The sequence below is a fragment of the Prinia subflava genome, chromosome 2 (genome assembly GCF_021018805.1).
Source record: "Prinia subflava isolate CZ2003 ecotype Zambia chromosome 2, Cam_Psub_1.2, whole genome shotgun sequence".
NCBI classification, from domain to species: domain Eukaryota; kingdom Metazoa; phylum Chordata; class Aves; order Passeriformes; family Cisticolidae; genus Prinia; species Prinia subflava.
This window is the reverse complement of record NC_086248.1, coordinates 56,647,321-56,719,409: the sequence shown is the minus strand read 5'-3', so window position 1 is coordinate 56,719,409 and position 72,089 is coordinate 56,647,321. Positions and strand designations below refer to the sequence as shown.

Sequence of the window (72,089 nt, the reverse complement as noted above, 5' to 3'; positions counted from 1 at the left end):
AAATCCAAAGGATGGTTGACACATACGCCTTGTATGGGTGGGTACTGGCAGACAAGAGCTGATGATTCATCATTCCAGATGGACTGTTTTTCAGCAGATGAGTGTTCTAGTTATCATATTTCAATTGGGAGACCTGCTCTGGTGTACAGCCAATAAAATATGATTATCTCAGCTCAAAACCTGGACAGATGAAAACATTCTCAAGCTGGATACTTGAAATCATCCAATCAACAAGTATCTCTCAGCCTTCACTGTAAAGTAGGCAGGTTTCTACCTGCTAAACGTTTCGCTCAGCTGGGCTGAATGAAATGAAGTCAATGGATATTCCATGATGAGATGGAAGAACTGAGCAGGCATATACAAGCGAAACCTTATAATATTTAGTGGTTCATTCAAAGCTGTGTGTTAATTCAGATGGAGAGCCCCTCTTGGCAAATGTTGCATCTGACTGTTTTAAAAATTTTAAACATAAACAAAAATAACACCTACCATCCATTCTTAAGAGAAAAATAGAGAGATCTGTATCCAAATGTGTATGTGATGGAAAAGGTTGTGACTGTGCATCTGTACTGAGTATTTAAAAATATTGAATTTTGCCAAGACAACTGTGCCAAAAAGTGTGGGTCTTTAGAAAGCAAGACCTGTAAGGGAGCACAGGAAATAAGCTGGATCATTTTGCTTCCCTGATCTTTTCAGGAAGTACAGGACAAATGTACTGTTTGTTCCTTAAGCATTTAGTAACCCACTAACAGAACCTGATGTACTTCTAACCATCTAATATCTCATGATGATGCAGGCTTGCATCACTTTTTGCTTTCATATGTGTCTAGAGAGTACCACTGTGTCCATGTGCCAGTTTGCATGGGAAGAGTTCAAGGCAACCAACAATCTGTGTGCTCCCATTCAGGAAGCACTTCAGAGAATACTGGAGCTGAGCCCTGTGATCACAACCCCAAAAACCCCTGGGAGTCCTGATTGCCAACAGGCCCCTCAGAAAGCCATCCAGTGCTAGTCTGGAGAAATGTGTTTGTGGTATATGTGACAAGAGCATGTTTAAGCATATTGGTGCCATTTTCCTACAACTTTTTGTTGTTGAAGGTGCTAGCATGATTTGGTGATCCCTTTGTATTAGATTTTGTATAAAACTGCTGTTAGGCCTGTAGCTCCAGCTACAGACACTGACTCATCGCTGTAGAAAGGCCTTCTTCTGCACAGTGAGGCAATGGACTGTGAACAAACTTACCGTCATCAATCAAAGTTGTTTCACAAACTTGTTCCTAGCTTTTGTTGACCCAATGTTTTCAGAGCTGAGAACGCAAAATTCAAACTCAGTAGCTCAGGACTGAAAGTTTGGCTTGGATAAGAGACACTGTTCTTTTGTACTCACGTATGAGAGTATGACTGCAACCACCAGGTCTCTGGCGTGATGACTTTGTGAGGTAAAAATGTAAAATCTTTGTGTAAACATAAGCTCCATCTCTGCAGATGTTGTAACCTAATTTAATAGGTGGTTGACTTCTTCCAGTAAGAATTCACAAGACGATAAGAACACAGCAGTAAACAATTTATCTTACTTATATTAAGGGGAGCTCAGATTTTTCACCCTAAAATTTGCATGGCTCTTTCTGGCCATAATCACAACAATACCTAATGTGACTGTAGATTTATTGTGCTCTGAAAGACCCCAGCCAGTGCCTCACATACATGAGAGTGTTAGTGACACAGTGGCATAATTAGTGTGCACTAAACTAATGCCCAGAACTGGTAGCTCTACCATGGAAACATTCCCATCTCCCCAGGTATGTTAATTCTGACTCTTTCTATATGTAATAACATATTATTACAATAGATAAGGGATAGAAGATATGGAACTCAAGGGGTTAACATGAAAATTAGATGCCAGGGTAGATATGCTAAAGCACTTTATCAGCAAGACTGTCCATTCTAGTCCGCCCATGAGGTAGACTGGCACCAAACTGGAGGTTATTGACCTGACCTTGTTTGCACCTGACGTTGCTGCTTTTGAAAGTAAATGGGTTCTGGTGCCACGAGCTCATAGGGCTGCCAGTTTCTCAGCAGATTAGCATTGGCTGACCTTCTTTTTCAGACTAGCTTGTGCAAACACTCCCCTAATGATTCCCATAAATCATGTAAGTGTAGTGGAATGGACTGGTGGAGGTAGCGAATATTGAAATCTGGCAGGGGTCCCTCTGGTTGAGCAGGATGTGACGAGTACTTGCATGTGCACTAGGCTGGCAAGTGTCTGCTCCTTCTCAGTCTAGGACAGAGGAAGGCTGATGTAGAAGTGCTGTGTGCCACAGGGCATCAAGGAGAACACATCTGACTCCCACTTGACTTTAAATTTTAGATGCCTAGATACTGCCAAGCAGTCTTTCCCACTAAGCAATGGCCTGTAGTGATGCTAGGAACTATGCAAAGACAATTTTCTCTGTAACCATATGTGGCACTTCCAGTTCCCTTCCTGCATGTGTCTGGGACTGCTGCAGCCAGTGGGAGGCAGGGAAGATGAAAACATGGCTCCTTTCTACAGCCACTGTCAACCCATTGAATTCTGAGCTGAGCAGTCCAGGAACTGCAATGATCTTGAAACATAAGATTTCTGCTTAGAAACAGAGCCAACTGAGCTTTGGTTTTTCTAAGACCTTGATCTGCTTTACACCTGATGTAATAAGGATAATGTTACATAAGCAAGGCATCGCCGATTGTAATTGGAAGGCAAACAACCATGTTGAAAATGCCCTCTGGTAATGCTGTGAAAATCTGGGGTGTTTACTGGGGATTGCTTTGGATTGGCTGGTTTGGTTAAAGTGCCAAGTGATCCTAATCGAACCCCAAACTTTCTGAAGTGCTGTAATTCTTCTTAGGCTATGCTTATTTTTCTGGACTGTTTGGGAAGTGCTACATGTGTCTGCTTTCATGTACTTTGTCTTCCTCTCTTTACTTTTGCTCCTACCCCACCCTCTTCTTTTCTTCCTGTCAAAACAATGACAGCCTATGTTTTCCAAAATGGGCAAAATTTTAGCAAAATTTAATGTGGTAAAAATTTTTGACCATCCAAATGTGTGTTTTCCTTCACTGCCTAGTTCAGGGGTAAAAATTACCTCCACCTTTTTTCTCCCTGCTGCCTTGTGCCCATAAACCATTAATACAAGACAGTATATTCCTAACAGTTAAAAAACATCCTTATTTTCTAGATGTATAAGCAGCGTCCTTTCCTCACCCTCCATCCTCCCCTGTACCAAAACAAAGCACAGGCCAGTGGGACCGGAGTGTGCGAATTCCACTGGCTCCCTCCTCAGCCATTCACCCCCTTCCCTCCTGCTGGGAGGTGAACACCGTCCACACAACACTTGAGACAAGAACAATATAACACAATCTGTTTTCAGATTTTCTAAATATTTCCCAACTTCCATTGCAGGCTGTTGTCTCCACACTGTAAATTTGTGCCAAGAACTCCCCAGCAGCATTCTCCTCTGCCTTCCCAAATCACTCGGAGAGCAAACAAACCTTTCCCTGAGTCATCTGATTTTTGCAAGAAAGCATTTTTATTTATTAAAAATGAAAGGAGAATGGCTAGAATGCACAATTCACAGCTCACAGCTCCTCAGTGAAAGCCATAAGTATGATCTTTGACAGCACAGAAATGCTTTCACTTCTGTGTACTTCCACCTGTGATCAGGATTTCTTCCTGCTCAGAGCAGTCAGAATCCAGCCTTGCTGGGGAGGAAACAACTGTCTGCCAGTTTTCTAGCCTCTCCAAGCCCATAAGGTCCTGTTGTTCCATCTATAACTGGTTTTTATGGCCTGAATGAAAAGCTTTTGAGGTGACAAACAGTGTGCATAGGATAATATTATTATCTATATTGCAGTATGATATACTGAATGGCTCAGCCTAGTTGAGAATGTGTTAAATTAGTACTGGAACAATTTAGCAGGCATTAGAATTAATTAGAAGGATTTTTTTTTATTTGGAAAAAAAAGTTATCTAGCACCTAATCATTAAGTTGGACCTCAGAAATTTTCAGTACACATCATTAGATATACTTAAAATTATTTCAGTAAGGATGAATATTTGTCTGTGAGGTGCTATACTCATGAGGTTGTATACTTGTGATAGAAGCAAAAGAGTGCCTTGCCCTATATGAGTGCATTTTTACCTGGACATGACTGCATTTTGAGCAGGCATAATCCTTGATGTCCTTCATTTATTTTCCCATTGTTCTAGCATTTGTATTTCTATTTTATCATTTGTATGATATCTATTTTATCATTGTATATCTATTTTATCATCTGGCTCAAATCACCATTGCTTTCTACTTTTTTAAAGCATTATTGGAGGAAACATACTACCATTTGGTGTTTGTATTTCAGCCCTCCCACTCTTCACTGAGCTGTTCCAATACAGAGAGCACGATCCAGTGACCAAAGCAAAGAGAGAAGTTTAAAAGAGAGTGGTTCTGTTTCTCAATAGGACATCAGTAGCTGTCATGTAAAACAAGCAAAAGACTTTTTCAGTTCTTTGAGCCGTGACAAAAAGAGCACATCTGCACTGTGATGTGACTCAGTCTGCAGGTGTGCAGTGTCAGGGAAATACAGTTTCTTTTCATTCCATTCAAAAGCTTGTGCACCTGAAAGATTGTCTGATCTACCTGTATCACCTGGTTTAAAACATAAAGAAGTCAGTATTCTTTCTGAGGTGTGGGCAGCTTGTATTTTCCACAGGTCTGAAACCATCTTACCACTACCTGGTGCCTGAAACCTGAAAATCTTTGTCAATATGTCCTAAATTTGGCACCCACATTATGAGGCATCCAAATTCAATGGCATCTGATAATTCTGACAGTTGGTCCAATTGCCTAACAGAAATAGACTACCACAAACCTTAATCTTTCATCTTTACAAAAATATGTCAGGTTGCCTGTAGATAGCTGATGTATTGATATGAAGCATCATCCCTATTGCTGTGGAATTATTGTTTTGCAGAACCGTCTATTAAAAAATTAAATAGCTGAGCTCTTCATGTTTGTTTGTTGGCTGGTTGTTTACTTGATCCAGGTTGAAGCAGAGTTGTATTTATGCCTGTTTTGGATAGAGCTTGGGGGAAAGGCTGATAGAGCCTGAATCTGCATATGTATTGGCAAGATGTGGTTTGATCTGGAGATACTCCTTCATCCTGAAGTTCTTTGTCACTGTTCATGGCATGTTTTTCACTCCAATAAGGCCTATTTCTGATGTTCATTTAAATGAAAATTTCACTGTGACTGTCTGCAAAGGTGTGTGAAGAGTGATAGGAAATGCTGTTATTTTATCTCAGGGAACTCTGAAGACCACCAAGCTGGCAAGTAAGACAAGACATGGCAGGAGAAGTAGAACAGGTTTTCAATAACTTCTGAGTGTGTGATCAGGGACTGGATCTGTTCACCACCTCTGCACAACTTGAAATCTATCCCAGTCTCTGGAGATTTGGAGCATCAGTTGTACTGAAGATATGTTGCAGACCTGAGTCTGCTTGTTAGGCAGTCTGGGTGGATCAGAGGCAGGTCCAGGATTCACCACAGGTCTCCCAGAAGGCATGGCAATCATTTCCAGATGTCATTTGCTTTCTTGGACTCAGGGCATGCTGCCATCTCTTAAGTTTTTGAACTCGGGCTGTGGGTTGTAGGTGCATGACTTGGGAAATTTTGGGTCTAACAAAGCCTGAAGTGTGAGGAAAAACGTCCACATGCCCCTCAGTCATGAGGAGCAAAAATTTCATGTCTGTACTTGAATCCGTTCCCATTTCCAGCTACTAGTGTGTGATGGCCTTTTAGCAGCATTCCCTTCTGATTTCTCCCTCAGTATGAGCTAAAACCTGGCTGTTGGCTCTCTGGGCCATGAAGGCAATTCCTTTTGAAGCACTGTACTGCTAAACCTGCTCAATAGCCCTCAAGAGGAGTGTGAAGACTGTTTTTACAGCTGAATAGGGTGCATGGGTTGAAATGCAGGACTTTCATCTTAGAGGTTCCCTACCACATGTTTTGGTTATGAAGAACAAGGTCAGATCTTTTAAAGTTTAGTGCTACATAGTTTGCATAGGGTTTTAGAAAAACAAAGGAATCTACATTATTATACAAAAAGAGCCCATAATTTTATATAATGAGCTAAAGTAAATATATTGCAGTTTAGCAGCTGATTTGGAAAGACCTTTTCACAGTTTCTGTAGTCTCAAAGCCCAAAGCCCAGGAGTATAAAGACTTTTTGAAAAAACTAAACAACTCTAACCATGATGGACAATTTCATGCAGATGTTGAACTGACTTTTTAGAATAGTTCCCGTGTTGCAGCAGTATTTTCTTCTCTGTTTTCTATCTCCTTCAAGCAAACTGCCTGTGTGGAGCTGGGACAGTTCTGTCAGGGAGTGATCAATATGCTGCCACATACCATCTGCAGTTCTGGAATTTGCTTCTGCCACCCACATCACGGTGGTTTCACAATGTGCTTTCTTGTACTGCAGCAAGGACAGCCTCCTCAGGACGTGTTTTTCTTAGTCACATGGATTTGTCAGCCTTTTTTCCTAATCAAATGAGCTTTTCATTGTGTAGTCAGCATTGGATAAGCACAAGGACTCGCAGATGACTCTTCAAAGAGACTTTCAGTGTGTTTATTTTGCTCCTCATGATTACTTTCCTTGAAGCATATCTTACTTCCCCACTTAGATTGAGCATTCGTTCCCTGGCACCTGCCCTGGGTGAAAATGACAGTGTGATCCTTTATCAGCAGTGAGCAGTATTTCATGTGAATATTTGCAAAACTGTACTGTCAAAGGACTGTGCAGGGGTGGATAGACTGGGAAAATCTGTGGGACAGCATGAGGAATTAGTATGTGGGCAGTGTGGCCCACTTATTTGTTGTAGAGATCTGACAGGATCTAGTCCTGCCAGACAGAGCCTGAGTTCACATGGACCAGTAGAGCTCTGCCACATTCAGTGGCACTACAGCAGTTCATGAGTCATGACTTGTTTTTCTTTTTTCATATCCTGCTCCCTGGTGACCACCCTGATTTGCCAATCCTTTTCCTGAGGGTGCATTTCCTAGCTGTTAAATGTCAAATTATCAAGATTAAAAAAACCTGCCAGCAAGGCTTTGGTTTGCATGGCTGTTGGTAGTTAATGAGCAGTGGTATGTGGCTGCACCATCCTCAGGGGCTTCATCTCATGATGTTAATGGTTAGTTTTATCACAGGACCCACTGAATGGAGAATATTCCCTCTTGAAAAATTGCTCTCTCCTCTAAAACAGAGGATCTGTCTGAAAAGAGAGGCATTTTGTAAGGCAGGTTGAATTCTTCCAAAGATCTTGGATTTTGCGGGGACAATAACAGCACATCTACTTTGTTAGTGTCATGAGGGGACAATATCCCTGTCCTGGGGCTTGCCAGACTTGTGGCATCACTGTGGACAGCTTCAGTCTCTGGGGAACCATCTTGCTGCTGGTATTGTGACCCACTGCTGGTGATCCTGACCTCTCCAGAGTGGGAGCATGAATGCAGCACACTCTGCTTGTTGGGCTGCCTGAGGAAGCTTGCTCAAAGCTGGAGACATTCACTGCTGTGCTGTGCTCTGTGATCCGGGCATGTGCTAAAGCTGGAAGAATATTCAGAAGAGGAAACCAGTAACAAGAAGACAATATTGGTCAGATACACTGTTTTTAACCAGTTTCAGTCAGTTTTCACACTTCTCCATTAAAATTCTGTTTGGAAAAAAAAAAGAAACCTTTTTTTAGTTCTCCTTCTGTTTTTATGATTAAAAATAAAAATACAAGCATGTATGTGACCCTCTTGAATCATATTTTCTTCTTAGCTCTATTGAATTGGGTTCTTCCAAACACAACAAAGTTTTTTAGAAATATCTTTTTCCACTAACGTTTCCCATCAGACTGTTGCAGGCGTTCAAAGAGTGAGTGTGTAAGTAAAGGAGACAAATGAAAATGCCAAACAATGCTAAATTGCTGGAGGCCATGGGTTAAAAAGAGAAGGGTTTTGACAGCTAATTGAAATCTACGTGGTGTCTTTCTGGTGTGCTACTTCCCCGTTTGTTCTCTCTTCATTGGTATTTAACAAGCCTTTATTGATTACTGTGGCAGATTTGTACCCCAAATGGAATCTGAAGGTGAGTTTTTTGGCCCATACTCACTGGCTATATGTATTTCATCTCTATCTATCTTACACATTTCACAAATCAGTGCCTGGGAAAATCATGTCCTGGTATAGTTGTGTGTAAAGGTGAAATAACATTAGTTATTTTTTAAATAATAAACTTCAACATCAGAGTAAATTCTTCACTGAGATATGCAGAAAGTCTCTGTTACTGCCTCATGACCAGCGTGCCCGAATCTAGAGATGAGCTGAGCTTCATAAGTGTTGTAAGTTCCCTCTGAGCCTGCAGTCAGGTCAGCAGTCTCCGCCCTTCTAAAGTGGGACTACTTCAAGTCTTATCTGTGGAAAGTCTCTTTCAGATTCAGCTGGCAGCTGCAGATCTCTTCGGGCTTGGACTTCTCAGATTCTCATCTCCAGGGAGCACCATAAGGTCCCATGCATCCTCTTTCATCCTTGTCCCAGTCCCACATGGAGCTGTTTCCCTCTGGGGTTTGGACCACTTGTGTATTGAAAAGCTCATTTCCCAACTGTGCACACATCTCTAAGACTTTTACTTATTAGCTAAGGTTGTTAGTCAAAATGGGAGGATTTATGAACCTGATAGAATCTGACAATGTGTCTATCTTCCGCATAGTAATTTCTTATCAACCACACAGTCATTTCTTATCAACCACAGTTCATTTCTTATCAACCAAACAATTCCTATAAATAACTGTCAATTTGCAATTTTTGGCATGTTTCCCTCCTCTTTTTTCCTTTCTTATGCTGTTGCCAGATTTTCTTGTGTCAATCTGAACTTTGGCATCAAAGACCATTTCCGTTCTCCACGATACTCTTAATTCTATAACCATGTGAAACATCACATCCATACCATAAAGATTGGCATTCCATTCTGGTTCTTAGTCTCCAAACTGAATTTTCAACCCAATTCCACAGGGCCTGTAAACCCACATCGGTGTCATTCCCTCTCTGACAGCCCTGCTGTTGCCTGTGGGGCTGGAGGGGTATGGATGCATTTTTTTCATCACGAATTTGTACTGCTACTTCTCTTGATTTTGCTAGCATTTTCTACGCCAGTGCTGGTAACTTCATCAAACAGAAGTGAAATCTCACTGGAATGTGGGATCAGGCTTTTTTTTCCATTGCACTCCAATCTTGTTAGTCATAAACTCCTGGCCTAGTTTGCCATAATTCTGCCTGAAACTGATGTCAGCTATAGTTACATGAATTACCTCAATTTTTGCTTTAGTAAAAAACAAAACACTGACATGCATCTGAAATTTTCAGAAGCGTGAAAATTTCTCAACAGCTAACACCTCATCCATCACTTTTGGCAGTCCTTGGTATGAATTGTCTCGAACTACTCATCAATTTCTCTCCAATCAAAATTCTATAATCTTCCTACTTGATTTCAAATTAACTGGAAGTATTTCATTATCATCAATCGGGTTGTTCCTGATTTTCCTCGAATTAGCTATTTGAAAACAGAAGTGTGAACACTATTGACTGGGATATTCTCTGATTTCCTTTGATTCAGTCATGATTCCTGCTTATGAAGCAAGGGCAAGTTGTAGAGGGGGAGATGACCTATTCATCCATATATTGTACCAAGGAAATGCTACTCTCTGGATTCAGTACTCATTATACCCATATTGCTCTAGAAAGGTCAATAGCCACCTGTATTCAGGTTAGAAAGCTGTCATCTAAGTTTTTAGAAAAATAGACTATTATTTCACTAATGGCTGCATGCTATTCAATAACACACTCTGAATTTTCAGATTCATTTCATTATAGACTGACACATAAGGAGTGACTTCTTGTTTTGGCTTGTCTTGGCACATAGGACTCTCCTGAACCCTGTACATCAGGATGTTCTTAAACACTCATGGCTTGAGTCCCGCCTGAAATGGATCTGTGTGTGTATTTTAGAGTGCTAAGAACAACAAGTAATGGTAAAACTAAGGAGTATGGGACCACATGAGGTGATGTTTCTCAGCTGATATTCAGCTCTTCACTTTGTCCCTCACCTCCCAGTGTCTTTTTCCCAGACTCTGAGCCTCCCTTACTCACATTCTTTCTACTTTTTTCTACTCCATCACTCTCATACAGTTCTGGGCTCTGTTGAGTAGGGTCACGGAGCTCACCTCTGCTGGGAGCACTTGCTGCCCCAGTCCGTGTGAGTGCCCTAAATTCTTAGGAAATACTGCACTGCCCAGCAGCCCAGGGCCTCAGGTAGGCTCCAGAGGGCAACCTGGACACTTAACACTGGGCATCAAATGACATCTGCAAGTGGGAAATGTAAAACATGTTGGTGTTCATTCCTCAGCTATAAATAATAAAGCAATCCTTCAAAAATGAGTGTATCCTCTCAGTCATTGTTCTTTATTTCCGCTGCAAATAACTTGCAACAATAAAAACGAAGGGATGCCAAATTTATGTGGCTCTTCAAAGTAAATACTTTACTTGAAATGAAGTTCAGTTGAAAAGCCTGATCCTTCTCCCAACAGTTTTGCAGGCCAGATGGGTTACTGCTGTCCTTCAGCACGGAGCTATCTTTAGAGTGTGATGCTCCTTTTTTTCTTATGAATCTGAAAGAAAGGGATGAGAAACTTTATGTCTTCCTCCTGTCTTGCAGAAACTTTCCCTGCTATCTCCCCTGGGTGGAGTCCCCTGAGGCCATACATATAATGATCTGTTCACTGTTGTTGGCTGATATCCTCCTCTCCAGAGCCATTCAGTCATGGCTGACTTCCTTACAGTTCTGTCCCCAGGTTCCTCAGACTTTTCTTCCTTTCTCACTAACAAGCGTTCATTATTTCTCCCTTAAGCTTCCCAGTATCCCACGGCAGATTTTTGCAACTTTTAATTTCCCAGGAGGGATATAAAAGGTCTACAAGTAAAACGCTTTGCTTCCTCTTATCTGGGAGATTACAGAGGGGAATCGGATAAAAGCAGGGGTTGAATACTCAATGCTTTGCCATTGTCAGCAGCAATGCACTTTTGGTAGAAAATGCCATTATCCTTATGCAGTAGGGTTTTAAAAACTTTTAAAAGGCATAAAAAATTGAGGAATCAAATTCTTTGGGCATTACTCTCTGCTGCCCTGAAGTTCCTTCTCATTGCACTGGAGGCAGAGGACGGAAATAGAGTGACTGGATCCCTCCACTCCCATAAAATATTCAACAAAGAGAGACTGTCCTTATTGCATACCTGTTTCCCCCTCATTGTGAGAGCGGGAGGGGATGTGGAGGACACGACTCCCCATCAGCAGCATAATGAGGTGAACAGGCTGGTTTGGTCTGCTGCTGTTCCAATGCTGTGTGGCAGGAAGCTGGGATTCACACTGACGTCTCAGCTCCTCTGGCCTTTTTAAAGTTGATAGCTGTGAACCTCATCCACACTAATTAATTTTGAGAAGTTGCAATGAGCAACAATTCCTTCTAAGAATATTGGACTGTGTTCACAATTAAGGGTTGCCTAGAGGATAAAGATGGGTTTTTCTTTTTCAACAGCACTGATTGAACTCTAACACACCACTTCTTTCCTCGTTTCTCTTGATGTTTCCTTATGCTATGACATGAATAAATTAGACAGTGGGAAGTAAATGAGAAGATTTCATACTGATAACCATGTCTGTGCTTTAGTTTTCCTTGTTTTGCTTCACCATATTCCCTGCTCTAATTGAGTATGTTACTCATCTCTATTCTCTCACAGTATAAAATGGAACTTCTTTTCCAGATAATATTTGTTCTCCCATAAATCTGATCTTCATTCTTCCCTTTGGAAAGGCCTTGAGAAATGTGCTTAGAAATCTAGATATGGTAGATGAAATAATGTTAAAACTAAAATAAAGTTAGAGCTTTTCTAGCTTTCTTTTTAACCTCAGAAGTTCACTGCCAGCCCTTTTACATACTTTCACAATTTCCTTTATTAAGTTATTGATTTCAAGTTGCATTTCATAATAACTGTTATGCCAGGGACTGAACTGGGTGACTGTGGGAACCAGCCCTGTGCTCCTGCTGGTAACAAGAGTGTGCTGTTTGCAGGCTGGGTTGCTTAAATTGCCGTGAGGATCCTGCACAAGAGCTGCAAGGAGGCCAGGCTGTGCTCAGTAATGGACTGGCTCTGTGCCTGGTGTGCCCTTGCTGCCACCAGACAGCCACAGCTGAGCTTTGCTGTTTGTTTCCAGTGGGTCAGGGGAAGAGAAGCCAGACCACTCTGGGTGACCCAGAGGAAGGAGGGAATTGCAATTTGAGAGATGAGTATATTAGTATAAGGTGTAGTCTGAAGCCTTGTGGCATTTCTCATTTTATTTCTGCTCTTGTTAGATGGAAAGGAAAGACCCAAACTGAACCTCTGCATGTAACATGCATGCCAAGGACTCTGGTTACTCTGGTCCTCTTTCTAGCCTGACAATGAGTCTCTCTGCTGCTGTTGCAAGGTCCTGTTACCCCTCTGTGCTGGTGTACAGAGCATGACATGGTGTCTTCAGCAGGGAAGTGGGAATAATGACTGCAATGGCATGGCAAGGTTTCACTCACTCATATTTGCAAATGACTTTACTTTTTCCTCAAGGTAAAAATGAAGCTCAGACACTCACCTTTATACTCCAATTAATAAACAAATGTTTTAGTTTAATTACCCTAAACTGCATGTTAGAGGCATATATGTCTTACTGATAGTTTAATCAGGTTACCCCCAAAACAACATTCTGTGACCATAGTTAATTGCATAAAAATTTAAATTTGCAAAATCAGCTTTTGGGATTAAAGGACAAAACTATCAGTCATGTCTCTGAGGACTGGCTTTTTTCTGTAACTGTGGCTTGAAGGATTTCAAAAGCTTCTTTTCTCACTTAGCTTGATTGGTGAACCTAGTGATCATTTTGATTTTTTGTCTTATTCTTAATTATTTCTAAAATTCCAGATACTTCCAGGAAAAAAAGTTTCCTTGAAACAATGTGCCTCAGTAACAATATTTTATCATAGGAAACTGTAGAAAGCTTGTGGGTTTGAAGCAGAACAGATTTTCTTTTCAGTCCTCTTACAGCCAAACATTACACATAAAAAATGAATCTATGCAATTTCAATTGTTACTGTGGGACAGGAATTTTAAGTAAAGGAAAAACGTTTCTATAATACCTGCTCAATTGTAACACAGTTCAGTGACCTGCTTATTATCAGGAGCTATCCTTATGCTTCCTTATCTCTTTCAAGGACAATCTTGTGTGAAAGTCAGCCCTGCACTGGAAGCTGGCAGCTTTTTCACTCCTGAGAGGGGGAGCCAGGCTCTAACAACCACTGCCTGCCAGCTGCCAGCCAGAGGCACAGCATCCCATACAGCATCACCTACAGAAATGCACATTTACATAAGCATATATATAAATATATGCATATACATATATCTCATAGGATTCCTTTTGTAAGGCTCCTTCTCTGAGGCTGTGCCTTTTGACAGAAATTCAGCATATCTCAGTTTGGCTGCAGGCGTTCCAATCCATGTCACCAGAGCGGAGTGATGCTGTGGGTGACATTTTTGTGGGTGACATTGCTGTGTGAGCATCATTTTGCTTTCTCCACCCCTCCAGCATGCCTCTGATGTGATACGCTTGTCAGGCAGGGAAGGCGTAATGCTCTGGAAGATCCCTGCAATCACAAGCCTGACATGTAGAGGCCTCCCACAGAGAAACTAAAATATCTCTGTTACCTCATTGCTGGGGATTTCACTTGCAATAATAACTTCAAAATGTGAATCAGAAGCTGCCCAGTGAGTGGATTTCTCCTGACAGTGTGTGCTCAGGAAGGGGCAGTGGTAGAGAAATGCTGCAGCGATACACTTTATTGTGCACCTTTGTCTTACAAGCTCATTAAAAGATATTCTGTGACATAGTTTTAAAGACTTTCTGTTGCCTCATTATCAGAGATTTGCTGCTTGTATCAGTATGAAAATCCCATAAATTGTCATAGCTGGCATTCACCATACAGTGATGGAGTAGAGCCATAAGAAAACCAGCATCTGGAGTTGCTCTCTTCTCCTCTTATGAGGCATGTGATCATTTTCTAAGGGTCTCTGTCATGGTGTTGGTGGATCATGGCTCCTCAAAGTTTAAGACTGATCACCCCTAATGCAAAGGCTGAACACTGAGGGCACAGAATTTTTCTGATGCCAGATGACTTTATGAGAAGCTGTAGAGAGATCGCAGCACTCAGGAGAAGACTCAGGCATTTCACAATTATTTTTGCAATACAGGTGTATTTTGCCAACTGAAGAAGCCCTGGATCTCCTCTGGCTCCCTTCTGTCATGCAGAGGAACTCTGAGGTGTAAGGGAGAGGGGTCACAACCTTGTCTCCTTTTAGCATTGATCTAGGACACAACTGGGGAGAGGACGTAGCCCCTTCTGGGAAGTGCTCATTCATCCCTCATGTTCTATATAGATTGGCCCTAAAACTTTTGTCTGAGCTATATTATTTACTTCCATGTTCATGATAAATTATACCTAGAGTTCATACTGCTATAGCATATGTTAGAATGTGTGCAAACATGCTGCCATACATTCATTGGTCTGGCTGACAGGACTGGATGTAAGCAAAATAGAGGAGCCTCCATCACAACTTAGACAAAACCAGCAGGAGCCAAGACTCATCTATGGACAGTTTAATGCTGTGGCAGAAGACTGTGCTGCAGATGTGGTTTTAGGAAGGTTATCTGCAGCTTTCTGAGCACTGCTAGCAGTTGGGAACCAAAATTCTGCCTCCAGAGTCTGGGAAGTTCTCAAAGTTTTCAATATCTGATTCACATTTTAGTTAACCATCTATTTTTGGATATGTCTTTTCTTGAAATGATGTGGATCAAGAATTTTTCTCTTATTATTGGGAGCACTCTCTCATCAAAACGAACTCTTTTGTAATTTTCTGCGAGCTCTGGGGGCTGCCAGTGTGGTGGCAAAAGCAATAGTCAGGATGGTTATGGTATTTTTCAGAGAATGTGCCCTTCTTAGGCAAGGTCTGCTGTATGGGTGGTACGACACTTTCTGCTGTTGTATTTGTATTGATAGAGTCATGTCATTCTCATACTCTCATGAACATATAGGGAGGCTCAGCAAGGTCTCCAGAGGACAGCTGCTGTGAAAATTACCAGTGTGTGGAATTAGAATCAATTGGACTTTGAACCCTGCTTCATACTGCCCTTTGGCTGGCAGATTGTGTAAGTACATGAAAGGTTTTTTGTCTATCTATAACTGTAGTCATTAACCAAGGGACGGCAATTACGGTAAGCAACATAATAATCTTAAATTCCAGAGATGATTGCATAGGACACTAGAGAAACCGTGGATTATCCAGTGTTTGTCTAGTAGAAAACAGACCACTGAGAAATCAGGTAGCACTGAAACACAAACCCAGTTGTTATGTTTCATGCAAACCTAGGCAACAGTGACCCTCTTACCCATGTTTCTCATGGCTGCTCTTGGTTTCATCTATTCCACTGACTGCACACAATGGAGTTGATGGTTTCCCTTAGGCATACATTTCTTCTTTCCATCATTAAAAATTTTGTTTTTAAAAGAAGAGAGCAGAAGCTGTTCTGATTTTTCCTTTGAATTAACATGCTTCCGTGAAAACTGCCTTATAATATATATATCAGATATCAAGTTAGAAGCGGATGCCTCTGCAAAGTGCTTTTATAAAATGCTTATATCAGTGCAGCTCTCTGCTAGGAAGGCAAGCTTCCAAGGAGAACTGTAACACAGGAGGATTAGAGCAAAAAACAGTGATGTAAATGTTTCTTAATTGAATTCAGTTTCTCAAGGCATTGCAATCATTTGTTATTTATGAAAGGACGAAATGCACTTCCATGCAATTTGCATATACATTTGGCCATCCTTTCTTCTAGGATAGGAGTATATATATAATCTCTCTCCTTTATGAAAGGGTGACAGCTGCTACAATGTCACCTAGACCCACTAAGCAGGCTCAAAGCTGTCATCAGGGAATGACAGTGCTGGCAGCAACTGCTGAGTGTGAGGGTAAGATGTGAAGATGGCTCACAGTGAAAAGGTTGTGATTTGTGAGGGGGAGGGTCACAGGACCCGAGCGAGGGAACATTTGGACCTGGTTTAATGGAATATCACAATTACTCAGCACAATGTAAATGAACCATTAAAGCCAGCACTGAAATAAAAGGTAAAAGTGCTCCATGGCAAAATGAAGCTTTCATGCCACTGCTATGGTTGGTCTCCAACAATGCTGCTTAGTTCATTAGAGTAGTTTGTCAGCCAGGGTTGTGCTGCCTGTCAGCCCTAGGAGGTGGCTCGGGTGGCTGCTGGGGAATGGGCAGGTGAGGCAGCACACTGCTCTCTAATCTGTTGTTCAAGAAGTGAGATTAGTGACTGCAGTGTAGGCATAGCATTGTTTTGATTGGCAAAGGCAGGAGATGTTCACAAATGCTCTGAAAAACCTGTGATCAGCTTGGGTATAGAAAATATTTACCATTCACTATACTTTAGTGAAAATCTTGCCTCCTTAGTTTAAACTACCCTGCACCAAATTGCCAAAGTGGTATTTTGTGTCTGTAATATATGGAATAGCAGAAGACATCAGAGGAATTTTAGGGCAAGTGAATGTTATGCCAGCTGAAGTAATCTTGCTTTATTTTTTTAGAGGGAGGGTTGCATCTTAAAAAGGTGAATAATATAATGAATCTCTTGGCTTGTTACCAATCAGAACAGTGAAATTTCATAATCTATCACTATTTTGGAAGGTGAATGACAGCACCAGATGTACGACACTGGTGACTCAGATCTTATGAAAGTAATTAATAATATTAGCCAAACAATTAAAAACCTGGTGTTAAGAGATTCTCAAAAGACAATAGCACAATTCTTAATAACAGAGACTCAAAGAATTACAGTATCTATTGACAGATGAGCTCTGCTCCACGGGCCTCTTGAAAATCTCTTGAAAACAAATGGTGGGCCTCATAGCAAAACTTTTAGAAAATACAAGACTGTGTTAGACAAATAACATTGTCCAAGACTTTGGCTCAATTACAAGCACTGGAGCATTACAGATAATACCCAGAGGCCAGATTAATTCCTTTTTTCATGAAGAATGTAGCTTAGAAAGTTCAGCAGTGTGAAACTAAAGAATTGTATTGATAGGTCTGACTGAATAGAACCTACAGTTACAGTGAACTTGCTTCTTCTTTAATGCAGTAAAGCACTGGTTATTGATCAGTTAACTACCATATATTTACCCCTTAAAATTACCCTCTAGCTACTTCCCTAAAATATGAATATCAACTTTGTACTGTCAGAAGACAATTAAGAGAGCAGACAACCCAGAAATCCTGTTTGAAAAGAAGTGCCATCCTATGCCACTGAATAGGACCACCAGCTGAAGTTTGGGCCCAGCTTCAGAAGGGGTGTCTAGAACCTTCTGTGTCTATGAAGTGCATCCCCAAAGTCAGTGGCATTGGCCACTAAGACAAGAAGATGCACTTAAAGAGCTGATGATGCTTTAGGTGAGACAGGTAATGCTGTCAACTACAAAGTGTAGATTCAAGTTATGTCCCAAGAAACCCTCCCACTGAAGACATCAGAATTCAGATACATCTGAAATTAAAATTAATAATTAAATCTCTGGAAATTAAAGTTTCTGACTACTTCTCGGCTTTGCATCTCTGGGAAAAAGAAGCCAGTCTTGGTATTAGGGAGCTGATTATTTTAAAGGACTTTCAGTTGAATGAAGCCTTTATGGACTGGGCTAGTCTGTGTAGACAGGAGCAGAGCTGGGTACACAGAGTTGTATTCCCAGAGCAGAGCTGAACCTGAGCACAGATAAAGGATTGATGTAAGTCCTCAAATGAAGAAAAGCATGCAGAATTTTCTGAATTTAAAAGGAAAAAAAAAGGGAGAAAAGAAAAAAATTGGTTAATTTAAAAAAGTTATCTAGGCTAGGAGAAGGGATAAGCTCAGGGAATTAGACAGGTTAGGGAAGCTCCACACCTGACCCAATCATGTATGATGAACTCTGCAGCTGCTGTCACTGGAAATGAGCTATCAGTGTAACAAATGCCATGAACATGGCAAGGAAAAGAGGTTTCTGAAAAAAATGTTTTCAACAGCACCTTGCACAGATTTTTTTGTTGGCTGTATTTTTTGATGTGTCCATTTGGAGTTTCTAAATTCACCCCTCCCTTGCATTTAGAATTTCAGCAAGAGTATGAAGGCACCTGCAGTCTGTCACCATACTGTTAAGCAGGTGTTGAGAGTAGGTGGCATGCAAAGTTTGCAACACAAAGGTGAAAAGAGATAAAACCTTAGTAAATTGCTCTAAAATGCAGTTAGAGAAAGATCTGTGAGAAACAACATTACGTGAAAAAGTAGAGCATATATAAAACAATCTCTGATGTCCATAAAAGATGCTTTTACTTCTCTACTGTTTACTTATCAGATGTGTTCCTCCTAGAAATAAAAGATATTTATATTGCTGTTTAATACATTTAACTGGTGGTCCTATAGCCTATAATTGTCTCTTGAGAGAAAGTGGTTGCACAGGTTTCATAATAGCAGTTTAATGTTTGAATTAACAGTCTAGTGGTTAGTTTTGTCACTCTAGATTTTTAGTTCTGTCTTCTTTTTTTTGGGCAGCAAGGGAGAAAGGAGGTGTGAGGTGGGTGTAATCTAATGAGTGTGTAATATAAAATATGTATATAATTTCTGCTGTACTGCCCTATCTTCTGTAATGGTGCTAATGTGCTGTGACCACTGATCACTATGATTGACTTAAGTGTTGCTGTCCACAAATAGTATTTATCACTAAATTCAATATAATATAAGAAAAAACCTGGCAAAACCACAAAAGATTAGCAATATGTCACTCACTGAGAACACATCACTGGCTTCTGGAAGTTGTGCCTTTGGCAGTTATTATACACACTTACAAGGTCTTGTTACCAGATGATCAGAACATACCCTACCTGGTTTATCTTTGGAGCAAATGTTATTTTCCTCAGCAGGAGTTCTTGTTTGTTAGGATGTCCTTGCTATTATACCTGTCTGACATAACTCAGGAAGTATAAGGTAATGCCTCTGAAAAAAAAAAGTGTAAATTCCTTAACCACGTCTGGAAAACATTCACAGGAATGTCTTTATGTCTTTACATTAAAATTGTATTTGCCAGATACTTTTTGGCAGACAAATGAATCAGATTTCCTAAGGCAAACTGTACATACAAATTCTAAATAAGCATAGAGACTGATACATAAGACTGTTACCTTTTGTACATGAAGTGGGAATTAGTTGGAACTTATCTGAAATGACAGCTTAAGCAATCCTGTCCTTCAACTCAGCCTTGAATTTGATCATCTTTCTTTAGAAGAGCACAGCACAGACACCCTGAGTGAGTGTCTGAGCTCAGGCATGTGTGGAGAGGTGCCTTGCTCTGGGAAGACAAGCATTTTGTGCTCACCTCAATATTGCCATGACTCACACTTGAGGCAGGGAAATGCCAACATTACAAAAGGCTCAGCTGAAAAGTGATGCCATGAATAGAGAAGGAGGTTTGGGTATGGCAACCTAAGTCATGCAGGATAACTTACCTGGAAGAGCATGCCCACCCTGTGTGCCTCAAGCACACAGAGAGGATCAGCAGCCTCACACTCGCCCTACCTGGAGACCCCCACACCCTTCCTGTCCAGAGCCTGCTCCATGCCTGATGCTCTGCTCACAGAGCAGGGAGTGGGGCTCAAGTTCCCCTCTCAGGCTGCAGGTGATGCAAAGTGAAATAGAAACCATTTCACATCACTCACAAGCTGAATTGCCCTCTCAGCTGTGAGTGCAAAGCCTTGGGTGAGATGGTAGTTCAAAGCGAAAGTCAGTAGGTCAGACAGCACTGGGAGACTTCTAGTCAGCAACATCCTGAATAATGTGGGCACAGAGCTTAAATTTGGTTTCATACCGGTCACAGGGAAAGTAGGAAACTGCAGAGAAGACTTCAAATTAGAGGGTTCAGCAGAGGAAGTGTTAGTGATGCTATCGTCCAGCTGAAGTTTGAAGGAGAGGCCATGAAGAAGATTAACAAAACAATTCAAGAACCCGGGGGCTGTTGAGTTTTGAAAGCTCTTGTTATTGGAGTTACCTGGAAACCTTCTGGCAAAGCACTTCAACCAAAATATGTCTTCTCTCCAAAACTACAGGGTGTTTTTTAAAAGGTTTTGGATTCAACAAATTTCCACAGGGCAAAGCTCTGAGTCCTCTTGGGTCTTCCTGGAGACATGGCAGGGGGAAGCAGTCCTGTCCCTGCTGTGTGCAGTGGGACTTGTTCTGAGGCAAGGAGGTGAGAAGAGGTTTCAGGCAACAGGCATCTTCCCTTCCACCTCTCACACCTCTGTGTCCAGTGTCACAGGTCTTTCTGGCCTTGCAGTGGGCACCATGGCAGCTTTCATCTACCAGTCCAACCAGGGTTCAGCTGTGCTCACATTCCTACACTCTGTCCTTTGGGAGTTTGCCTCAATGCAGGGACACGGTTCCTTTTGTAGAGGAAGTAAAGAAGTACTTTAATGAAGGATTTTGAATCAATGAACATTTTATACATTTACTTGGAAATATAAGTTTACCAAGATGCTTTCCAGTCCCACTCACAGCAGCCCTAATATGTATTGGTCAATTCTATTTTTCAGAAAAGAAGATATGTGCTTCCTTTCAGGTTATGCACATATTTAGGAGGAGGAAGGGGGAGTAGTGACATCCTTGTGTCTAATGGGGTTCAGCCTTCTCCCTTGATGCTTTAGGAACAGTCCTCTACAAGTCTAATGCTTATCCTTAGGTAATAAAAGACCTTTTATGGGCACTGTCATGACCTTCTGCTGGGTAAGATTTTACTGACACCAAAACCCTTTGCTGAAGCAGACACTCAAGTCCTTAAGCAGAAGGCCCATCACCTATCTTGAGTGTATGCTAAGGAAAAGTTGTGTTCAAAATCAGCAGGAACTTTCCCATTGCTCTCTGGGACCTCTGGGCAAGGCCCAAGGGTGGGTCTTTCTTTTTGCTCCATGACCTCAAGAACACTGACAACAGCTTTTGAAGTAAGCATGAGACACATCTACATATATCCCACAGAAACACCCTGGATGTTTTGTGGAAGGCAGAACTGTGTTGTTAAAGTGTTGGGCTGCAAGTTATAGGAACAGTCACAGGAAAAGAATTCCTGAAAGAGCTCTACCCCTGCTGCCTCATTTCTCAGACTGTCATTTTTATGTTCTGAACATATCCAGTGGTACCAATTAAATGCTCACAGATTATTAATTAATGAAGCAGCCTGTGAGGATTTGTGCTGCAAGGCTCCCTCAGCACTAAGATGGCTGTTCCAGACTCCCTGGCTCCTCTGGGATTTTCGTTCAAAAAAAACCCTTCATGTATACTCCGAGATGGCTTAGAATTTGTTATATAGTTCAAAATAGCAATGATAAATAAATTAAAATATTTTAAGAAGTGGAATAACTGTAGAATTGGCATTTGCAGGAGCAGGGAAAAGCCAGGGGGAGAGCCACCCTCACGTGTCACTGGTGAGTGTTCCACAGGCTGCAGCCAAGTGCTCCTGCCTCACGTGTGTGACCACAGGAGCAGCCAGCTTCCATGTGACTGGGGAGGAATGTTGAGCACAGCTTTCAGTGTGCCTTGATGCATGCCTGCAAAATAAATTTCTACAGCTGTTGTATAGTCGAGTGGATTTCTTTTATGAAGTGCTTGTAAGATGTCATTTAACAGGGCTGATATTGAAAAACAACTCATGTTCTTTCCCTTCTTTTACGTCAGGGGGGGGTTTTGAAGCAGGTAAGTTTTTGAAGGGTACAGCTTGTGAGTTTTTTAAAGGTCATTTCCTAACCAGGTCTTGAGTGCCTTTATCTCTTAAGAGGTCCAGAGGAAAGTCCAGGCTGCTTTGGAAGTTTGACATTTCCATATTTTCATCAGAGGAATGTAGGAAAAAAGCTGAAATCCTCTAGACAGAAACAGTACACATTTGTCTGACTCTCCTGTCACTAGCTGACTTTATCTTCAACTGCAGTCCTCTGAGAGATGCTGGAGTTAGCAAGAGGAAGTAACTAGTTCCACTGCACAGTCTAGACATGTAAGGGTTTGAATTTCTTTCCAAGGCCAAGTCTTCAGAAGCAAATTTTCTAGCAATTTAATCTTTATTAAAAAAAAAAAAAAAAAGCTGCATACCTGAAGAAGTGCCAAAGGGATTTCAAATTGAATTTAGAGATACATTTACTGTAACGATCAGAAGTTTCCTTTACCATTGTACACAGTTCTGGGATGTAATGTTACACTTGGCAATGCAAAGCTCTCATCCTAGAATGATTACTTTATGAACTCTTGCAGTGAAAACTTTGCAAAGGGACTGATGGAGGAGATCCCACAGCCAGACGTCAGGTGGTGGTGCATGACCGCCAGCTTGGGGTGGGTGGGTGGGGTGAGAGATTCACAGCATGGGGTGGGGGAGCTCTCCATTTGACTAGGACAGGAGCAGGTCAGGTCTCCTACCCCCTGCTCAGGGCTTCTCCAAATCAAGGCAATGCCTTTACTTTCCTAAAGAAGTAATGGGGCTGAGTTGGAGGTGTAGAAGGTGGATTTTAGGCAGGAGGTGAGAGAGGACATCCCTGAAGAACATAGCATGTGTTGCTGCAGGACGATGGAATGAGAGAAAGAGAACATAGGTCCTGACCCTCTTTACATGTAGAAGAAAAGGCTGATTTTCTTGGGCCCTGGTATAAGAAAACTAGATTGAAGTTTCTTGCCCTGGAACAATAGTGAGGGGGACAACTAATTAGGGCTATGGATAGTTCTGAAGCTTACCCATGACACTGTCCTGATATTTTGCATCATTAGCAAATGTCACAGTTATGCCTGATGAGTTTCTTTTCCATGTCCTTTATATCCTTCTGTCTTTTGAGAATTTCAATGCAACAAACAAACTATCAAATTTCCTGGTATGTAAATGCATTCTGTGTTGTCACTTCTGGCTGCCAGAAGCAGGGCTGAAACCACTGCCTTGCTTGGCACATGATATTAAAGCACTAGCTAAAAGAGATTAGTCATTATTATCTTGAGGCTAGTGTTTAACTAGTGACCTAGCAGCAAAACCCTTCCTGCCTGATCATTCCAGCAGCTCTGAGAGCTGTTCTAGAGATTTATTCCAGGCACACTTTGCTGTGTAAGAACTATTGGCATGCAGACAGTGTGCACTACAACTGGGAAAAATGAAGTGGTGTCAAGAATGCTTTGGCTATATTAACTCTGTATGTCCTTGCTGCTCTGAGATTTGGGGTTTAAACACAAATTTATTCTCTTTCCAGTAAGAGGGAAGGCTTATATCAGGCTGAAAACCCATGGTTGTGCTTTGAAAGAAGGTTGTCAAAAACGTATTTTGTCTGTTTGGTTTCAAGACATAATTAAAAACAGTTGAATTTTATTCTTGAATCTTGAAGATCATCACAAAGATCTTTAAAAACACACTGACTAATTTATCAGCAAATCCAGTCAGCTGGCTGCCTAATACCAAGATTTTGGTCATGTTTTCATATTGATTCACCTGGTGAAGGTCACAGATGCAGCAAAGACCACAGTCCATTCCAGCTGCTGAATTTATCTGACCCTGACATGGACTGGATTCTTCACCTCTACATTTTAAAGAAGTGTTCTTTTCCCTGCTAAAAGTTTCAATGTTTCTCCCTGATGCCCAGAGATAGATGATTTGGGAAAGTAGCATTCAGGATACCCAGCTGCTTTGTCTTGTCTTTGTTGTAGGACAGTCCCATCACCACAGCAACAAATTTGGCACCATTTTATTTGACACAGATCTACTTTGTATTTCACTTCTGAGATGGAGCTGAAGTCTTCTGAACAGCATTCTCTCCAGAGAAAATATCCTTATGTTGAAAATGTGGTCATTCACTGTTGGATGAACAAGATGAAACCTTTGTGCAATAAGATGAGAAATATTTCATTGAAAGGCCTTTCATTTACCTGCTGTTGTTTGCATTTATAAAAGTTTGTTTTTCCAGCGTTCAAATTAGAAAAGAGATTTTTAGATCTCTTTTTAGAAAAGAGATCTTTTCTTTTTAGAAAAGAAAATTATTCTGCTTTAGGAAAGTTTTATTTATATTCTTCCAAATGACGAAGCTGTCTTTGATAAATATGGCTTATAGTTAGCATTGCATGCTCTGATTCTAAAATCCAGGACATTGTTGGCCCAATTTAATACTCATCTTTTGATGACTAAGAAGATTATTCCAGCTTCCACTTCTTAAGAAACCTCAAGAGAACTCCTTGCTTTGAGCTCTCAGTTGTGTCTTCATTCCTCCTGAGTAAAGGAATAGTGTGAATCTGACTGGAAAGATATTTTCCACTTGTTTTGTCAATTCCATTAAAAGTATTATCCCCTGGAGGGTATCTTTCCTCAAATTAACTGAAGATTTATGAATCCCCAAAGGGATAACTTGAGACTGTGTCATGGTCCAGTGGATTTTGATTTTCACTGAGAAAATTTGCTCCTTTAAATTTCATATTTCATTTTCTTTTTAACAAAATATAGAAAATCCAAATGTTTTTCATCCTTTAGCAAAAGGCCTGTCCCTGCCGTTCCTCTTTTCCCCAGCCCCCCAGCTTCCTGTGTGGAGTATAAAGAAAATTTAAAAAAAAGCAAATGGATTTGGATTATTTTGTTTCAAAATCTGGATTAAATAGACAAGCGATGTTCTCTGATGTCTGGTGTAAAGCCAGCAAGCAACCCTCTGGTGTCAAGGATAAGTCTAATGAGTAGGACAGTTTCTGGTAGGACAGTTCTCATCTGGCGTAAAACAGTACTAGCAAGGTAGACTAAGGTCAGCAGAGCTGTATTTTTTGCACTAAATAATCCAGACTACTTCATCTCAGTGCATTTAAAGAAGGCTGAGGAGTGATCATATAACCTCCAAACCCAAGAGTCTTTGGATGAGTCACTCTTCTGCCATCCTCATCCTCTGGCCAGCTCCTCAAACCTCTCTTATTTTAATTTCTGTTTCCTATTAAGAGCATGTTAATCCTGCTGTTATTGCTGCCTTTCTGTCCCTGCTGCTTTTCCATTCTTTGGGGAAATTCTTGAGGACACAGTACTTTCATTAACTTTTCTTCATACAATGAACTCCTGCAGAAGACTTTGTTTATCAATTTTTTTGGTATTTATTTACCTAATCTGATTTTGATCACAAGTAATTTAGAATTTGATGATACTTCCACAGCTAATTACTCTCACATGTTATAATTCATTCTCAAATGAATGAGCCTTTCAAATAAAGCAATGCATAAATAACCGATGGGACCCTGTTGGAACTACTTTGTTTGGCAAAGCTGGAATTCAAAGACTTGAGAACTGGAAAATGCTTTTCTAGCCAATTAAAACTGTACAAAAGACACTGACCCTTCTTGCATGAGGCTGTTAAGATCCTCTGCAGGAGGACTGTTCCAGGAACAGGAAGCAAAGGGTGGTAAAGCACTGAGGTTTTGTTACCCTGTGCACTGCTGCCAGTTTTCAGTGTGGAAAAACCTCCCTGAAAATTTTAAGACTGATAATTGTGATTAACTGGATAGAACTGATGACTATAGTTATTATTACTCTTAATGAGGCATTTTACAGATAGTTATGAAATTATTATCTTAGAAACCTGCTGGCACTTGCACCGTATTCCAAGAAAGGAGAATATCAAATGCTGCTTCTGCTCTGTGCTCTGCTGACCCCAGTCTCACTCCCAAGAACATCTGTTCTCTCTAACTCCTTTGGTCTATCAGTATTTTTCTTAGGGGAAGAGCTATGGTTTATAGACATCTTCAGAGAGGTGCATGTACAAGAGTGAATGACAGCGTGCCCATCAGGAAAGAATGTTAGCAGCAATTATGGACAGAGAATTAAAAAACACAGGACAAAAATACCGGGAAAAGCACAGCAAAGTAGCCTGTTGGGATATGTGGCTGGGAAGAAGGAGGTGTAACAAATGAAAGCAGGGGATGTGGGGAGGACCACAAGGATGAGCAGAAAGAAATATGCAATGAAGGAAGCCAGATGGAGGATCTAGACATCAAGGGAAGAAAATTGTCAAGGACTCCTACACCTACAGGATATTACTACCAGTATATGAAACGCATTGAAGGTTTGATGAAGATCCCATATGAATAGGAGCTAGCAAACAGATTACAGAAGAAAAAAACCCAGAATTCTTATGTTACTGCTTATCATGGAACCATTGTGCACTATTAGTATATGGGGAGTCATTTGCTTTAGTTTTAGAGATTTATGAAAAACAGTTGAGTCTTTATTGGCATCTGACAAACCTGGACGTAACTTGCTTTTTAAATTGTTATGACAATACTGTTGGAAGATTTGAGAAATTTTTGGTAATTGTGTGGAAATGAGCACACCAAAAATGCGCAGGAAATGCGCAACAAAAGCAAAGATTTAAATGGTCTTGTATTTTCCTGTTATGCTGTTGTAGTTACAGCTGCTTGGTTCTTCAGCTGAAAAGAAGGAAAACAATGGCAACCCACCAGTTTCTTTTTAACTGCTGGATGCAAGCACAGGGCATATGTTTCATAAAAGACAATACATGCTGACCTTGATTCCTCCTAACCATATCTGGGCAATAATCAAGGTTGCCCCCTCACTGACTGGCAGCTCCCTCCACAGCAAAGGGAAATCAATACCTCCAGAGTCTGATTCAGATCTTACTTCAGGGATGTGCTAGACAAAAGCTATCAGTATTCTTTAATTATAATGCTAAGAGTAAGTTGAATGGGCATTTGGTCACCTAATGAACTGTTGCTGTTTATGAGGACACTAATTTCTGCTTTCCTGAGGAAGAGTTTGTGGAAGTTTGCAGCTTGGGAAAATTCATTGAATGTTTAAGCTTTCTTAAAAGCTGTCCACATTTACTTCTAATCCAGAGGAATAAACAGGCGAAGTTTGTTCTACTTGCAACCATTATAACTTTACCTCTGATAACTGTGCGGGTCACATCCCACAGTGGGAGACCACCACAAAAGTTACTTCATGGAGAAAATATATCTGACACAGGCAACTTAATGCCAGAAAGTTTAAAGACTCCTCATCCTTGGAGATTTTGAAAACATAGCTTGAGGAGGCCTTGAGTAAGACACTCTTGCTGTAAGTGAAAGATTGGATCAGATGATCTCTAGGGATTCCCTCAACCCAATTTTTTCTACATTTTTAGTAAAAATTTATTTGCTGAAGTGACTTCCATGCCTCTTTCTGATTTTGAAACAAACCTGCAGGGAAATAGCTAAAGCTTTTAATTAAAATTGATTTAATGATATTTAGTCTAAATTCCCTGGGATAAAATTGTGCTGATTAAAAAAAAAAAAAAAAAAAAGGGGGGGGGGGGGGAACATCTGTGATTAAAACCAAAGCAAAATGGAAAAAATTAATCAACTTTTTGTGCTTTGACACAACACAGAATGCTTCAGTTTAAAACTGAATGCATTTTTTCTTACTTTCATTTGAAGGAAAGTGGAATAAATATTGCAGAATTTTTAATATTTTAAAAAATTGTTCTCATTCAAAACAAATCCTGCTTGGTTTTTTTGGAGTATCAGTCTTGCAGAACATTTCCAGTAAATGCCTTTCTAGAGACCAGATTTCTTGAACTGTTCCCATTCCCAAACCCACAAACCTGATGTGGGCTGTGAGTAAGGCAGCAGACTGCTATTAGTCATCAGAGCTTGTCCAGCAAAGTTCTGAACCTTTCAGAACCAGAAACAAAATAGCTTTTTTTCTTGGGAAATAAATCAAAAGAGTGCTGTGAGGGATAACTGGCTGAGTGATGTATTTTTTATTGGTTGTATCATCTGCCTGAAAAGAGAGAGGGCTCTGAAGACCCTTCCCGCCTTTACTGAGAGTGTACTATAAAGCAGCCCCTTTTGGCAGCAGCTCTCAAGGCATCCATACTGCACCATACAGAAACTACAGCAGGTAAATCGCAGATGTGATATGAACTCAGGTGCAGTCTCAAGGAGGATGACACTAGTATGGCTCTGTCTGCCTTCTTCATGGCTTCAGCGCTTCACTCAGGTAGGAATGCTCAGTGTTCAAGGGCGATTGTTCAATAGTGTCCCTGCTGTATGATTCCTGCTCTCACTGCAGTCACTAGATGACTTTCTGTGAGCCAGCATAGAATCACAGAACTGTTTAGGTTGGAAAAGACTTTAGGGTCATGGAGTCGCGCTGTTATCCCAGCACTGCCAAACCCACCTGTAAACCATGCTCCAAGAACCCTATGTACATATCTTAAATACCTTCAGAGATCATGAATCTTTGTCTGGGTATCCTGTTCCAATGCGTGACAACTCATTTGGTGAAGAATTTTTTCCAGATGTTCAATATAAACCTCTCCTGGGACAACTTGAGGCTGTTTACTCTTGTCCTTTCCTGTGTTACTCGGGGAAAGAGACCAACCCTCACCACCTGCCTCCTTTCAAGGAGTTATAAAGTGTGATAAGGTCTCCCTTTGAGCCTCCTTTTCTTCCTTGCATTAATATGGTTATTCTTCCTGTGCCACAGACACTGCCGATCTAGGCTTGAGTAAATCTCAGATAATTCCTCTTTCTTTGACCTTCAAGTGCTCATTACAAAAGTTTGAAAGCATAGAAATATTAAAATTATTCATATATCAATAGAGACTCTGTTCAGGAGTGTAGGTAACACTTCTAAACACTTTAGCACATGTAGTGTTGCTGGTAGTTGAGTCACGAGGAGAGGCGTCTTTTGGTAACAATAGTTGATATTACTAGTCACTGAAGTAGGTGAAGGAAAGTAGCTATTGCCATAGAAATCAATTGCCAAAGCAATTATAAGTTTCAAGTTGCAAGTTTTGTGTTGAGTCATTCATATTTGATTGTACAAAACTGTCAACCTATTGCCTTGGCCGCCTATCTGTCAGGGAAGCCGTGTGACTGCTGCTGGGCTCCCTTTTCACTGCTCAGCGCTTACTGAATCTGACCTACATAAGTCAATCAAACAACCAAATAGATAGGCTTAACACAGAAGTGGGCTGATTATGAAGTATCTGATATTCACTATTTGGTATATCTTCTCTCTTGATTTTTGGGTACTGAGCTTAAGTCTGTTAAACCCAGCATGAGCTGAAAGTACTCAGTAATTGGTGCTCTCCTCTCTGAATTGCTCCCCTAGCAGCTCTCACTGTTACAGTGTACCATTTTTTAAAAAAAAGCAAAACTGTAATATCAAACAAAACCAGAAGAAATCATCCCCCCCCTTTTTTTTTTTGATAGCCTGGCATAAGATCTCCACTGCAGGTCTCTGCCACAAGAAGATACTCTGAGCTGACTTGTTCTCCAGGGAGAGCTACAGCATAACCAGGATCCCATTACACCATCTATAAAACACCTTGAACAGTTTGTCAGTAACTTTTCTTCCTTCCTTTACAAATCAGAGTGTCTGAGCAAAACAATAAAATGGTAATTTGGAGAAACTCGGGACAGTATGATCAGACAGCATTATTGCTTTGAAGCACAACTATATGAATTATGACCTCACCTAGGTAAGTTTTATGGCAGAAAGGTCATTAGAAAGTTTGTGATCTGTAGATTTTCCAACTGAATGTGTGAAGTTACCAGGAAATATGTACCAATGGTTTTCAAAAGGTGCTCATTTTCTTCCTCCTATTGCTATAATTTTCTCAGATTCTCATGGGGTGTGAGTCAGTCTTTTCCCTTTTGGAGGAGAAGACCACCAGTTGGGATACTAAGCTAGTTTGCCTTCTACTTGTTGTCAGAAATCGCAGAGTTCGTGTGCCTTAATAACTAGCCTCAGTTTACCTCGTCAACACTGAGGCTTATCCCAGTCACATCTGCCTAAAAAAAAATTTCTCAGGAATTCTGCTGTGTGCAGCAGCACTTTTGAGTGACCAAGACTGAGTGTGTGACAAAGGAGTCCAAAATCAGGTCTGCTCAACCTCTTGATAAGTACCTTTAAAAATCTGTCCCCATCAGTGTTGCCTTGCATTGCACAGTGATGCTGTTATGAGCTTCAGGGGGCCAGGATCAAAGATTTCTCTCTCCTCATTCTCTACATTCCATTTTCTCTGGTTCTTTTCCTTCATTGTTTTGAGTCTTCTTAGACTGGAGGGGAGTCCAGAGCTGGGCAGAGGTGAGCCTTGAGTAGAAGCACCTGGATTTTGAAATCCTCTCCCTTGAAGAAAGGCATTCATTGGCCACTGGCCTCTTAGTGATGCCTCTTAGTACCAAATGCTGGCCCATGACACTGGATTGCTGTCACTAGTAAATCTGGACTGTGTGATGATATCTTGGAAGCCACTATCAGATTGAAGAAGAGCTTCCCCCAAAGCTGGCCAAGAACACAGTGAACAGCATACAGGGAATGGCTGAGAGTGGTGGGGCATTTGTCAGCCTCCTGCATTCTTTCAAAGTTTCCAACTTAGCATTCTCTCAATGCCACCAACTCTGGTGGCGTTCTCTACTCATTTCGTGCTGATGCAAATTGCTTCCTGACATATACAGAAACAAGTTTCTATTCCTTCAAAATAAAGCCTTCATTTATTTGAAGATTTTCTTCACTTGGCAAGGACCATCTCACATGCTGGGAAAAGAAAATCTCTTGATTTGTGTAATGGGCTCAAGAAATTTGGTGGATACATGGCTCCTCCTCCCAATCATGCCAGTGCCACTCAGGACAGAGGCTAGCAGCGAGGAACAGTGTGCTAAGGAACAGGCTTCTGGATTTTCTTTTCTTCATGTTGTTTCTTGGGAACATGAGTGATTTGCTTTATGGATCTGACTGCTGAGGGTGACGATTTATTTCATATGAACCATTGAACTCCACTCATCTGGAAATAACTTTGATTGCTACTGACCTTAAGCTGAGTCAGTGACTGAGAACAAAAGGTTCTGGTTCTCCTTCTCACCCTAGGACCCTTGCATTCCTCTCTTCTTTGTGTAAGGTGAAGCTATGCACAAGAGTAAGCACTTTTACAAACAATAACATTTGTACATCAAATATCAGTGAAAACAGGCCTGCTGAAAGTGTAAATGTATGTGTTTAATAAATTAAGCACATTTGATAGCATGTAATTAAGTGTTATAGCAACATTTATTCAGTATGAGAGCTCATGGGATTTTAAGTAATTCCTTTCACTGAAGCTTCTTATACAGTCACTTGTCTCTCCAGAAAAGTTTCTCTTCAGGGGTTTTACAGTGTTTGGGGGGGCTCACTTGATCTTGGTTTTTATTAGCATTAGAGCAGGATCTAGTGGCAAATTAACCAGACCTGTGATGGATCTATCCATATGGAGGAATTATTTTTTGGTTAACGGGGCCCTGAAATCTAATACAGTACATGGTGTAGGAACATGGCAGAAAAATCCGGGATACACAGCACAGAAATGAGCATGAGAAATGAGTGAATTGTCTGCGCACAAGTCTCTGACTTCTTTGCTTCTATCCACTAACTCTTCTCCCTTCTAGAGTACTCTTGTTAAAGGCTATCACGTCCTTGAAAGGAAAGTGAAGGAAGCTCAATCTACAGGAGAAGCATCACCCTGCTGCCTCCCAGTGTGCCATGCCTCCCCTCTCTGAAGGGCATAAACTCTTGACCTGAGGACAGATGATGAGCAGCAATCTAAAAATACTTTGCTTCTGCTGGCTACTCAGCATCTGGCACCAATGAGGGGTAGCTGAAATGCTTTTGTTAATATCTCTTCCACATGTTTCCTGAGTATTTTCCCAAAGCAGCTTATCTCTGTGCAATGAACTCTCATTTCCTAATGCCAGTGACTGAAAGTGTATGCCAGGGGATAATTGCAAATCCATGTTACTTCATCCAGTCACATCATCTGTGCCCACTCCCTGTAAATCCTTAAGAATGACTGATGCAAAATGGTGACACAGGAGCATTGCATGATTCATAATGCATGTTAAATAAAACACAGGGTTGCAGGGGGAACAGGCTTCTTTTAAAACAAGACTTAGCTTTTTAGATAGTGAGGCTCTGGTCAGACGGGGCATTTTTAGAAAGCTGAATAAAAGGACAGGTTGTAATAAGGCTGACCCCCTCAGCCTTAATTTAGCAGCTGTGGGTAGTGTTGAAAATTCTGGATGGACAAAAAGTGACTTAATCTCCTGGATCTCTGGCAAGCTGTACAACTCCAAAATTCCTGTTGTCATACCTTAACAGCTAGTGTTCAGTGTGAATGAGGGGTGGGAGCTACTGGAACAATGTCAACCTGTACTTCTAACACAACTTCATTTCCTGTACAGGAGAGATTTTGACTGTTTCTCAGGCATTGAGAGATAGGTCAGGGATTTGTCTTGTGGATCTACAAAGCATCTGGTTTGGGGAAGAGTTTCTAGGCAGAACTACAACATGTCTGGTTAGAGCTGTGACATAAACAGCAAAGTCACATCCATGTAGCCACTTTGGGAGGTGAAATCTCATGACTTTTTTCCCTTTTAACATTGAAGGCATTTTGTATTCTGACTTCCCCAACCTGTCTTTGCTCAAAACCTGCAACAATAGAAGTATAAAAATACACAAGTTCCTTAGGAGAGGAGAAAAATAAGCCAAAAAAGTCTGTTTTCAGATGAGTCTTGTGATAATTCTGCTGGAAAGGCTCCTCCTTGGATCACTGTATTAGTTATTTATGAACAATGAAAAGTAGACAAGGGGCTACTGTTGCACCTGGCCTTACTATTAATTTATCTCTTGCTCTCCTAAATGTTGAATCTTTATGTTTGGGATATGGAGCTTTTCATCCTGGTGGGAGAGTAAGAGAGACGGCTGGGAAGAAATTAATCACCTTTTTAAATACTCTATTTCCTAATAATGATGGCAGGGACAGTTGTGCTATAGTTGTGCTTCAAAGCAATAGTGCTGTCTGATCTTACTGTCCCAAACTGAATGAAGACATTTCTTTCATGATTAATCCACTGTTTTCTTCCAAAAGCTTAAAAATTATTATTAAAACTGGATTTGTGTCTGAGACAAAACTTCACAAACATTTGAGGTGATTGGAGAGGTTTTGCAGTGAAAGCTGAAGAGTGGGTGAGATATTCATGATTTGTATTAGTAACTTCTGTTTTGTACAGATAAATGAGTATCAGACACTGATAAGCTGATAATTGACCTAATAATAGTTTCTAATGTTCACAATATATCCTTTATAATTGTCTCTCAGTGCCTTTATTTTTTTCCTAAATTGAAATTTATGAAATATTCCATGTTTCTTCACTGGATGGATTCACTCTCCCATGACAGACTGCAATACTTAAAAACTTGCTTTATTGGACACATTATTTGCACAGGGAGGAAAGTGATTTGTGTCTATAAACTTAATACTGGCCAAGGAATGTGTTGCTTCAACTTGGGTTTTGGATTTCCTTCGGCGCATCAGCAAAGGCTTTGTTCTGCTGCCTGTGAAATTACTTCTGAGCTGATATTTCAGCTCAGTTCATGATATTTTTCACCTCAGTTTCACAATTTATAGATCTTAAAGGTGTTATGTAGGTGTTGTGGTAGGATTTTTTTCCCTTTTGAGGTCTCTTCCTCTATTAGAACACTTTGCTCAGCCTTGACTAGCATTGCTTTGTAAGAAGGTCCTTGGAGGTGCCTGGCTGCAAGGAGAGGACATTTAGAGGGGTGAGAAGAAAAGAAGTGCCTTTAGCCTCCTTTCTTGCTGTCTGTTATAGTTCAGGGTGGGCCAGCATATTGCAGTCCCAGGGAACTGTGTATGTCATATTCTGAACTAGGAGACTGGAAATCCATGCAGTCATTGAGATTCTTAATTTTGTAACAGACATAAGTCTTTGCTGAGTCTATGTCAGTGAAAACATGTCCCTTGTTTGAGACACTACTACTTTCTGTGTTCTTGGAACATCAATAGAGCTTGCTAACTCTGTGAAGTAGTAGTGTATCAAATAGACAGAAGGAAAAGGATTCCATTACTCAAAGATGAAGTGCAAAAAAATTTATATGTGCCTATATATATATATATATATATATGCACACAAAAGTAAAATCTATAGAATTATATAGTAATCAAATAAATGGCAGGTTATGTAAAAGGAAAAAAAAAACCTATTAGGAAAACAAAAGAAAAAAGAGAAAAAACACAGTTCAGTGAAAACAAAGGATTAAGAGCATAAATACCTGAGCAATAAACTAAATTTTGAAAATTAGGTGACACATTATTAGGTGGATATGTGGAAATGAAAAAAAAATCACCCCATTAAATATAACTCTGTGTAAAAAAAAGAATTTCTTTTCACCTGGTGAAGACTCTTACAGACTTTACTGTCTGAGAAGGATGATAGCAAATATCTATGGCAAATCTTTTAAAGCCAGTAGGCATAGTTAACTTGTACTAATATAGCATGGAAAAGCTGGCTAAAGAGATGACTGATGTACATCAGTGTGATCTGTGACTGTTGAGATACTTTGTCAGCATTGCTGAGTTCTGATATATATATTAGTACTGTTTTGTATGGAAGTAGTGTTATAGGTCAAAATCAAGATAAATGAAAAATCCTACAACCCTTTGCAAATGAGGAGCTCTCATAGATTGAGATACTGTCAAGACTGTCACAAGACTGAAACTAGTGCTTATTTTTAGCAACAAACTAAGTTTCTTACTGAGAAAATGTGGAGATAATACAGGAATCAGCAGACCGTTAAATTGAGGGATAGCAACAATGTGATAAGCAAGGCTGTTCAGCCCTTTTCCAATGACATTATATAATCCAGGATCAAAGAAAGCTGGACATGACTGCAGAGCGTGGGCTTTGGGCCTGGAGAGGTGCCTGTGCAGACATTTCAGCAACAAGCCTCTGCAGAGAGTGGCAACTAAGGCTGTGCTGGACTGTTCCAAACAGCAGGACCACGGAGACAGCTCTCCCTCTGTGACAGTGCTGCTCGGCTTTGGCAGTCAACACAGAGCCTGCCTGGGGAACAGAAGGGGGAGAAACTGAAGACAGCAGAATAGATGTATGCAAGTGATCTGAAGGCTGAAGAATACATCCTGCAGGTGGATATAGAAATGTCTGGGTTTGATTGAAATCTGTCTTCCTAGGAAGCACATACTAGCTATAAAAAGGCACAGGAGGAAGGCAACAGAGTGAATGCTAGCAGCTGATCCTGTACAAATTTCAAGGAGGAACAACTCATTAGTGAAGTACATAAGCCTCCAGAACAAGCTAGGAAGTGGATTTGCTGCCCTTTAAATTCTTCAAATCAAAATTCAATGTCTTTCTTTTGGCAGATTCATGAGTTTAGCACAGGGACAATTGGATGAAACGTATACACATGTGATGTACTAGAGGGAACAACAAATAACCTAGTAGTTCCTTTAGGACTTAAATTATGAGAATAGACTGTGTGGAATTTTCTCACTAGCTGGCAGCTAGTGAGTGAAGGAGGAATGATCGTATCTAATCATGTATTTTGAGAAGCCTTAATTCATTATTTCGTATCACCTGAGATACTAATTGGAATAGTGATGGCAAATGGAGTACTGGGGACCTATGCTGCTCCTGGTTCCAAGTGTGAATTTTTACCATCTTATTTTACATTGGTTATGCTGGTGGACTGGTACAGCCAGCTCTCTCTACACCTATTTTTTTAAGAATTCACAATTCATGAGGCTATTTCAAGTTTCAGGAAGCTTCTATTTTTTATTCTGTATTTGCATTTACTTGAGTAAAAAATAGTTTGTAAGCCAGCAATCAACTAGTATTATATCTTATAATTTCTGGTCTCAACTTTAGTAAAACAGTCAGCAGGACCAATTCTAAGACAGACTGTATCAACTGTGACAGAAAAATATTATTGGAACTTACCATTTGGTGAGTTACTTTTTATGAATATATTGAGAACTGCAATGATTTATGGAATTGGAGGCAATTAATCATAATTACAATGCAAGAAGAAAGGAAAGAAACTGAAAAGAAATTATATTTCTGCAGGTAGCTGAAACAAGTGGGCACTGAGGTCTATTAAGCAATGTCTGTTCTTAAACACATCAGTCCTGAACTCGGCTCTGGGGTTTTTGCATGGTAAGGTACCCGACTTTCCTACAATTTTTTGGAAAAAATACAACAAAATTTGCATTATTTAGAAGTGTTTCTTAGTGCATATACTTATAAGAACAGCTGAAGAATCACATTAATGATGTTAAACATTGACCTGAGCCTGAAAATTTCTGCATCTGATTTCATTTGTACATTGCTGTAGCATTTAATCTATTCAAGACTTGCATGACTTGTTTTTATAAATGCCTATATGTATGCAGTATAAACACACATACCTGCAAATAAACATAAATGTGCTCCAGCTAAAGAGGAAAAAATAATAAGAATCAAGTACCTATCAAAATGTACAGGAAAAAATTAGTTTTCAGCATGGCAGTGGGTTTCTGTAGGTCATTTCTACGTGTATGTGGAACTTAACTGCAATGCTGTTGTGGATGTACATAAAGCCTGTAACCACTAAGGTGGGGCTTCCCTACATTATCTGGGAGGTGTTTGTGTGAACAGATATGAAATGGTCACCTGAAAGATTGACAGCAGCAGTACAAAAACATGTTTTTCAAAAATGTCAGGAATGTTTTGTGGTCTGATATTCTGGTACATTCCATGCTACTGATTCAAAGAAATGCAAACAAACAAGAACCCCCGTCATGCAATTACTTACCTAGCTAAAGTTAAAGGGTTTCTGAGACATTTCCATACTAATACAGTAGAATTCTTAAGGATTTTTTTGAAGGAAACTGTCAAAACAGTAAAATAAATGTACATATGTGTGTCTCTTACATCTTCTGTGGTGTAGCTTTATACACCATACATGGGCACTTCACTATGATATTGCATGTCAGAAATACAGCTTCTGTGTGAACTTCTTCTCCTTTCCATTTGGTTTTCTATATTAGAAATGTCAGGTCCTGGTTTATCTTTACTGTCCTTGGCAGCTTTCGCAGAAAATTTGCAAGATAACATCATGCGTACCCGAACCTTGTGATATACTTTTCTTATCATTCTCAAGGACTGACAAAAAGGGTTGAAGAAATAGGTTCCCCCTCAGTGAAGCCACATGTGTTTCCCATGCACAGAAAGTACATCTAAGTCAGGGGCTTAGGTAGGGTAGGAATGCAAGGTATGTCTGCAAACACTCCTCAGCACACCAAACAGACACAAAGACCGCTTTTGTCTAAGTGAATTTGGTTACTAACACCACTGTGACCATTGTTGCATGGCCTGCTGTGGAATACATAGAGGGTCTGAAGCAAGATTTGCCATAATTGCACCACTGCAATCCAAGTCTGTGATTTTTAATGAGTTTCATTAAAATGTTGGTGTTTGCAGCAGTGTTGGTTTGAGGCTGTGAAAAATAATCTGTATGATCTTTCTAAGCAGTAAGAGGAAAGCAGAATCCTCCTTTTGAGGAGGATTTGAGATTGTTTACAACTGAGCATGCTACAGTCTTTCTGTTGGGTGCTACCTACAGCACTGTGTTGATGGAGTGCTGCTATTGGGAGACCACTGATCCCCAAAATATTAAACACACAACATACACTGTCTTCTGGTAGATTTAGGCATCTGGGTGTGTTTAAGGGCATGGCCCTTATGCAATGGGTCATTGTCTGCACAGAGACTCGGGCACTGATCTCTTTAGTGTTGCAATGCTTAATTGAATAATTCGTCTATTTAACTTTTTAAATTTATGTACGATTCTATGGCTGAGACGTCAAAGGAGTAGGGAGGTTTAAATCAGAGGGTGATTTCTGATTTACAGGAGGTTTCTGCCTGTTTATCCAGTAACTTTCCAATAGAAAATGCAAAAAGCTTTCATAGCTGCAAGGATTTCCTTCTTCCCAATGAACCTGGAAGAATACAAATTCCAAATTTTTCTTTTGTCATTTCTGCCTTAATGAATCTTGACTCTTTTGTCTCATTGTTGCAGGGCTTCATTACAGAGTTGGAAAGGTTTTCATCTCAGTGCCAGGAGATGTGGGTTTGCAATCTGTTATGCACAAAAAATTAACTAACCCTTCAAAAGTGAGCCACAGAATGCAGAACAGAGCACACTCATGTCTCTAGAGACAACTTGAGATAGTTAGAAATAGATAACTGTCTCTGAAAACTGCAGACTTTCTTGACTTACCCTGCATAAATTTTTTCAGTAAGTGGGTAAAATGGTACCTAGTGGCAGAATAATGAATTCACTATAGATCTTCAAAGTTTCAAGTGAGCACTGTGAAAAGTAGGCTATTTTCTCTCCATCTGAGACAGGTTTTTAATGTAAGCATTCATGGGCCAAAGTAAAGCTCCTCAGTATCAAAAAATTCATTAGTCTTTGAAATATTAACCTTTGGCTCTAGTCTTTTTTTATATAGTTTCCTAAGATTTATTGAACAGTATTGCAAGCTGAAGAGTTTACATGTACATTCCTGAATAAACTAGCTGTATAATTAGGCAACTGAAACTTTGTAGCACATAGCATTTAGGGTAACTCCCTCATCTCTTAAGATTAAAGATCAAGATCTCTCTGATGGAAGCAATTATTTAAACCATCCATCTTTATGCATACCTCAAAAAAAAAAAAAAGTTGAGAAAGCACTGTGTTGTCTGGGTTTTTTTCTTTGTTTTGATCATGTGGCAGCTTCTCAATTCTACCTGTCTTCCACAAGAGCTTTTAAATTTGAATTATTTCTGGTAATATACTCCAAGAATAACAGAACTCCTCAAGTTGTATACTTAACTAACTCTGTGAGAGATCTGAGAGAGCAATTATAAGCCAACTAACTGCTAGCTGAATCACTGGTTACTACCTTTGTCAGACCGAATTTCTTCAAGCACATTTAATTATTAATATTTTGCAGTGATGCAGAGAATTTGCAGGGAAGCCTAGGACATTTTTCAGCTGATGAGACTCATACATGAAATATAGTACAGAAATGGCTCCAAAGAACTTTCAGCATCAATCAACAAGATAGATGAAGGGGAAGAGAGAAGCAGCACTACTTGCCCACATATGAAGTCAAGATGTGAGTGACAGAGAAGAGAAAATAGTATTTAATTTGTTTCAGATTTTTATGATTAATATGCCGTATTTAAAATCAAACTGGATTGTTTTGTGATGATCAAATAAGTAACAGAGGTTGAATGCTGAGTATTATGAACTTTACATAACAGCCACCTCCCATCACTCTTTTAAAACATGAACCAATTTTTCTCCAGCACATCCCAGTGCTGGAGAAATGAATAACTACACTGTTGTCTAAAGGGTGTTAAGCTTGAAACACGTAAATGTAGGGGGGGAAAAGAAGACCAAGATTGTATAGAAACTGTTTTCCTGCCTCCTGTTTCATTGTGGTTGACAACAGATCACATACCATCCCTTGCCTGCAGCCTACAAGGACATTTTAAAAAATGCTTCTATTATTAATTTTCAAGAAGATGAAAATGTCTATAGAAAAGCAGTGTCATAGATGAAGACTGGACTAGACAAAATACATGAAGCATTATATGCTTTATATTTTATACTGTTCAGCTAGTCTCATCTTTCTTCTCCTTTGAGACAGATGTATTTTGAAATGGCTGTATTAAGTTAAAAATTCTATGCCTTGCCTTAACGCTGAGTTTTATATCCCATCCTTTCATATGTGTATATGTGTGTGTGTCTCAGATTACTTTATTAACTGGCAAGAAAACATCCTTTAGGGGTTACACTAAATCTTTTATTTTGCAGTCGGTGAGAGGGCATTTCAGATTATATCCAGTGATATTTACAATATGGTTTTTGCTAGTCTAACATCTCACTTATTCTGCTCCCAAACAAGAATAATATTCTGGCAAAAGTAGACCACACCTATGTCACAAGGTGGACAACAGAAGAAAAGAACTGCCTGGCTAAGACCTGGAACTGATGTGGAAAGCTTTTTTGTAAGCTCTAGAAGGGGAGGGGAAATACTTTGCTGGTATATGTCTCAGTTCTACTAAGGGAGTTTTCCAGGATAGTTTGGCTAGTAAATCTCCTCTAGGGTATGTAAGGACAGTAGTGTGGGCTCTGTACTCTGGTCTTGGCTAGAAGTATACAGACAGCAGTCAGGGTTGCAAAGTGGTATTGCTACAGTGCCATGGTGCTGCCTTCATCTCCATGAAAGCTGTATCTCAAAACAATTTATTAATGGGTAAGGACTGAATGTGCTGAATGTTCTGTAATGACAGAAGGACAGAGAGAAAAAGTAACTCACTCTGACCATAGTTATTTATATTCATATGGAGATCATGTATATATTGAGCCTTTATATGCACAGAAAAAGTAAAATGAAGGATTATAGGGAGTTTAAAACCAAGGTAGAGCTGTTGCCTGGAAATTCAAGACTACTGTGCAGTTGACTCTTTGTATATGGGTTACAGTCAGTCCAGCTGCCAAGATGCTCAGCTTTAAGGCTGAGGTTGTGCCATTGACATGGCACATTTGTGCAGCTTGAACTGAACGTATTCCTAAGGCTTTGCCAAGCCACAACTTTAGTAGGTGGTCTGTCCACCAAGAAAAACATAGTTTTCTGTCTTAGGAATTAAACTCTCACCTAGAAGGTAGCTATTTGGTGTCCAAATTCTGCTTAGATTTATATGCAATGACATTGTGTTGGCTTAGGTGGCTCCTGTCCTGTCCTTCTGTCTACTTGTGTGTTTGGTGTTTGTGTCTTTCCACCACAGCTTGCTGCTGCTTTAGTTGTGTAACTACAGCTGTTTGTGAAGCTGCCTGGGAAACTGAATCACTGAAGTGATCCAGGAGAAAAAATAGTGCTCCGCAATGAGAGCTCCTTCACGCCTCTCTTTGGCATTTTTCCCTGTGAAGCCACCACATTAATGCCCATATAGGTCCTTAAAAGCGACAGAGAAAATGATAAATATTTTAAAAAATTATTTTAAGATTTAATTGGCAATAGAACTGAGACTCCTCAGAGAACTACACCTACGCTGCAGTACTTGTAATCATACTCCAAAGATGACAGCTATATCCTTGTACCTTGAGGATGAGTCTGACCCATTTCCTTTAACAGAGAGAAAGCTCTTCTACCCTTCTTTCTTCGGATTTAAGAACAGAATAGCTTGCACCCAAGAGACATGGGCGATAGTTCTGTAGGCTCAAGTTTTCCATGGCTTTTCTGCCTTGCATTTCTTTTGCCTAAGCATAGAAGGCGCTCTTACACTGCCGTCTGCAGCTGGGAAAAGCTGTTCCTAGAGCAACACGCTGTTTAAACCGTTGGTTTTGGCCAAGTAAAGCCGCCAATGGTCCTGTCCCAGAACACAAGGCAGAGCTGATAACAAATAAGCAAACATATTAATCTGTATTTCTGCAAATGTAAATATCTTTTTGTAAAAGTAAATAAAGTTATTTGCACTTAGGGAAAGAAAAAGTCCATTGAGAAATACCATTGTAAAAAGCTGTGAGTAGCTCAAACCCATTATGTCTTATCTGTGTATGAAACCCTGCCAATCAATCAATGTTTATTGACAGGTTTGTCAGCTGTTCAAATTGGCTCCCTTGCACTGGTTTGAGTTTTCTGAAATTGTTTTGGTAGGCATATAAGAATCCAATGTAATATGCAGATAAATGTGTGCATGCCTATGTGCATACACATGTATATACATGTGTGCTGATATACATGTACATATGCATGTATGTGTATATCTGTGTATACACAGAAAAGCAACTCTTCCTTACATTCATCTTGAAAACAGTAAAAAAATTAAAAGTGAGTTAAAACCAGGGTCACAGGCTGAATATGTCTGGAGAGCAAGACACATCCATGAGCCAGATCACACCAATGGAAGATGTACTTAGAGGTTAAATAAAACCACCAAACATTCCTCTCCTCTCCTCTCCTCTCCTCTCCTCTCCTCTCCTCTCCTCTCCTCTCCTCTCCTCTCCTCTCCTCTCCTCTCCTCTCCTCTCCTCTCCTCTCCTCTCCTCTCCTCTCCTCTCCTCTCCTCTCCTCTCCTCTCCTCTCCTCTCCTCTCCTCTCCTCTCCTCTCCTCTCCTCTCCTCTCCTCTCCTCTCCTCTCCTCTCCTCTCCTCTCCTCTCCTCTCCTCTCCTCTCCTCTCCTCTCCTCTCCTCTCCTCTCCTCTCCTCTCCTCTCCTCTCCTCTCCTCTCCTCTCCTCTCCTCTCCTCTCCTCTCCTCTCCTCTCCTCTCCTCTCCTCTCCTCTCCTCTCCTCTCCTCTCCTCTCCTCTCCTCTCCTCTCCTCTCCTCCCAATGACTCCCTCTTTCCCATGCTTTTCTTTTATGTAGATCTAGCTCACTTTCTTTTACTATTCTTTTTTCAATCAATTATAACTTCTGGGTGTAGCGCTTATTGGACTCCATGTTTGCTCTCTCTCACTGAAATGCTCCTTGCCCTTGCATGCCCTGAGCTAACTGGACATATTTTGAAATTAGTTTCCTAGATGATTTTCTCCCAAATCACTGAGAGTATCCAGAAGAGAAAGACAGACATCCTTCTATGTGCAGAAATGGCATAAAAAGATCAGTGAGAAATTATTTTGTTCCTGGGCCATCATTTCCGAGGGAGCTCTAGGCCTGAGCCTGATTCCCCCCCACACCTGGTCCTTCTCCCCATTAACCCCTTATTACCAGCTCTTCAAAAAGAGGGTCCATTTTTGCATTGTAGACTTCACCTCTTGTTTCTCTCAGGACTAGATATGAAGGTAAGATTGTATCTCATATCCCATCCACATGGGAAAAAACCTGACCATCTGTGGGCCTTGGCACGGAGAGCAGCTGTCAACAGAAGAGTCACTCCTCACGCTGGTGAGCTATATCACTGCACACCATCAGAAGCTGGCAGGGAACTAATGGAAAATGAGTTGTGTGTCATTCTGCCTTTCCATAGCTTGTCATTATGTTTTTTCGTCAGAGACATTAGGCAAGTTTAGCATTGCTCAGCTGGGGCTTGGTAATAACAGGGGCATGCTCAGGTGCACTGATCCTTTCTGGTTTGTTGTCCTTATTGTTTAGGAAACTAAGAATGTAATGCACAGATGAGCATCTTGGAACATATCAAGTATATGCATCTCTTTGGACAATCAAATAATTTTACATGTGTTTGGAACCTTTGAAAAGAAAGTGGAGAATAGGACAATGAGCAGTTGAATAATAGATTCAGAGAGAAGCTGCTTGTGAAATGAATGCAGATCTACATAAATGAAGAGGGGAACAATATGAAAGAACAAAACAAAAGAATCTAACACAGAAAGACAGTGATGTGGTTATGCTAATGAAAAGTATTGCAATTAGCTCTTACACTAGTCTTCTGATAAGATATTAGACCAAATCAAAATGGACCTCTCTCCTTCAGCACTGCTGAAGTGAGGCAGATTTTCAGTGGTACAGAGTGAAGAAATGATAAACAGAGCTATAATCTTTTGCACTGTAACAAAGCTGTGGAGTACACAACAGGAAGTGAAATCTTAGCATACCTGGGGGTGTAAAAAAGATGTTTTAAATATTAGAATCTTGTGTGTTCTCTAATAATTTCAGATCTTTCAATTTCATCTTCCCAAAATGTGGGATGAAGATATGCTTTCTTATGAAGCAGCAAACCCAAGCAGATTCATACTTGTTCATATGACTCCAGGAGATAGTGTTATCACAAAGAAAGTACATCATGGGATTCACAGCAGCATTTGCAAAGCTTGGTCACACTGGGTCATGTGAAGTTGTGATCTTGTCACACAACACAGATCAGTGGCTCTTGAGTGCAGAGGAAGCTGCCTGGAAGTCTGAATCATCAACTTTTTATTAGAGTAAAAGGTTTTTAAAAGCTTATAGTGAAATCTAAAGAAATATAATGATTAGATCAGCCTTTTTTTTTCTAAGAATATTCATTTACCATGTGCTTAACTTAACCTACATTCCAACAATGCTTTGATGATACATTAATTTTGCTCAATTGTCCATAAAATATACTTTTAATTTGAGATGTTGATTTTTCTTCTGCATAATTTTTTTTTATGTTATTGTAAAGACTGGGAAGAAAATTCTTAAAAGGCACAAACGATAGCTAAGAACCTCACTACCAATGTTAAACTTGTGAAAATTAGGCGTGTAATTGCCATTTAGGTTTTGGGGGAATTCTGCAGAGATAGTAAAGTGTGCAGTAGTTTCTGGCAGTCACTAGTAGTTTCAGGTCACCCTCATTCATTGTTGCTTTGTTTTGTTGCACCCCATCTTCCAGCCTAAAGAGGAGTTTAAAGAGTGCATTTTCTTTGGGTGTCTTTATAAATAGCAAAATGCAGCAAGGTAGCACATGAACGATTGTGAATCACATCACAGCCCCCACAACAGTAGTTAGCAGGGTGTGTTGTAAGATTGATTGTGTTGAACTTGCTGTCAAAGGAGATGTCTGCATACTCCTGCCTGACAGATGCAGAGGGACCCTGAATTATAATGCAGTAATACGGAGGAGGCTGTGGGCTCTGGAGGCAGACATTATTGTCTTTCAACAACCTTCTAAATTCAGAAAATATTCTGAATTTACTAATAATTCTCTGCTACTATGTATCTGTAACTGGAAAAGGTGACTTGTACAAGTGCTGCATTCCTATTCCTATGGACTTCATAAAGCACAAAGTCCTAATATTCATCTGAGGTCCTGGATTTATTTATCTTCTAGCTTTCTCGGAGAGAAAATCCTCTCCCGGTGTTGTGGGGATATAGACACATTTTTTTCTGGCTCCATTTGAGCAACTGGCTCTGTGCTCAACAATTTTCTTCTTCCTCTAGTGTCTTGTGCAAGTTCATCATATGATGTCTCTAGCTTGTTTTTCTTGCTGTGTCTCCCACTGGAGTAAATACCTAAAGAATTGTTGTACTATGGACCTTGGACATTGCTAGATCAGAAGAATAAAAACTGGTATCCTAAGAGGTTACCCTAAGCTAAAGAGGTACCTTTATTTTCTCTGTGTTTAGTGATTGGCAAGGATGCTGTCCACTGTGAGGCTTCATGTGCTTGGAACTGGAAGGGTACAAGAAATTTTTCACCCTTCAGCTGTGTGTGTCTGTCCATGGTCTTTGCAAGGGACAGGACAACAAATAGGACTCAGCGGCATTTCCATGTAAGGAGCAGCTGAAAATATTTGGGCCTCCCAGGAAACAAAAGCTGAGTTTGGTTGAGGTAAATGGTGCCTGCATCAGAAGCTCAAAGAGGAGACATTTGGCTCCAGACAGGCGGCACAGGTTAGAGTGACTAAAACATCCTGAAGTGCAATGGGAAGTTCTGCTCAGCAGCAGGGAGGCAGTGGAAGCCGTGGCTGACCTATAAACAGGATGAGGGAGCAGCAGCAGCAAAGTGCAGAGACAGTCGCTGGCGCTATGCTGACAGGCAGACACATAAACAAAGGGAGGGAGGAAGCTCTGTTTATATCTGGAAAAGAAACCCCAAACTATAGGATGCAAATGATGGACATACATGGCTATAAATAGCTACAAAGCATAATGGGACTTAAGAGATTTAGTTGTGACATAAAGGCTCCATGCTGAATGTACTATGTAAACTCCTTATTTTTTATTTAAGTGATGTATTTTTTTTCCCTCCTCACATATTCAGTATTACTGATCAGGCTTAACTGGGCTTTTTAAACAGGGAGGAGAAAATTCACATAAATCAAATAATAACACTGTGTTCTTTTGTAGAAATTAAGCAGCTAAAAATAGCTGGGAAGCTGCCAGACTTTTCAGTCAATTGTCTAAGAGACCCAGTCAGCAATAGTTTTGTGTTTGGGTATGAAATACTGTTTTATTAGATCAGTAATAATACTTTGGAAGCCAAAGGGTAAGGACGACATAGCAATATTTTGTTGAGCTTTTAACTGTGTTCTCAGGGTTTGGGGATATTAATCAAAAGGCAAGTGAGAGTGTCATGGCCATACATTATCCTGCCAGAGGAAATGTGGATGGGAAACAATCTGTACACAACCACTTCAAGATGGAGATGAGTATTGTCTTTCTACCTACTGCTTACGGAGTTAGGGAGCTTCACCTGCAGCTTTTGCTGTACCAGAAGATTCACTTCAGTGAGTTTTTGTGCCAATAGTGGTGGTTAAGAAGGTTTTGAGCAATAATAGATATAATTTCATTACAAAATGTTTTTCTGCTGAGCTTGAAGTGGTGATATAATGCTGACAAAGTAGGTATACTTAAAACATTTGTGGAAGTGGTCATTTTTTTCTTAGTGGAATTATTTGTGCTAGAAAAAAGAATTGCATTTTTAAAACAAACTGTTACTTGAACAAGATGCCTGCTGGCATTTTTTTACTAGATAACAGTTCTGTGACCTTTAAGGATTTAGTCTAGAGGTCCTGCTCTGGGCTATTATGCATGTAGATTTTAACTTGCCGTTTTCATTTGTAACACTCAAACTACTTTCACAATGACCTTTCTGGCCTTTCTAAAAAAAAATGACAAGCATTATTTTTTATACACACAACACAAAAGAACTGTGTTTAATAGTTTCTGGTATAGTGTGCAGACATAAATACACAAAGAACAAGTGAAGTTTGTCTCTAAAAGTTGAAGGAAGGTAAACTTTTTTGTGCTCTCAAGCCACCTACCCTAATAGGTATTGCATAACAACTCCAGTTTCATTCAGGGTGGCACTGTAATTTCCAACTTGACTGTCAGACTCATTTCTTTCACAGCAGGGCATGATGTGCTTTCTGCACTGTGCAACTTCCACGAGCGAATTTCTTTACTAAGGTTCAGAGAGAAAATGTCAGAACCTTTGAAGCAATGTGCTTGTCCATCCTACAAAAGTCCTCAGCCTGCCAATTCTTTCTCTCATGGTTTCAGGGTCAAGCTAGGAAGAAGAAAGGCTTTTGTTGTTAGATCTCTACAGGAGGTGTTTATAACCCCAAAAATTAATGTTAAGTTAATGTTCTTTCTTTACCACTGTCTTTTGTCTGACTGAAGGGGAATTTTTTGCCCTGTCCTATTTGCAGTTCTGTGCTTTGCAATGCAGTCACTGTTGTGTAAGTCTGCTGCTTGTTTGTGCTCAAATGCTATATTCCTTACGACATTCTAGGGATCAAGCCTTAGGCTGGGAAGTGGAAGACCACTGCCACAAGCAGCAGCATTCCCTACTAACCAAAGTTTATCAAAGACACAAACTGGCAGGTGACTGTGAAGGGCTGGAACTTTTCAGGGTGGTGCAGACTTTTGGGATTTCTTGATCCAACTCACTGGCCAAGTTCTTTTCTAAGGAGCTCACTTGGTGCTGAGCATCTCTGAATGGCTCTGCCATGTTTCTAAGTTGCCTACTTGAATAAGACCATGTTTGGAGGACTAGGCTGACCACTGCCATTAAAATAATTTCTGTTGCTCTGCTACTGAAAGGAACAATGCCATTGCAAGGCAAATGTAAGCTGTGGCATTTGCATCATACTTAGAACTTATTTAAAATCCCTATTTGTCATTTTGTTTGTTGCCTTAAGCTGTCTAAGAAAGTTAAATAATATGAGAAAAGAGAAAGAGCAAAGAGAGTGCTCTGAAAATTATTTTAAATTTTCTCTTCTGTTTTTCTCACATGGAGGAGTTGGTGGTTACGTGCTGCACTGCTTGGTGGATACGCGCCTGGCTATAATAGGTTAAAAGGAAATCAAGGGTGGTGCTGCTAACATTCCACCCTCAGCTCCCTATTCACCTCTCATCATCCACCCTTGCACTTGAGCTCAATCATTTTACCCACCCACCTAGTTCAAATGTGAAATTGTGCTAATGGATGTCTGTCCCACAATACGCAGGGAGAGTCAAGCTGTTTTTGTAATTTGCAACTTTCTTTTGAATTTCAAGTGATTCCAAATTGTGAAATCTTTATTTGTGTCAACATCTGGACTCCTCCATGCATGTATAATTCAAGGATCATAGCACATAGAAGTAAGAGGTTGATCATCAAAACTTTGTTGTGGTTCAGGGACATTAGATACTGGGATTTTGGTATAATTCTGTGCCTAGCAGGAAGGAAAGGGCTAGAAAGGGAACTGATAATGATTTGAATGGAGTAGAACCTTGCACTGTGCTCTGCGTGCCCTGCGAGCTCGGCACAGTCATTAACACTGATGAAGCATTAGAGACTTGTGGTACCACAGAGGTCAGTCCTTCCAGGAACACTTGTCATATTTTTATATCCTTTCATCTCCTACCTGTGTCTTGACAGATCTAGAGCAACACAGTGGAACACCAGACTTTACACACCTCATCTACATTACCCTCTTCCAAAGGCCTTTCACTCTCCCTTTTCGGTCCAAGCTTCCCTTTTTCTTTGTTTCATCTTCTCCCTATAGTTTCCCTTGTTTTCCTTCACTCCTTTGCTCCATTGGCAATCTCCCTCATGCCAGGAGAGGCCAAAACTGATTTAGTGTCAACAGGGCATCTTGCAGGAAATAGGCATCAGGTTGCATAGTGAACTTTTATGGTACTTGCAGCATGGCCTGTTTTTATAATCAGCTGTTGAGAGAAGATGTTCAAGAGAATGTGTTCGGCAGCAGGTGAGGGCACCGCAGCCAGGTGAGATTCCTGGTGCAGAGGTGGCCATGGCTCCCTGCCTAGGGAAAGATAAAAAAATTTTATTCTGGATCATAGAGGAGATTTCAATTCTGACTGAATGTTTTCTGGTGTCAGGGCCTCACTTAAATGATTAGTAGAGGAGCCAGGTAGAGGTGACAGCATTGGTACATTTATATCACTGGTCAGAGCAAGCCTGGCTGCATATGGGGCAGTAGGGACTGGCCTCTGTTTCTTTCTTCTACTTTGAACTTGCATTTTACTTTTCTTGCAGTGTCAGAGCCTGTCCCAGCTCCTAGGTTTTAAGTTTGTTTTCTCTCTCTTTCTGGTCTAATAATTATTCAACTGGTCTATGCAGAGCAGAGTTTCTTCAGGCAGAGCTGCCCTTCTGTCTGTTCAGAGTTCACTGAACACATGCTGTCTTAGGTATACTCAGGCTGAGCAAAACCCCTTAACTTAAGTGCTTCTCAGATGGATCTGGGACCTCAGCTATTGGCAGGGAGTTTAGGACAAGGACAAGATCCTTGTGGGTTTGCTTTGAAAACACTTACCTGTTTGGTTTTTGCCCTATTACCACAACTCAGGCAGCCAGAGGATTGTTTGGACACAGGTAGTCTTGGCCTTGCTTTGATTTATATATATTTGGAGAATTTAACTTCTAGACATGTAGCAAGTAGCTGGAAGAAGCACTGGGGACTCAAATGTCTCCAAGCCCAGAGACGGGGTCTCAAGGAGACAAGACAACAGACAGGCTTTTTTGTATTTTCAGTGCAGGGTGAAAGAAAAGTCACATGCTTCATCCCTTCACTTTAAAACAGGAAATCTGTCTCACTAAACTGTACATCCTCCTATTCCTGAAGCAAAGCAGAATATGAGAGAACAGAAACAATGGAAACTGCAACAAATGAATAACTTTTATTCTGATACAAGGCCTAGATTTCAGAAGTGTTTACTCCATCCTTAAATCCTTCAGCTTTCATCCTGATCCTCTCCCATTTTTACCTAGCAGAGCCCAACTGTATGGAGTAAAATAGAACAGCAACCTGCACACCCAGAAATTCATCAAGTCCTGTCACACATCAGCTCTTTTTGCAGAATTGCCTGGTAATGTTTAATTGTCAAAAAACTCGTGAGTGCAAAAGCATTTACCTAAGCGCAGTTTCTTATTCTGTCACTGAAACTTGGCCAAGTGTTTAATGTTCATAGCCATAGGAGGTTGTTTCTCTCACAGGAAGCATTTAAAAACATGACAAATAATAAACCAAAGATGTGACAGAAAAAACCCAAGAAAACAAAATGAAAGAAGCAAATACATAATTTAGGAACTGTCAGACTGTTCTTTGAAGTTTTGGTTAAAATTTTAGTCTCTGCACTAACAAAGTTATAGTTCAAAATTTGCTTGCCATTTCTTTCTAGAAAAGTGTGTGAAGTGTTCATGATCCTCCTGACTCATGTATATTATAAACTTGGTACATGTCTTTCTGTAAGAGTAAGCTTTCCTCAAAAACATATTTTCCATTGCTTGCTGTAAATATAATGTCATTAGCCAGTTTCCTCAGACATAAAAACCCACTCTTATAATGTATGTTGAAACTATTAGGCTAGAATAAGAAACCAGATGGTTTTTTCTCAGAACTGTTGAAGCTGAATTGAGGTGATTATTATTGCTGTTAGTCTCATTTTGCCAGAGACTTTGTGCCTTCTGACTCAACAAATATGAAAGATATCTAAAAATGTCTAACACGTGGCACTTCACGACTTCCAAGTCTCCTGAACTGGGAGATTTTCTGTAGTGACCAAAGTAGTACATGGACATCACTGACTGCAGCAAATCTGACATCAGTCACTTTATGCAAACTCAGTTACTTTATATAACTGTGCCAAACAATTCACAACTAATTGGCTGCAACATTCTCACTCTTTTGGCCACAATGACATGGTTTCTTTTTTAATATGGCATGCACGTTTTGCTCTGCAGCAGCAGAAAATTGTACTCTGTTATTGCGATTATCTGTTGTCTGGCTTCTTTCTCTCATGTGCAGTAGTTTTTATCCATAGTCTATTTTCAAAAGCCAAAGACAAAACCACAGTGATTGTGTTAGATGTGTCTTGCTGCACAGAAGGCCAGTGGTATCCTGTTCTGCATTAGGAAACATGTTGCCAGCACGGCGAGGGAGGTGATCCTGCCACTCTACTCACCACTGGCAGGTCCCTACTTGGAGTGCTGGATCCAATCCTGGGGTCCTCAGTGCAGAAAAGACATTGGCACACCTAAGACAGTCCAGTGTAGGGCTACGAAGATAATTGAGTAATGAGAGCATCTCTCCTGTGAGGAAAGGCCAGGACACCTGGCACCGTTCATCCTACAGAAGAGCAAGCGCAATGGGTCCTTAATATAATATAGCTCAATATATATTAATCCCAAAAGAGGATGTAAAGAGGATGGAGCCAGGCTCTTTTCGGTGGTGACCAGTGACAGAACAAGAAGAAATGGGCAGAAACTGAAATACTGGAGATATCATCTGATCATCAGGAAACATTTTTCTACTCTGAAAATGACTGAGCACTGGCATGTATTGGCAAGAGAGATTGTGAAGTCTCCATCCTTGAAGACATTCAAAAGCCATTTGGACATGGTGTAACTGACTCTAGAAGACCCTGCTTGAGCAGAGGGTTTGGACCAGATGACCTCCAGAGGTCCTTTCCACCTTCTATATTAAGGAACCAATGAAGGGACAGAAACTGCATTTTGTGTCTTCAGTGAGATATGCAAGCGTATTTTAGGTAAGGATCGAATAAATGACTAAATTTTTCAACTGTCTGCATCAATACATGGGTACAAAGTTAAAAAATGTATCTCCTTTTCTTTTCTTTTCTTTTCTTTTCTTTTCTTTTCTTTTCTTTTCTTTTCTTTTCTTTTCTTTTCTTTTCTTTTCTTTTCTTTTCTTTTCTTTTCTTTTCTTTTCTTTTCTTTTCTTTTCTTTTCTTTTCTTTTCTTTTCTTTTCTTTTCTTTCTTCTCTTCTCTTCTCTTCTCTTCTCTTCTCTTCTCTTCTCTTCTCTTCTCTTCTCTTCTCTTCTCTTCTCTTCTCTTCTCTTCTCTTCTCTTCTCTTCTCTTCTCTTCTCTTCTCTTCTCTTCTCTTCTCTTCTCTTCTCTTCTCTTCTTTTCTTTTCTTTTCTTTTCTTTTCTTTTCTTTTCTTTTCTTTTCTTTTCTTTTCTTTTCTTTTCTTTTCTTTTCTTTTCTTTTCTTTTCTTTTCTTTTCTTTTCTTTTCTTTTCTTTTCTTTTCTTTTCTTTTCTTTTCTTTTCTTTTCTTTTCTTCTTTTTTTTCTTTTCTTTTATCTTTTTCTTTTTTCTCTTTTTTCTTTTTCTTTTTCTTTTTCTTTTTTCTTTTTCTTTTTCTTTTTCTTTTTCTTTTTCTTTTTCTTTTTCTTTTTCTTTTTCTTTTTCTTTTTCTTTTTCTTTTTCTTTTTCTTTTTCTTTTTCTTTTTCTTTTTCTTTTTCTTTTTCTTTTTCTTTTTCTTTTTCTTTTCCTTCCTCTCATTTCTTCTTCCATCTCACTCCTTCTCTGTCTTCCTTTCTGTCTCACTCTCCCTCTCTATCTTTTTACATAGAATATACTCCCTGAAAAGTTTCCTGATACTCCATCAAAAAAATGACAAGGAGAATCCACTGGTCCTCTTTTCCCTGTTTCACTGTGACCTGATATCCATCTCCTATCAGACTGTTGTACTGTCCCATGGAGACCGCAGTTAACTTTGGCAGACTCGTATCAGTGACTCAGTCTGCCCTGGCCCCAAATCAGACTAGAAACAGGAATGTGTGGCCCCTAAATTAGAAATGATAAAATGATGAAAATGAAGAAAGGAAAAGAGTTAAAAATATTTATTTTGGGTAGGAGTCAGAGAAGCCTTTGACCTTGACCTCTTTGCTTACTGGAGAGGACACTGTACTCGAACCAATTATGAGATACAGCTGAAATGCAATGTAAAAGTGATTCCAAATATCTGTTGCCAGGAAGCAGATGACACACTAAATTGCTCAGTAGATTGAGTACTTAATTCAGTGATTTCCTGCTGCAAGAGTTGCCAGTATACAGCCATTTTGTCTTTTTTGGCAAGGCAGCTGCTTTTGGACGGCTGTCTCCAGTAGTCTTTCCTACACTTCCTGTTGTAGGAAGGCCTGTTTCCTGCCGTGAGATTCCTGATTAGACTCTGCACTATTTTTGTCTGCAAAATGCCTGTGTACCAGGTTGCTTCTCTGCATTTGATACTGATTTGTGGGAAGTGAAGCCAGATCACAGTCTGGCCACAACAGAGCATCCAAATCCTTTGAGAAATCTAAAAAAAATTGCTGTTGCTCAACAGAGAAGAACTGATGCTTAATGTAGCATTCAGAGGTACAATGGAGATCCAAGTATTTATTTTTGTACTGAAGTTTTACTCTGTTTGCTTCTTTCAGTATTGGAAACCAGGGCCTATAAGCTTCACATTGTCTTTTTCAAAGCATCTCCTAGGGTTAGTTTTCCTGCCCTAATGTTCAGAGGATCTCCTGTCAGGGTTCTCTGTACCTCTGTAGGGAAAAAGATGTTTTCCGTCTCTTGCTCAGTATATTGTAGCTTAATTTTTTATTTCTGCTGGTGGAGGGGAGGCAGTGGGAGAGGGAAGAATAAATTCCTGACATAACTGAGAAGATTTTGCAGCTATATGATTAACTTCTTCAGATATGGGAGTGTCTGCACAGTGTCAGGTATTAAAACAGAGCATAAAACCTTTTATCCCTCTCTTTAAGACACAATACTGAGGTCCTATTCTAGGTGTGAACAATCTATGAGATAGTATTGCTCAACTCTCTGAGATATTTTTACTACGCAGTTACAAATGGCAAGGAATAAAAAAGGCTTTGTCCTGACTGCTAATGGTAATGTGGGCATAGGTGGGGAATTGTAAAAACAAAAATAATTTACTTTGAAATATTTTTTCTTTCAAATATTTTGTTAATATACTTTAGTCCCCCTATACTGGAAAGTTTTGTACATGGCTGGCTGTACAGGTACCCAATTGCTGCAGCTGACTGTAGGATAAGGGCCCTTGATTTCAAGGGAGAGAGAAAAGAGTTCAAAAGGGATTTTTGTTTTTCTTATGAATTGCTCTTCAGTCCAGATCCTTCTTCTCCATCCAGTCATGCATGCCTGCTGCTTGCTCTTAGCCTCATGTTTTCCATACTTTGGTGTGAGGACATAGATGCTGACTTCATGGCGCTGGAGTTCACGTTGACTTGGCTTTACAATGTAGGAAAGCAAGGTACTCTGTCCTTAGTTGCAGCACAGGGCATTCTTTCTCTAGGTTTTCTCCTTCTTCCAACCATTCACCTTTGGTTTTTGTTTGTTTGCATAGAATGATAGAATTGTTAAAGTTGGAAAAGACCTACAAGGTCACTGGGTCCAGCCTTTGACCATACACCACCATGCTAACCGAAGCATAGTGCCACGCCCACTCATTTCCTGGACACCTCCAGGACCTCTCTGGACAGCTTGTTCGGTGCTTAATCACCCTTTCAGTGAAAAAGTTCTTCTTGATATCCAGTCTGAAACTCCCCTGGAAGAGCTTAATATAATTTCCTCCCCTTGTCACTGGTTGCCTGGCAGAAGAGGCTCACCCAACCTGGCTACTGTCTCCTTTCAGGCAGTTGTAGAGATTATTCAGATTCCTCTGAGCCTCCCCTTTTTCCAGACTAAACATCCCCAGCTCCCTCAGCTGCTCCTCATATGATGTATTCTCTTGACCCTTCACCAGCTCTGTTACCCTTCTCTGGACTCCAGCATCCTAATGTCTTTCTTGTTGTGAGGGGCCCAGCTGGATGCAGGATTTGAGGTGTGGCCTCACTAGGGTAGTGCTGAGCACAGGGGGACAATCCCTGCCCTGGTCCTGCTGGCCACACTATTGCTGATCCAGGCCAAGATGCCATTGGCCTCCTGGGGACAGCTGGCTCATGTTCAGCTGCTGTTGACCAGCGGTTCCAGGTCAAGGGGCAGATTTCCAGCCACTCTTCCCACAGCCTGTAGTGTTGCACTGGATTGTTGTGATCCAAGTGCAGGACCTGGCACTTGGCCTTGGCCCATGGATCCAGGCTGCCCGGGTCCTTCTGCACAGCCTTCCTGTCCTCCAGCAGATCAGCACTCCTGAAAAACTTAGTGTTGTCTTCTAACTTACTGAGGGTACCCTTGATCTCCTTGTCCATATCATTGATTAAGATATTAAACATGCCTGGCCCAAATACTGTTTGCTCATTATTATTTTTTCATCCTCTTACTGAGAATTTCAGCCTCTTTTTCCTTTGCCATACTTCATCTTCCTTCACTTTCCAGCTCAGATGATGGGCAAATGCAATTCTTTTCTGGATGCAAACTTACATGAAATATTTTTAAATTTTCTTTGAAAAATATGAGGAAATTAACCTTAACAGTCCTTATCTGATATTTTAATAAATGAGACGCTTAAGGAGAGGCCAGGAAATTTGAAGTTAGTTTAAGACTGATCCAGACTGTTGTGGCTGTGGGAAACTGGTGCTGTTCTCTGGCCCTGGTGGAGCCCTGCCTTAATTTTAGCTTTCCTGAAGGCTTTATGATGTTGCCTGCAGCATTGACTTAGTTTTGTTGTTTAAATATAAATATTAGCCCTTGCACACCTTTGTTACTCCAATTTACTTCTGCCAGGAAAGGGTTAGGTTGTACTTAGCAGGGTCTAGTGTAGTCACAGCCTGAGAGTCCCTGTGGTTGTGTCAGGAGCACACAGACACACACAGCATGCACATTCAGTGATTTGCACTAACTGCTGGGCTGCAGCCTTGGGGCTTTTCTCCACAAGTCCAAGCCTGCTTCTGCTCCTGCCTTTGTGGCTGTCTGAGGGCAGCATGACCTGGACTGATAATAGCAGATGTTCTCAGCTTGTCTGTGATAGTCTTTTAATGAAAGGAAAAAAATGTCTTTGTAATGTGAATGAAATCCTTATACATTAGATTATCTGAGTCTATATTCTTCTAGGATGAGGGTCCTTGAAAAAAGAGCTAAAAATATATGCAGTAAATCACTCCAGGGAGTCAAAAGGCAAGCAGCAACCTTTTTTGCCACAAGTTGTAGCTATGAGCCCAATATACTATATATGAAGAATAGAATAAGACCTCTGCATTTATTCTGGTATTTGGAAGAGCAGACCCCAAAGAGGGGTTCTAAGCTGTAAACTCTCAGATCAGCTGCAGAAGTCATCATGCTTCTGATTCCATATATTAGAAACAACTTTCTTACTTTTTTCTGCTCTGATGTTCTAAAGTTCTGCTTTAATGTCAGCATTGCTGAGGCAAGGAGGTTGAGCATAAAGCATCCTTTTTGCTATGTTGCTAGTTTTTTGGACAGTCAGTATTTGTTATTGACTGGTCACCAGATTCTCTTCTTGTATCACTCACTCCCTGAATCATAGTCCCTTGCCAGCTGCACTTTGTTGGTTGGTCAGAAATCCCGCAAAGTCTTTGTCCCTTCTCTCTCATTGACTCCAAAGGGACAAGGCTCCATAGGCTTGGGAAATATGGGCATTGCTGTTGGGGGAGAGCAGCTGTCAGGAAATTTAGGGCATATGCTTTTGTGTACCAATGTGCTGTTAGCACACATTCATCAGGGTATATGTTATCCCAGCAGGAGCTGCATGTTGTCCAGTTGACCCATCCTATACTGTGTGAAGAAGGTCTGGATGAGATTACTGGCAGTAGCACAGACATTTCTCTCTAAAACTGAGCAACTGTCAGGGAGTGCAGAGAACTTCAGCAAAATCATTGATACATAAAACCGGAATGAAACAAAAGCGAGTGAAACTAAAACAAGAGATTGAAGCTTGGGAAATGTATATTATGAAGAAGGCAATTATTCTTACTTGCCAGAGAGGAAGAAAGTAACAGGGTAAAATTGCTGAAATTCTGAGAGGAAAAGTACAGCCTCATGAGTCAGCTGAGTGCTCTTGCTTGGGAGTACAGTCCTATACTAAGCAGCAATCAATATTTTCTCTTTGCTACCTTCGTATGCCTGTCTAATCTCTGCTGCTATCTTAGGTTTGGCTTCCAACTCCCCTCCTATCCGTCTCTATTAACGTCACCAGTATCCACCTGCACCTATGTAAATGTTAGCTCTAGCAGCAGTGTGCTCCTTAGGGTAAGCTACAAACTACCTGCTACACAGCCAAGGCTGGCTCTGCAGAAAATGTTAGTCAGAGACATTTTAGGAATCATGGATTTGATCCCCTGGTTCAGGAAAATGAATCAGTGGCTTCCTCGTAAGTGACCCATGACAAGACAGTCTCATAAGTGTCATCTCTTCACCTAAACTTTGACCTTCCATCTGAAGACAGTTATAGAGTTAAGTAAAGGTACATCAGTATGACAGTGCAACAACAGGGGTTTCCACTATTTTTTTAAAATGCAAGGCTCAAAGTTTCTGCCTTTTGCTCCACGTGCCCTTCAGGACCACCAGTCTTAGAATCTCCTGCAGATTATTGTCCCCCTCCCTGTACCCTGTGTTGCCTGAAAACTCAGAGCTACTCTGTATCTTGGATTTGTTGTTTTGCCACAGCCCAGTCCTGACCTCTTGAGGAACAGAACATTTGTGCTCTGTTTTTGATGTTGGTCACTGCTACAGCCAAAGTATGTCTCAGTTTGGGTGTGAGCTTATAGCACTGTGCCTGCTTGGCACTAATTGTCCTGGTAGAAACACATGCCATAGATATGAAATAGTTGATTCTGCTTTCACTTAGGAGACATGTCGTGCACAGCTGTGGTTGGGGAAGAGCTTATGCACATGCTGGTGTTTTGGAGAAGCAAACAGGCAAAGGAATTGCAGCTGGTGATTTGATTGATATGGCTAAACAGGTAAGTGTTTCTGTTTTCAATAACAAAATCCTGTGCAATGTAAAGACAAAGTAAACTGATTTTCTGTGCTTCTGAGCAGAAATGACAACTGTATCTTCTCTGCTTCAGAGAAGAAATTTTCTGTGGATCTCCAGAGGGAGCATTTATACGCAAATTATGAGACTTCTACTATTTAACAATGATTTCTGGGCTTAAATTTTATAATCTCAGTGCTGGAACAGGACAAGTTTAAAAAATTCCAATATTTGTAACAAATATAATAAAAACTATAATTCCTTCCATGAAAAAAAACCAAACCAAAACCACCCAAACCAAACAACCTTATCAGTATTTTAAACAATAAATGCAAAACCAGAACAAATCTTTTGATGAGAGTACAAACCATGTTGTGTTAATCAGTATTTGCTGCTTGCTGACTTTGCAGACTTGGTACCTGCCAGTACCTCAAGCTTTGCTTGCATACACACTCTTATTCTTTCTCATTAACGTCACTAATGTCTACTTGAATTCCTTGCAAGCAGAAAGACAAAGTGTCAGTGTGCAGTGAGTGCAAAGAGTACTTGTCACCATGGCTAAGTGTTAACGTAAATCAGCAAAGTTAATATGTAAGCTTATCTGATGGCCTCAAATGTGAATGAACTCCTAGCTGGAAATACTGCTGCAGATCAGCTTGCCCAATTCTTGCATATTGCCAAAACACAGAGGAAACAAAGAATTTTCCCACTTGATGCTATTTTATTTTTTTTTCAATGAAAGGTCAGATACAACCCACATTGCATTCCCTTTTCCTAGCCTTCAGAGGCGGAGGAGCTCTGACAGTCACAGCAGAACAGGCATTTCTTTAGGAAAAGTAAAGAGGAATCTTTTCCTGGGTTTTAATAGGCTGCCAAAAAAGAGCAGAGCAACCTGGACTGTATGCATGCATACTGGTAAATGGTGTGAGTTTATTTTTCTGTGCAGCCCACTGGGCTTTGAGAGTGGGGACATTAGTTCCAGGAACTGACTTAAAGGGAATTGTATCACTCCGACCATAAAGTGATGTTTCTTACTGACCTCAATGTACTTTAGAGACCTAAAGGTAAATATTTGTATGCACTTTATGTAATTATAAAGGTGTCAGAACCTCAATTTCACTTTTTCCTCACGGAAAAGCGTTTTTTACAGCAGAAATCACAGGTCCTTTAAATGTAGGTTTCTGTTCTGGGTGCCATCATTCATAGTTAGGAACCTCCATTATTAATGAACCTAGTTAAGCAACCAGTGCTAGGAGGGAGGGGAGAGAGGAAGCAATGCTGGCTACAGGCAGTGGGAAGTGGGGCAGTGAATGCTGAAGGGGCAGCTGCAGTGCCTGCTAAACATTTTGCTATTAATATGGGCCACAGCAAAGACCTGGGTACACAGGGCAGGTTAGGAACCTACCAACACTCTTCAACTTTGGCTTTTACAGATGGGAAATGGGTTTGGGAAGCTCACCTTCAGGTGGGTGAGGACACCTGGCAGACCCAGGGCTGCTGACATCAAGCTGTCTGGCAGGGAGGATGGTCAGCAGGGAGCTAGGAGTGGAGATTGCCACACAGGACACTGCTCTGGTAGCTCTGGAGAGGATGCAGTGACCTCTGGGGCTGCCTGCAGCTGGGTGAGCTGAACATGAACAAAGCCTCAGTGCCTCAGCCAGACTGTGGTATAAGAAAGCTCCAGCAGGACAAGATCTGGGAAAAGCAAGATCTTGCTGCCCAATTCTCTGGTCACTGGTGACATAAATAATAATCAGTATAGGTATGATTAAAAGGTGGCATTTTAAAAAGGAATCCTGATGTGTACATCAGAAAATGACATTCAGGACTTTTTTTTAAATACATTTTTCCCATGGTACCTGTTCATTACTGCTAGGTAACTTATTACCACAGGCTTGCTGGTTGACACTGATATGTGTTTAATCAGGCCAAAGCATAATTTCAATGCATTTATACATCCTCTTTTTCTCTTGTTCATCCCGGCCTTGTACAAAGTTGCACAAAGTTTAGAGATCAACATAATGAAAAGCATAGGAAGATGTTAGGTCCACTGTGAGCAAATGTGGAGTGGCAGCTGATTTTTTTTAAAAATCAGGGGAGATTATATAGCTATTCACATTGTTCATCTCCAGCTTTCCCTAGATCTGTGAAAAAAAGATAGGTGCCCAGCATAACTTTTTTCCTCTTTAGATATAAATAAAAATAATGATCTTAGTGATAAGAAAAGTAAGTCTCCAGTGAGTAAATCTCAACAATGATATTTTTAACACTAACTTTTTCCTTCAGAGTTGTACAACCAGTGCTGGGACACAAGCATTTAGATCTTGCATTGGAGCACTCATTCTCTTTTGTAAAACTTAGCTCACATTTAAAAGTACATTTATTTTGTTCTAGTACTGCAATAAATCATCTTCCCCCAAACATCCACAAGCCAATGATTTTTAAAGAGCTAAGAGAAATATTTATGACAGATCAAATTAAGAAAATGTTTAAAGATTAGAAAGTGAAAACAGCTGATTTAAGAGTTTATAGTGACATACTTTTTGTATTTTTCTTGTTGTATCATGAATAATTGCTTACCCCCAAGGTGTGCATGTTAGAAAGTTGGACATTTATTTGGGACCTTAGAGAAAAATACAAACCATTCAAATACAACCTTGGGATTTCTCCCAGGCCAAATGGGAGAGGTGTCTTCTCAACTCCTTTAGGCATAGGGTAAAATCAAGTACTCTGATCCATTACTAAATATACACAGACTTTAAACATTGTTTTAAAGCAGTGTGTGATTTGAGACCACTAGCTGGACTGCACTCTGGGAGAGAGTAAGAGAGGAGTGTGACACAGCCTCCTGCCATTCTCTTCTTAAGGGGGTCACTGAATTCCTCAAAAGCAAAGATGGTGCTACTTGTTCCCAGCTGAAATGTCAGCTACCTGTTTAACAGGATGGTAAACCAGCAGAGCCAAAGGCTTACCATGACAAAATCTAGGCCATTCATGAAATACAGATAAATTCAGTACCACATGATTTTATTTCTTAGAGGAAGGCACTGCCACAAGGTATATTCAGGTGAGCTTTTTATTGCCTGTAAATCTGCCTTGGGTTATGTCACCAAGATGACAGGGAGCTTGAGCTGTTTCATTTTTCAAACCACATCTCTGAGCACTATATGTTTTGTAAACCACACATTGTATTTCAAACTCCTATGACTTATGCTCTATATGCAAATCTCAGAACTTACTCTGCCCATACCTATGCCTATGCCACTCTTTGATGCCTTGAGGCTGAAACAGAGACTAAATAGAGTGAAAGGAACAAAATGAGTGTTTATTCAAGCCCATGCCCTTGCGTCTCCGGACCCACAGAGGTGGCCCAACCCGAATATTCCCAAGATGGAGAGGAAAAAAGGGCTTGTCCCCAGATCTTACCCCTTTTACAAGTTTCCATTCATTTGCATATAGCAATGTACCGTCCAATCAATAACCCCGAATCACCAAACACCATCCTCTCGACTTGCCCTTCTCTTCCAGGTTGTTTATACTCGGGCCTGGAGCTTAGAGACAATGTCCTTGAAAAAGGCCGCCCTACCCTCATCACACCGTGAAGATCCTAGCACCACTCAGTGCTATCAGACAAAACAGAAAAAACCCAGCCCTAAGGCATCATCTTCTCCTACTTTGATCTGTCCAAAACAACTCTCCACTCCCCTCCAAAAATGGGTTGGCAGGAGGAAATAAGCACTTCCATCTTTTGGTCAGGGGGGTGTTTCTTAGGAATGTGGGTGTAATGCAGTAGGAAATTAGTTGGTTTGGCTTTTATTTCTGTCCATGCAGCAGGATTGAGTCAATGCTGTGTTCCTTGAGCAGTGTAGTGCTATACAATGTAGTGTAGACTTTGGGTATGGAATATTGAAAAGGGACAAACATAGGCATGGAAGTTAATTCTGGTGACATATAGGTCAGACTTCCACACACAGAGTGAATATGTGTATTTACATTTCAGCTGTTTCTATGAAACATTACAAAACCTCTCATTACATGACACCATAGGTATTAGGTCACTCCAGTATTAAGCCAAAAGCAAGCAATATCTTCTGCACATCTCTTGAAATCCTAAGAGAACATTTTATTTTTCTAATCAAGTTACTAATTTTGTACATTAAAAACTGCTGCAGTATTATTTTTGAGATAAATGTTCCAGCTGCTACCTTGTTTCAATGGAATCAGTATGAAACAATGACAAGCGTTGCTGGTTTTGCTGCCTCAGGACTTGAGTTGACCACTCTCATCACAAAGGCCAGTCTGGGTTTTTTCTGCTGCTTGCAGCATTCTTTTTGTTGTTTATACAGGTATCAAAAGTGAAAGAAGAGGGGCAAAGTATTAATTGCTTTCTGCACAGTTGCTGACTAAGTACAAACAGCAAAAGGACCTTTCCCAGACATCCTGCTAGATAAGTGGCCACCCACAAATGAAGTCCTGCTTAAGGTTGTCCCTTCTGTCCTTGTTGAATCAAAGAAATAGGAGAGCAGGATGTATATTTCTAGTTACGTTCAACACAGTACCATCTCTGCTGCCAGTGAAAGCTAGAAACAAATGGGAAAAGAGCTTCTGCTCAGGCATTAGGCTCAGGCTGCAGTGCATGGGGTAACTTGGAGGAAATGTATCTGTCTAGGACCTAGTGCCACTCCACTTGATGGGAACAGCTTCAGAACTTTGTCTACATTGAGAGCGCCTGCCTCCTTGCACTCAGCACACCGCCATTAAATAAATTTCAGAACTATTCACACAGGAGGCAAAGGATTCAAACCCATCTGTATATTAGCAGCTATGCAAGTGGCTGACTGAATGACCTGTGTGTGAAAAGTAGAGGTTTCTGTTTCTAGCTGCTCCTTATTCCCCACTAAATAAAGTCTGAGACTTTATCTTTGTCACTTCATTTATTACAGTTAGTCACCATAGTAACCAATAAAGTTCAGACTGAATTCCATGGAACTGGAAACTTAAATGAAACAAAGAAAACAAATAAATCCTTTGGACTCCAGATGCTTTACAGTTTCTGTGTGTATGTAAAAGCAAAAGAGTCCCTTAATGCTGAAAATAGTAGTTAAGGCCTTTATTTTAATTTTGACCCAATCTGGAACATATTGTGATTATTCTGGGGTTGCCTACTTACTTTTTGTTTTTAATGAATGTCCAGCAGTCCTACTTACGTACAACAAACAGTGGTGGTAAGTGCTTTAAAAATCCAGGCATAGTTTCTGTCACAGGCCTTTACATTCTGAATTATAAAGGGAGGAGCAGGCATAGAAGAACAGTTGGATAAACAAGAAGACACAACAACTCTCTACCTCTTGACAAATTCCTTTTATAGATTATATAGATTGCAACAAAGGGTTTGCAGGAGAATCCTGAAGAGGAAGGATTTACACAAGTTTGTAGGGTGATTTCCAAGATGTGGGAACAAATTTTGAAATATAACTACTAGGTATCATAACCTGCTAGATATAGTTTCTGAACGGAAGAGTCATCAAGTCAGTAATTAATGAGAGATGCTCCTCAAGATCACTGTATCTCAGAATCTGAGATGATCTGAACTCATCTAGGTTTTAGACTAGACCTGTTCTAAAACCCTTGTTCAAGCAGAGTCAGTGAGGGTGATTTGCTTGGGATGATGTCCAGGTGGATTTTGAACATCTCCAGGAATGGAGCCTCCACAATCTCTAGGTGACCTGTTCCAGACTCAGAATAAGAAGGTTTTCTTCTAAAGTTTGAATTTTCTTGTATCTCATTGTGTTTCCATTGCCTCTTTTCCTATCACTTGATAGTGCTGACAAGAGTCTGAGAAGAGGTGTGATGGTCTGTAAAATGCTACAAAGATAAAAGAACCTGTCTCTATTTCTATGTTAGAGGAAAAGAAGAATGGTGAAACATAGCTCAGATGAACATAAGCCATAGGAGAGCAAGATATATGAGTAGAAATGAGTGGAACAAGAAACACCTGTCCATGGCAGGATTCTAATGTTGGATGTGAGGACTACTGAGATATGAGAACTCAGAGAAATGGTTAACCTATATGAATAAACTGGAAGACTATCCCTTTAGGAAGCAGCCTGGATCTCATGGCAGAAGGGCATGTTAGCTTTTGATCCATCTGATATAAATCAAGCTGTGAATGAACTTGCCTTATCTTCTACTATGAAATCCACTATATGAATTGAAGACGGAAGTTTGGATCCACCTATGTGATCTGACATGGTAGAGCTGCAGGATCTCTGACATGCAGCATTGTCTTCCATTCACTGACTGCTCACTGTCCAAGTCACTTTGGCTTGCTCTTCCCAGCTTGCCAGTGAATTGTTGTGGTTCCTCCCGCATCAAACACAGCCAGGGAGCATACTGTGGGAAGCCAGGTGCCTTCAGATTACTTCCTTCCTGTCCTGGGGTAGGTGTCATGGTATTTACATGGTATACTTAACCAGCTCGAGCACCTGGGAGTATTAAAATCTCAGATTAATTTAAGATTAAATTAGCATCAAAACTATTCATATATATGTATATGTATGTGCATGTCTGAGTATTTGTAAATACTTGCACACATGTTGATGAGTGTAACGATATATTACATATTAAAATAACTTTTACATATTGAAATAGATTTTTTAGATATTCTTATCTTGGTATTCATGAAACTCATTAGGTTCTTTTGACTTAATTTCTTTATTATCCTCACTCCCAAGTTGGTTTTAAAAGCAACCTGTTTTCTCTCTATACTGCTATTAGCTGATTTATTATAACTCATCTTCTTATCCCAGGAGTTGCTGATCAAGGGCTAAAGCACTAAAAAAGGTGAAGGTAAGAATATCTCCCCAACACAGGATCTCATTAATTTGCTTTAAGTGATCTTTTCACTGTAGACAACTTCTATGTTTGGACTACCTTTTTTATAGAAGGGAAGGGAAGGGAAGGGAAGGGAAGGGAAGGGAAGGGAAGGGAAGGGAAGGGAAGGGAAGGGAAGGGAAGGGAAGGGAAGGGAAGGGAAGGGAAGGGAAGGGAAGGGAAGGGAAGGGAAGGGAAGGGAAGGGAAGGGAAGGGAAGGGAAGGGAAGGGAAGGGAAGGGAAGGGAAGGGAAGGGAAGGGAAGGGAAGGGAAGGGAAGGGAAGGGAAGGGAAGGGAAGGGAAGGGAAGGGAAGGGAAGGGAAGGGAAGGGAAGGTGTACAGACAAGGTCCCTGAATTAGAGCATCTGTGTGGATCAGACTGGTTTTTTTCCTAGTTTCCATGAGCAGAATCACATTTTCAAGCTCATTAGTTGCTGAGCAGTTTGCCTGCTGACTCAGATGAAATGGCACAGCCCTGTGTAATGAGCTGCTCTGCTCAATCTGATCTGCTCAATACCTGCATGACCTCTGGCAAGTCATCAAGGTGGTCTTCATGTAACCAGAATCTGAAGAGAAATGTACCCAGGGCAGCAGACCTTTATATGCAATACTTCCAGCAGGAGTTTAAATATCACCAGCAGAACTGTGAAAGCAAGCAAACAAACAGATAAACGGACCTCAAATTCAGCATACGCCTGTCAGAGTAGAAAAAATAGTTGGGTCCACAAATCTCTAGTATAGTTGGTATATAAGCTGAATCATACTGCATTGAATGAGATTTTTTTCCTATAGCCATTTCATGAAACTCCATTTTGACCATTGCGAAAAGTAAAGTGCAGTAGTCTCTTTTTCTTTCCAATAAAAATATCACTTTTTATATTGAACCCTGTGGCCACAGAAAATCCTTGTCCACAGGAAATACAGATGCTCAGACAACCTCTATAGTTAATTTAAAAAAAGGAAAATTACTTTTTCTTTCATGGTCCTCCACATGTCTTCCCCAAAGATGATGGAATTATGTATATTCATGAAGGGCAGGAAAAATGACTTCTTGTTATAGAAATAAAAGTGAGGGATTTTTTCTGCTAAGAAAAAAATACCAATCTATTTTTGTTTTTATTCCTCAAACTTTAAAGGAAAAAAATAGCTAAGCTGATTTAAATTAAATTTTACAAAGTGTATGCTCCTGGGCAGAAATCTTATAAATCCACTTTCGGCCCAAAGCACATTTTTATGGCTGAGTTATAATAAACCACACAGAAGAGGGATTCCACTCGAATTGCTTACAGAATATAGTAGCACAAAAGGTAATATTGTTATAAAACTTCACAGTAATGTTTGAATTTAGTTGACAGAAACAGCAGGGCTGCTTTTCTTTAGTTTGACCTCTCATCATAAGAACCTACTAGAATCTCATACTGCAGAGAATAAAACACAGCCAAAAATTCAAAGCAGAAAAATTATTAAAATAATAACATGAGGCTAGATTGTCCCAATGCTATAATACATTTGATATATGAAAGCTGCTATTCTGAATGTTTTGGCACTGGAAAATAATGAAAAAAATCAAAGCATTTGTGAAGTAAGTTCGCATTCATCAACATTTAAAAGCCAAGGTGATCTGAAACGGACACGGCTAAATTAAAAACTTAGTTTATCAGGTATGTGTTAGCTTACAGTGAAGCTCAGCTTGCAAAATCGGGTAATCTGTCTGGTGGTTATACAACATAATGTTGCATGGCAATGCATACATATAGGTGACAAGGAGTGTTTGAAAAAAGAATAAATAGGAGAGAAGGCTGAACATCATCTGATGATTATGCAAAGTACATATTAAAGGACTAATTTTGGCTGTTCACTATTGTAATGAAATGTTTACATAAAAATTTCCCCATATAGGTGCCTTTGTACCCTTGGGGTATGTTGCCAGGTTATTTAATAAACTAACTGCTCTCATATCAAATTCAAGGTATGGTCTTTATTTCGTACAAGAGAAACATGAAAGCTACTAAAATTGGAAGAATTTTTCTGTGTTATCAAATGGAAGCATCTTAGTCTGGCTCTCTGGAGGGGGCTAGAATCACACAGGAAAAGGTGTCAGAGAGAAAATGCAGACCATGTGGCTGCATCCAACAATCCCTTATGCTTGCCATTCTCCAGATCAGAAACAGGGCAACAGGTACAGCTCCAAGTATCAACAGCAGCAGCTTGAACATAAAAGGCTTGTCTTGAATCTCAAATATAGCAAATTTCTGCTTTGGTCTCAGTAGTAAAGACAAGGCAGTGCTTACTTTTCTTCTATAACTGTTGTTTCATGCAAAGCAAAGCATTGAAGTTGGGTGAAATTCACCCTGAGCAGTGCCTCATACCTGCCAGAAGATAAAGACATTGTGATAGCAGTTGAATTTAGTAAAGGAAATATGCTTGGGGTAGCTCATGCTCAGAGTTGGAAATGAAAGACAAGATAGAACGGGATACTGAGGTGCATGGAGAAATGTTCTTTTGTGGACATAATGGCAGCTTTTAGTAGAAAGCCAGAATCTGACTCATTGATGTGATATGAAATACGAAAGACACAGCAAGTCTGAAGGTGAAACAGGAATGACAATTTGATCACAAGGAAAGGAAGGAACTTTTCCTTGCTTCCTATCTGAAGAACCTTTCAAACTGCCAGGAGAATGAGGAAGGTGCAAGAAATGGGCAAATAAGTCTCAAGAGAGATGTACCAATGTCATATTCTTAACTGAGAACCAAAAGGTTCAAAGTGTTCTCAAACCAAAAATGCATGAAGTGATACAGGAAGGGGCTGTCAGTCATGTATGCCTCTGTGATAAACTCTAACAACTTCTTTCTTTTCTTTGAAATAATTCTGAAGTGTCATGCACTAGTAAGGGCAAAATGACGTTGTGATTCAGGAGGTCTGCCTGACTATAACTCTTCTGCTAATAAGTCAATGAACATGCACAATTAATAATTATGAAAGAGGAGGATGGTTGTTGCCTGCAGGGTGAAATACCTATCCTTCAGTAGGGAAGAGCTAGCCAGTTCTGCTTTTCTGGTTACTGAGCCAGAGAAAGCTGATGCTGGAGACTTTAACATGCATGACAATTTAGAGCCTACTCTAACCAGCTTGATATCTCAGTCCTTGTCATCAGCACCTATCATAAAATCATAGAATCAAAGAATGCTTTGGGTTGAAAGGGGCCTTCCTTAAAGGTCATCTATTTCCAAACCCCTTGCCATGGGCAGGGACACCTTTTATTAGACTGGGTTGCTCAAAGTGGCATCCAGCCTGGCCGTGGGCACTTCTAGGAATGGGGCATCCTCAACTTCTCTGTGCAACTTGTTCCAGTGCTTCACCAAGAAAAAGTCTGCTCTCCTGAAGACCAGGTTAGGGAGCTTGCTGTGCAACCTCCTTGCCACCCTAAGGATTTTGAACTTCACCAGTTCATCATCACTGCAGCCTTGGTTACATTTGAAGTTCATGTTGCCCACCAGTCTCTTCCTGTTGGCGAGTACAAGATTCAGCATAGCACCTCTCATTGCTGGTTCTTCTGCCACTTGGACAAGGAAGTCATCATCAATGCAGGAGGTCCTGCACTGCTTATGCCCTGTTGTGTTGTCCCTCCAACAGATTTTGGGGTGGTTGAAGTCCCCCATGAGCACCAGGGCTTGTGAATGTGAGGCTGCTAATGTCTGTCTCTAAAGGGCTCATTTACTCCTGGTAAGGTGACCTACAGCAGACCCCTACATTTTGCCTGTCCCTGCCCTCCCTTTAGTCCTGATCCATGACCTCTCATTCAGATCCTCATCCCTCCCCAGGTGGAGCTCCATTCTCTCCAGGTGGTCGCTGACATGGAGGGCAAGACTGCCTCCTCGTCTTGCCTGCCTATTGTTCCTAAAGAGCCTGCACCCCTCCATCCCAGCAGCCCAGTCAGGGCAGTTGTCCCACTACATCTCCATGATGCCAGTAAGACTCAGCCCTGCAGGCATGCACAGGTCTCTAATTTCTCCTGTTTATTCTCCATGCTGCTTGCCTTTGCATAGAGGCAATTCAATTTGGCTGCTGACTCACTGGCCAGAGTGGCTGGGATTCTTCTGTTCTGCCCTTCAGATGCTGACCTGTTTGGCTCTTTTGAGGGAATTCTTGGCACTATGGATAGTCATAATTCATATAGAAGGATGTCGGGTCCTTACCATCTCATTTAAATTTCTTTATTGCTTTATGTTTTTTTAAATCCAGCTCTCAGACAAAGAGAAGCCAAAGTACCTCTATAGAGTAATGAATTATATTTTTCTTTACCTAATTAGTTTTCTCTGAAACTGAATTTGACCACCTTACAGGTATTGTCGGCTGTGTGAAATACAAGAATAAATACAGGGCTTGGCTTAAGTTAATAAAATACACAGGTACAATGTAAAAACTAAGTTATTCAAATTATTCAGTTGTCCTCAACACAATTGATTATCTTCAGAATCATCAACAGACTTCTTTGATAATTTCTAATACTCCTAATTCTATTTAGGAACTGCTAGGAAAATACTACATGGGTAAAAAAATTTTTTTTGGAGAGATAGAGGTGAGATTTTTAAAGTGTTTTGGTCTTTCAACATGTTTCTTTTATTCACTACGTGTATTAAAATTAAAATTAGAATATGTTCTTCCTCCTTCCTGCCTTCTTCGGATAGATACCAAATGGATTGGTTAACTCTGGGGAAAATCATACCCCTAATGCATCACATACCTTTCTCAAACAAGCTTTCCTATGTTTTGGAACGAGTGTGGCGGCTGAGATGAAGTAAATGTACAAGATCAATAGGGTCCTAGTCACAGTCTAGCTTCTGTTTTCAGCCCTTTCAAAGCTGCTTCCTTGCTGTCTCAAGAGCAAGGAAAAGGGGCAGCAGTGCAGCAGGGGAGATCAGCTTTCTGACATGTGGATGTAAGTTGGCAGGTGAAAAGCAATCAGCTGTGCACTCACTCCTGCTCTTTGCTGGGGCTCTGTGCAGTCAGAGCAGGTTCAGGGAGTGCTGCAGGCTGGCAGAAAGCACCAACTGAATCCAGGGAGTCTCTGCAAAACCTTGAGAGTGGGTTTCTCAGATTCCTTGGCATAGCAGATTTTCATATGTGCTCTACAAGCCTGAAGTGCATAACACTTAGGTACTCTGTGCTTCTGAATGGTCCTAGGGCTCATCCTCTGACTCTAGGGGAAACCTCAGTGAGGAATCTGTACATTCATAAAGCTTTTTGGAATGCTTTCAAGAAGTACTGGGATAATCTTCTGTGCTTAAGCAGAGATTCAGTGAATGGTTGTCTGAAAAACAAGACTTTTAAACACCTGAAATACTACTGCAGTAATAGTAGTAAACTAAACTAAAACATACTTACAGCCATTTTCCTCATTATATGAATATCTGAATACTTTGCAGAAAGATATTATTGAGAATATGCCTTTATCTGAGTGCATTTTAATGCAATGAAGAGCCTTAAAAAACCTACAGACTCTTTCAGAGTTTTCTTGAATAAAAGTAACAAAGACCATTATAGTCTATAGGGAGACAAAAAGATACACCTGTTTGCTTCATTGGTGGTTGCTGGGGTTTTTAAAATTTTCTTTATTCACTAATTAAAGTGAAAAAGCCTTCTGTCTTTTCAGATATTTCATGTTTTGCAATGTGTGCATTTAGGAATAGGAACTCCTTTTGCCCACTGACCAACAGGCTGTCTGGGAGTCTGTATTCAAAGCAGAATGCTCAAAAAAGCCGAGCTGACCCATATCCAGTCTGCTCCACGAGTGTGATTTAGATTGCAAATATTTCCACCATCCCCAGTACAAGAAATTATGCATGTATAACTGTATATATATATGTAGATGTGCATGTATAATAATACATAAATAATGTATTATGTATACACAGTCACTGAACCTAATCTTTGCTGTGTCTCAGTCTCTTCTCTATGCACATCTCTTTTTGTCCCAGGGAAACGTATTCACTGACATATGGTTTAGCTGGCATGATGGAATTTGGTTGAAGGTCAGACTTCATGATATTTGGATATTTTCCAACCTTAATGATTTTATGATTCTATGAAACAGGGAAAGTCTCTCCTCAACCACCATTTAATTCCCATCTCTTCCACCAGAAAAACACTGCAAATTCGTGTTACAGCAAATTAATATCTAGGCTTTTTTCACCATTGGCAAGCCTAAGTGAAACTGTGATAGCAAAGCAATGTTATACCTTGTGGAGTTGTTGGTGATGCAAGGTAGAGAACCAATACTGGCCATAAAAACCAGCTGGGTTTAACTTTTCAGCTTGAAACCCTGAAGAATAATGAGTCTTTTCATTGGCAGTGGCAGGCTCAGTGTCCTCTGCAGCTCACATAATGGCCTTCCTCCTCTCCCTCGCTGCCTGGCTGCGGGAGGAGGAGAATTGGTAACACTAATCTTCGAATCTCTGTTAATTAGTAACCAGTTTAATTTCACAGGAATCAAATGTCTTTAAGAAACTCTCAAGAGAAATGACCCCTGTGTACTTGGAGAACCATTCTGTACATGAAAGGCTCCTGCGGGCACTGCCGGGAATGTGGGTGCCAGCAGCCAAGGGTCACATTACACCCCTCTGAAAAGAGGGAAACAGAAGGAGACAAAGGGTAAAAAGACATATTGCAAATGGACTGTCACAAAAATAATGTTTCCCTGTCTGTAAAAAATGACTGTGGAATGAAACTGGTTTAGAAGGAAGGCCCAGAGGCTTATTCATTAGATGGGTTTTGGCACAGAAATCCTGGCCCAGGTACAAGAATACCCAAACCCTTCCGTGAAAGAAGAGCCAGCCTGGGGCAGGCACTGCCTCCACATACCTGCTTGTCAGCAATGTCTTCATGGTTTCCTGGGCAAATGGTCTCCCCTTGGCCCTGGGGACAGGGCCTTTTCTCTTGGCACACAGAAATGCAGATACATGAAGTCACCTTTCCTTTTACTACTAGGCAATCTGGTAACAGTCTGCCCCTTAAGAAATCAGAAACTTGCAAGCTCCAAACCCATTTCTAAAACAAATTACCTGGCTTTTAGTTTCACAGAACAGAACCTCATCATAATTTCCGTCTTGCAGGAAATATTGCTATTCCTTTTAATTGTGACTTGAAACATCTGAAAGAGAACGTTGGAATTCCCTGTTTTGAACTTCAACTTTGCTGTTCATGCTTCAGCTTCTGCAGCAACTGAGGCAGAGAAATTGCAGAGAATAACCTTTGTCACTGCACATTTCACTCATACCAGAAGAACTTTGTTATGTGCAGAGACTGAAAGAAAAAACCTGTAAGTAAAGAGCAGGTGACCAAGCAGCTAATGATCTGTGCATAATTACCATGATGTATGCAAGAGATGGATCTGTATTAAATTTACCATGTTGTCATTTTTTCTGGCATTTCTTCATCCCTTCTGATCGGTGGTCTTTGCAACTGTAACATTTAAATTTGGTCATACTTTTTGTTTTT

General features: G+C 40.4%; 1 long non-coding RNA gene across 2 annotated transcripts; it reads left to right on the top strand.

Annotated features, from left to right (window-relative positions):
- Positions 1–57,504: 57,504 nt before the first annotated feature.
- LOC134547742 (uncharacterized) lies at positions 57,505–66,534 on the top strand. Of its 2 annotated transcripts, XR_010079589.1 has the most exons (4): positions 57,505–57,704; positions 64,058–64,157; positions 64,528–64,567; positions 64,987–66,534. It is a non-coding gene; the product is annotated as an uncharacterized LOC134547742 (long non-coding RNA). The 2 variants fall into 2 exon arrangements; XR_010079588.1 differs by lacking the exon at positions 64,058–64,157.
- The last annotated feature ends 5,555 nt before the right edge of the window (positions 66,535–72,089 follow it).